This window comes from Antechinus flavipes, chromosome 4, assembly GCF_016432865.1.
Source record: "Antechinus flavipes isolate AdamAnt ecotype Samford, QLD, Australia chromosome 4, AdamAnt_v2, whole genome shotgun sequence".
NCBI lineage: Eukaryota > Metazoa > Chordata > Mammalia > Dasyuromorphia > Dasyuridae > Antechinus > Antechinus flavipes.
In genome coordinates this window covers 410,824,384-410,889,693 of record NC_067401.1, presented here as the reverse complement: position 1 = coordinate 410,889,693, position 65,310 = coordinate 410,824,384, and the positions used below count along the sequence as shown (strand labels likewise).

The window sequence follows — 65,310 nt, the reverse complement described above, 5'->3', positions numbered from 1 at the left end:
TATTGGATTACAAAGTCACTTGATTCTGGACATATTAAATGTTCAAGCAGGGAACTCTTAAAGGAAGAGAGATTGTTGAGTGATGATGTAGGTTGAGGATCTGAAAGAAGTTGTGAGGAGCAAGAACATGCTACCTACTAGGATTAGTATTTGAAGCTGGGTACAGGAGAAGGAACATACTGAGGAGTATGGCCAGTGAAGCAATGCCTTCTAAATCCCAGCTTCTTAAACTGGGGTTCAAGACCCCATGTGGGGATTATGAAAATAAATGTTTAATTTATAAGTATAAAATTTATAATTTATAATCATAAACATTTAATTTGTATACCTATTTTACATACCTATATTCCTGGAGTCATATAAACATTTTTTGAGGGAAAAAGGGTCAAGAGTGGAAAAAGTTTAAGAAGACTTGGTCTAGATAGAAACAGGTTTCCAAAGTTGCAAGGAACCTTGTAAAGATTGGGAATAAATAGCAAATTTAAAGATATTTTATTTTTTTAAAGAATAGGAGGGAATTCCAGATAGTGCCATGGAAGAAGAGGGTAAATAAGGATAGTGATACAGTTTGGTTCGTGCTGAGGTGGAGATAGAGGGGTGCAGGTGAAGAATTAGGGAAAGGTATCAGGTAAATAGAGTTTTTACTGTAAACAGTCTTTGTCTCCATTGATGAGAACCAGGATGTTGATAGAACATTGAGAATTAGGAGTGAAGCTCTAAATATAAATCTTTATGGTCAGAAAGTCTGGTGATGAGAATCCTTTCTAGGTGGTGGGATGATGAGACTCCTGGCATTCATTGGTTATAAAGGTTGGGTTACTCCCTTTCCCTTGTGCAGCAAGAATAGCTTCCTCATGAAACCAGCTCATACATTGATTTAATTGGCACCTCTTGGGCAAGGAGAGGTAGCCTTTGAATTTGTGATCCTAGATCAGTTAAAATTCTATCTTTTAAAAATTGTTCTCATTTGTTCTTTCTTCTGTCCTACTGACACCTGCCTTCAAGGTATGGGATGAGGACTTTTCTCTAAAAAGCTATGGCTTTATTTAGCCTGTGCCCTATATCTAGAAAAATCTTCCTGTTTTCTTTGTTACATTTCTACAGTTTTGAAAGCCAAAGTCAGATGTCACTTCTCTCCCTGAAGCCTTTCATGATTTTCCATCAGTAACAACTTTCTTCCTATGACCTCACTTAGCCCTTTGGTGTTTTATCTCCCATAAGTTCTCAGAGGAAATACTATCTTATCCAAATTTAGCATTGTCACCTCCTGAGCTTGGAATGCTTATTTAATGCTCAGTTCTGGAGGCACAAGCTACAGGAAAAAGTCTTTCTTGATTCCTCTGGTTTTTAATTCTCTTCTTTTTCACCCTTTAAAAATGTTGCATTTACTTTGCTTCAATTTAATATTTGCTGTTTGTGTACATGTGGTTTCCCTCTAGTGGAACATAATTAAGGGCAGGGTTTGTTCCATTTTTGTCTTTGTGTCTCCATCCCTTAGCATGTGGTTGGTGCTTAATAAGTGCTTGTTGAAATTTATTTGGAACGAATTGAACTTTGGGCTCTGTGCTTGAGAAGCTGAACTCTGAGAGGAGAATTGGCCCCCATACCACTTCCTACCCATCTCCACACCATGTTGCTAAAAGATCCTTCCCATCCTCATTTCCAGATCATCTTTATCTGTTTTTCTCAACTAAAATATGTTTATTGAAAGTAGGGACTGCTTTGCTAGCTTGTATTTGTATCCCCAATCTTAGTAAAATGCCTAGCACATGGTAAGCATTTAATAAATACCCTATTTGGAGAAGAGTTCAAGAACAAACAGGGGATATAGAGAGGATATTAGAACACAAAACAGACAGTTTTGGTTTCATACAATTAAAAATGTTTTGCTGAAACAACCAATTTCAGCCAAAATTGGAAGGGAAAAAGAAAACTTGGGGGTCGGGAGGGAATAGGATCCTTGTAGCAAGTGTTGTTGTATTCCCCTGTTATTCTAATAATCAAGGGAAATGAATTGGTAATTTTTAAAGGAAGTAATTCAAACTATCATAACCATGTAAAAATAGCTCCCAATTCTTAACGATTAGAGAAATGCACATTAAAAAAAATCTGAATTTCTCCTCACACCCATCAGATTAGCAAAATTGATAATAATAGAAAATAACAAATGTGGGATGAATTATAGGAAAACAAGCTCATTAATGTACTTTTGGTGGAACAGTGAATTGGTCCCACCATTCTGGAGAGAAATTTGGATCTGTGCCTTCAAAAATTACTTAATTATGCATATACTTTTTAGTCCAGGTAATCTTTCTGAAATTACCTCTTATCTACTCTGTTTATATTTTGTACAAAAATAGTTGTTTGCAGGTTGATTGCACATTATGATGGGAGCTCCTTGCTCACATCTTTAATGCTCATAATAAAATGTATCCAGGAATAAAAAAAAAAAAAAAAAGAACAAAAGTTTCTTGGAAAGGGACCCACGGAAGAGTTGTTTGCCTTTCTTTATATATCCAGGGCTCAGGGAAATGCCTAGAGCATGGGAAGTGCTTATTATGTGCTTGTCAACTAACTACATGACTATCTCCAGTAGACTAATATCCCAAAGAAATCAAAGAAAGAGGAAAAGAATCAACAAATACAAAAATCTTGTATATCATCTTACATCGTAGTAGCAAAGAATTGTAAACTAAGGGGGACTCTTTTCACATGGGGAATAGCTGAACAAAATATAATACATGAATGTAATGGAATACTAATTTTACCTAAAAATAATAGTTTACCCGAAACTTTGGAAGACTTACATGAAATAATGGCAAAGTGAAGAAAGCAGAACAAGGAGAGCAACTTATATATTTAAATTTTTTGTTAATTTTTTTTAAAAAATTGTGTAATAAAATAAGAAATTCCACATATAGTGTAATAAAAAGAAAAACATGCAATGACTTACATGAAATAATGAACAGTGAACATTGTATAGTTGCAGCAATATTGTTTTAAGAACTTTGAACAACTAAGTCATTTTGATTTTTATAACTGTACATTTTTGTAGTGTTATAACATTGTAAAAAGACAAACAACTTAAGCTTTAGGAACTCTCAAAGCCAACCACTCTATCAATACCAACCACGATCCCAAAGCTTTCATAATGAAGCCTGCTCTAAACCTGTGGATATCCTGAGAGAGGATGCAGAATGAGACATATGTTTTGGATGTGACCAAAAGCAGGAATCCTTTTGCTTGTTCTTACAAGGTGTTATTTCCTCTCTACCCTCCCTATGAGGAAAAGAAAATTGATTTTTGTCAACTGAAAAAATAAAATTTAATTTTAAACTGCCCTATTTGTTCTCTCTCTTTCTTTATCTCTGTCTTTTTGTGTCTCTGTCTTTATCTTTCTTTCCTTCTCTCTGTCTGTTTATCTGTCTCTGTTTCTAGCTCCTTTCTCCCATTTTTTCTCCCTCTGAATTTCTGTTTGTCTATCTTGTCTATCTCTTTGGCTGTCTGTGTCTCGCTTTTTCTAGCTCTGTTTCTAGCTCCTTTCTCCCATTTTTTTCTCCCTCTGTCTTTATGTTTGTCTATCTTGTCTATCTCTTTGGCTGTCTGTCTGTCTGTGTCTCCCTTTCTCTGTCTGTCTCTAGCCTCCTTTTCCCATTTTTCTCTCTCTCATCCGTCTCTTTGGCTGTCTGTCTGTCTTGCTTTCTCTGTCTCTGTTTTCTAGCTCCTTTCTCCCATTTTTTTCTCCCTGTCTTTGTTTGTCTATCTCTTTGGCTGTCTGTCTGTCTGTGTCTCGCTTTCTCTGCTCTGTCTCGAGCCCCCTTTTCCCATTTTTCTCGCTCTCTCTTTATCTCTCCGGTCCATCTCTTTGGCTGACTGTGTCTCCCTTTCTCTAGCTCTGTTTCTAGCTCCTTTCTCCCATTTTTTCTCCCTCTGTCTTTATGTTTGTCTATCTTGTCTATCTCTCTGTCTGTCTGTCTGTGTCTCGCTTTCTCTGTCTCTGTCTCGAGCCCCCTTTTCCCATTTTTCTCGCTCTCTCTACCTCTCTCCTCCGTCTCTTTGTCTGTCTGTCTGTCTGTGTCTCGCTTTCTCTGCTCTGTCTCGAGCCCCCTTTTCCCATTTTTCTCGCTCTCTCTTTATCTCTCCGGTCCATCTCTTTGGCTGACTGTGTCTCCCTTTCTCTAGCTCTGTTTCTAGCTCCTTTCTCCCATTTTTTCTCCCTGTCTTTGTTTGTCTATCTTGTCTATCTCTTTGGCTGGCTGTCTGTGTCTCGCTTTCTCTGTCTCGAGCCTCCTTTTCCCATTTTCTCGCTCTCTCTATCTCTCTCGTCCGTCTCTCTGGCTGGCTGTCTGTCTGTGTCTCGCTTTCTCTGTCTCTGTCTCGAGCCCCCTTTTCCCATTTTTCTCGCTCTCTATCTCTCTCCTCCGTCTCTTTGGCTGGATGGCATCTCTCTACGTCTCTTCTCCCTGTCTCGGTCTTTGTGTCTCTCTCTCTCCTTTCCTCTTTGTGTTTCTAATCTGCCTCTTTCTCTCCCTCCTCCTCTTCTCTGTATTTTTTGTCTCCGTCTCTGGTTCTTGTCTCATCTCTTCTAGCCTCGAATACCACGCTTTGAGCACAGTGTTTCTCCAGTGTTTTAGCTGGATAAATTGGCGCGAGAGTGAGTACACAGGCGTGCCCGAGGTGACCCGAAGCGCAGGGACAACTCTCCTCCGCACACACTAAGAGTAGCGAGCGCCGCCGCAGCCTAAACCACGTGTGCTTGGGGAAGAGGAGGGGCGGAACTTGGGCGCGCGCGGGAGTCGTTTCCCAGCCGGAGCGCTGTTGGACGCACCCTTGGCGGAGCGAAGCTGCGGTGCACCGCGCGGTGACCGGGCACGCGGCCGGCATGGAGGGCAGTGGTGGCGCCGGCGCCGATGGTGGCGGCGTCCACCCAATCTTAGGTGCTCTTGATGGACAGAACAACTGGATGACCAGCCATCCACAGGTCAGCTTCCCTCGAGTCTCCACGGCTACTAAGTGGAGGAGCCGGAGCCGGGACGGGGAGACGCTGGTGAAGGGGTCCTGGACTTCCCGCTGCTCCACCCCAATCCCCCCTCCTCCCACTCCACGTGATGAACCCTAGAACCCGGGACGCTAGTCCAAAAACTTGAATTCGAATCACGCCTTCTCCACTTCTTCCCGGAGTGACTTTAGACAAGTTACCAAACTCCTCCGGGCCTCAGTTTTCTCCTCCGTAAAATGGGGTTCCTCGGAGATCCGAACCTTCTGCAGTGTTCCTGGGGCTGTTTAGTGCAAGCTTCTTTAAGTCACGCTCTGTGCCTTTCTTTGTTTTAGCTTAGCCCAGTGCGTGGCACCTAGTAGGCGCTTAATTTTGCTGACTTGCCCTTCGGACGGCCGAGGGTCCCCCAGGCTCCGCGGCCCCAGCTCCCGCCTCAGTTTCCCTGCTTTGAGCCGCTGCGGGGCTGGAGGTATGATCCTGAACATGTTTCAGAACGCCAACACGAAGCTGGGTACCAGAAGTGCCCCAGAATAAGGGATGCCTTTAAAAATCTGGAATTTTTTTTTTGTTGTTGTTGTTGTTTTTGGTGGTTGTGGATGTATTTAATTTGCAGATTTATTAAGTCAGCTGTGGCTCAGTGTACTTGAAGTCAAGAGCTTCCCATTTCAAATGTGACCTCAAATCTTTCCTAAATGCCGGACCCTAAACACGTCATTTCACCTGTCTGCCTCAGTTTCCTAAATGGTAAAATGGGGCTAGTAAGAGCACACCTGCCTAGAACGATTCTTGGGAGCGTCAGATGAAGAGGTGTTTGAACTTAATAAATGCTTATTATTCCCATTAAGAGTATTGATGCATTGAAAAGCATATTGGATCTGACTTTGCTCCTCTCAACTACAAACTTCTCTTTTCTCATCTGTACAATTGAGGGTATTAGACTAAAATCTGAAATCATGATTCTCAACTTGGGGTCCATGAACTCAAATGGGGGGAAATTACATCTTTATTTTTACTAATCTTCAACTGAAATTTAGCACACTCTTCAGTTATTTTAAAACATGATTCTGAGAAGGGGATTGCCAGAGTACAAAGAAGTTCTTCACAAAGATATAAAGGCCCATGATATTAAAAAAAAAAAAAAAAGTTTTACCTTTTAAAGTTGGAAAGTAGTTACAACTTTAAATCTTATAAATAACGAGTGTTTTTTAACCTTTTAGTAGAACTGAAAAAAAAAAAAAAATCTAGGCCACTAGAAGTGGTGATTAGAAAACCAATACTAAATTGGATATAAGCAAATGGTAACTCCTTCAGCATGATAATAAGTGGTCTTTAGAAGTACTACTAGCCTGGAAAGATTTTCAGGAACTGAGTCTGAATGAAACAAGCAGAACCAGGAATACAGTGTACACCATAACAGCAAGATTGTGCAATGATCAACTATGAAAGACTTGATTCTTCTCCGTGGTTTACTGATCCAAGGCAATCCCAATAAACCTTGGATAGAAAACACCATCTGTATCCAGAGGAGAACTATGGAGATTGAAAGTAAATCAATACCTGCTATGTTTACTTTTTTTTTTCCTTTTACTTCTGCTTTTTTCCCTCCCTCTACTGCTTTTTTTTCTTTTGTTCTGATGTTTCTCTCAACACGATTCATAAAGAAATGTGTATAAAAAAATGAATGGAAAAAAAAAGGCCTTCCAACCCTCCCCCCAAAAGAAAAGTAATATTAGTGTTGATATTTGGCCTGGAGACTTGTTTTACAGTAGCACAGACTTCTAATATTAAATGGCAAGTACCATCAGTTCCTCAATACTAGAGCTGTCTTGTATTTTACTGTGTGCACATAATAGGCAGGCAATAAATATTTGTTGAATGAATGAAGAAAAAGATTTTGTAACTTTTATATTTATGTATTATATATATTTATAAAACTATTTTGTATTTACTTTAACTTTCAGTTTTTGGAGATGTTGGATTTGGATGTGGCAGAGACTTCTCAAGTTTATACAGCATTCTTAGTTTATCTGGACCTTCTGGAAGGTAAGATTTTTTTTGGAGGAGAAGTGGTGGAGTGGATGGGGGGATGCAATGCTGGAATTTTGATAAGGAACGAGTCATTAATGTAGTTACTAATTTCATTAATTTAGTAGGGATAGTTAATTTTCAATATTACATATTAAGGTAGGAGGCAAAAGTAATAAATAATGTTGTATGTATCTTTTTAGTTAATAGTTTTGAGCTTTTATTTGGAGTAATGATTATTTTTTAATGGTATTCCTTCAGCTAGAAACTGGCATGAGGTAAAGAGTGTAGGATTACCAGAACTCCAGCTCATCTGCCTTCATGGTCATGAGAAAGAAGGAGAAAGATTACAGATTGTGGTACCAACATCTGTTCATGCAGCCTTCAGTCATGAGAGGTGAGCAAGTGTTATCAATGTTGACTTACTAGTTCAGTCAGTTCCCCAAATAAAATACAAGAAAACTTTCAGTTAAAGGTTAATACTTTTTATTTTAACAGATTTGAAATTCATGTTGTGAATATTATGCATAAGGAGTTTAAATTACATTCTAGCATAAATTTATTTCTCCTATTTTCAATTAATAGTACTCTATAACACTTGTTTAATTAATATACAATTGCTATATGTTAGTTGTTTAAATATTTAATTAAATTTAAATTTAATATTTGTTAATTGCCTATTTGTCCCACTTTAAACAGTGAGGGAAATAAACATAAGACAAAATGCCATCATGAATGATAGTATGAGTTTGCAATCTATTAAGGTGACAGACATATATAGACACAATATTATTGTGAGACTGAATGTGAGAATGAGTAATATAGACAATAAATTATTAAGGACCATGCCTAGATAAAGGAATAGTTCAGTTCTCTGAGAGCCTCCACAGCTGTGAATCATAAACTTGAAGGAGTTGCAAAGGAGCCTTCACAGATGTTCATTGTGGATTGGGAATGAAATAAATTGGAGGCAAAGGGAAGAGGAAAGAGGTCAGAGAACGCAACAGCCTCTCAGTCTTCTTGTATCATCATCATCCTCTTACATGAAGAAATCCATTCTACAGGTCTGAGTTAGACCTCCAGCCGCCACTGGCAGGTGGCTCCCATATCACAACAATAAATGTTTTAGGACTTCAGAAAATAGAAAGAATAATTCAAAGAATTACATGGGAAGAGACTTTACTCCATTTGATAACAATTCCTATTGGAACAAAAAAACTCTGCCACAAATGTAGTAACTGGCTATTAGCATCCACCTGTCACTTTCAGAGGGAGCCTATTTTACTTTTGGGTTGAAAATTTTTCTTTACTTTGAATTCAAATCTACCTTCATGCAACTTTACCTACTACTCTCAGTTTTGTTCTCTGGGGCCAGAGCAGAGCAAGACTGATTCCTATTTTTCATATTTTCATATTTCATAGGAAGATCATTATTCCATCCTCCCTAAGTCTTCTCTCTTCTAGGTCAAAAAAGCTTTGATTCTCATATAAAGTAGAGTTTTAAGTCTCTTCACCACTTTGGTTTCCCTCCCTCTCCTGTGTTTTTCCAATTTGTTAGTGTTGTGCCTGAAATTCATTGCTGATGCTTCAGTGCCCTGTTCCATCAGAATCTGACCAGAGCAGAATATCTGGGTACTCTCCCCTTTTTTGTTCTGATTATTAGGTTTCCTTAATGCAGTCTAAGATTGTAGCTGATTTTTTGGCTGTGATGGGATGTGTTGGCTCACATTGAGTCTGTTTGTTGGAAAAGGATTCAGCTTAGTTTGGACATCAAAGCTTTTTGTTGTCTCATCATCAATAAGTTGAAGGGGTCAGATTTCTCAGTGCCATTTATTTATTTATTGTGGGCATAATGTATAGGTAGCAATAATATAGGTAGCAATTCTTTTGAATTTTGTGCTGAATTATTCATTTTCTTCTTGTGAAAAGGACTCTAGGTGATCTATTAATCATGTCTTTTAAATTTCTTTGTATGCTTGAATATTAGGAATTTTGGATACCTGTAATGATTTTATTGGTGTGGGGAACTCTAGGTGAGGAAAGTCCCTAGTACTGATCTGGATCAGCGCCTCCTCTGAGACTGAGTGGTAAAGAGATCTCAGGCTATGTTATAGTGACTTACAGTGATGGTGTGGCTCAGGGCTTTTTGACCTCAATGTTGGTCCTTTATCTCTGTGTTATTCCTCATCATAGATGAATGGACTTAGAATGGAACTCATTCTATTGTGTATAATTGCCACTTAAGCTTGCCATTTAAACTCTGTTGTTGTAAGAACCACATTCCAAAGCTTTTAGGGCAAGCTTTTCTGAAATCATCTCCCAACTCCTGAGAAAATTCATATATTGTTGCTTAAAATGCCTCCTTCATAGCTCCCAGTCTCTGTTTCAGTTACAGTCCCTGAGATAATTTTTATTTTTATTTTTTTTATAGCATTTTTTTTAGCATTATTAAACTTAGGTTTCTTCCTAAGAAATGAATATTTAGATATTTACATTTCACTTTACAGTGAATGAAATGAAGACAGAATACATTTCTTATTGAGTCTCTGAACAACCTAGTGAGATAGGTACAAGACAACGAAGTGATAATAATGAGCCTGTTTTTTGTTAATTTTCATCATTTCTTAAAATGTATTTTGCATTAGAACTTACGTTTGATAACTTCTTTGCGTCACTTAGGTCATGTGTATTTGGAATTTTTCCTTTTGTAGTTTTATTAGTTTAGGCTGCCTTTTATAGAGTCTTAGAATATTAACTTGGAAAGCTGACACAGCAAATAATTGTTCTGATCGCAATATAATTTCATATCTTGTTTTCATATAATATCCTTTTCAAAACTTTATTAGGAGGAAGAACAGTGTAGATACAATATATGTATCATGCCACTAGGATTTGAATTTTATATTCAGCTGAGCTTATCCTTGAAGAAAAGAAAAAGCATGAGTCTGAGTCTTATTTCTTCTCGGCTTCAAAATGATTGTGTAGGCCAGGTGACCTCTGTGATCCCTTCCATCCTTAAAGGTCAGTAGTTCTATGGCTTTCTTCAAAAAAGATTACTTTACTGCTTAGATCTTTAATGGAATGATTTTTTTTCTTAAGTTAAGAAACCCATTTCAGTTCTTTTATACCTTCATTAATATTTTCATTTGTAACCTGATATGTCACATATCAACTGTAGATACAGTCTTTGTATTTTAGCATTTTCTCAAAATAGATTTTATGAATGACCTTGAATTTGAATGTGAAATTTCACATTCCTATTAAATATATGGCAAGTGGCTGCTAATTCTGTAAAATCTATCAGTAAAGGAGAATAAGTGTTAGCACATATTCCAAGTAAGTTTTATGTAAACATGGCCATTTATGTCCATTTCTGTTGCATTTTACAGTGATGACAGTGGGTTAAATGTGGAATAATATTATTTATAAAAAGACATTCCCATGGAAATAATCTGATATTACTGTTATATTGAAAACAAGATATGTTTGTGCTGCTATTCTCTTCTAAACCTCTGCAATCTTACTCCTGACCATTTAACTGAAACGCCTTTCTAAAAGTTACCAGGGATCTCTTAATTGCCAAGTCCAGTATCTTTTTCTTAGTTCTCATACTTCTTGATCTCTGTAGCATTTGGCACATGGATACTCTCTCGTCTTTGGGTTTTGTGACGTGTTAGCTTCTGCTTCTCCTGTCACCGTTCCTTCTCATTTCTTATTACAAGTTTATCTTTGTTACTCCTGAAAACTGTGGGTTTCTTCATGGCTTTTCTGGGCCTTCTTTTTGCTTTAAACAGTCACTGTTTAATACACTGTTAATACTAAATTCACCATGGGGATGTTTCACTGATCTATGTATCCAATCTTAGTCTCTTTACTGAGTTCCATTCACAAATCATCAACTGGTATTTTTGAACATCTTGAATTGGATGTATCAAAGACTTCTTCAGTTTAACAGACCAAACCAAAACTCATTATTTTTTCTCTAGAACCTTCTCTTCTCAGCTTACCTGATACTTTTGAAAAGACCATCTTGATGTTATCCTTGACTTCTCAATCTCACTCACTACATAACCAACCCATTACTAAATCTTGTTATTTCTTTCATGATATCTCTTGTCCACATCTCTTTTTTTCTCTTCACATAGCCATGTCCAACTTCTCATTACCTCCCACCTTTTGAATGGTCTCTTGCCTCAAGTTTCTCCCCATTCCAGTCCATTTTCTATTTAGCTGTAATTTTGTTAAAACATAGGACCAATGAAGTTATTTTTCCTGATCAGTCAGCTCTAATGGTTCCCTGTGGCCTTATAGGATCAGAACTCCTTCATTTGACATTTGAAGTTCTTCATAACTGGTTCCCTTACTACCTTCTTTAGTCATTCTACAGTCCAGTCATCTGGCCCACTGGCAGCTCTTTGGGCACAACTCTCTGTGTGTCCTCCAAAGCATGTGGGGTGCCCTGCCCCTCACCTTCACTCCTTGGGTTTTCTGGCTTTCTTCTGTAGTGAGTCAGCTGCTGGTGCCTTCCCCCCTCATGTTACCTCCTTGGTTACTTACATGTTTCTCTCTCATTAGAATACATTCTTCTTGAAGGCAGGGACAGGCTTTTTTTCCCCCTCCATATAGCTTCATTGTTAGCAGAATGATTGGCACATAATAGGCAATGATAAATGCTTCTTGACTGACTTGACTGACTGACTGTAAATGTGGGTTCAGAAAATTATCTTCCATTCCATTCTTCAGAAAAGATACATTCTGTGTTGTGTCCTGGAATGGAAGATAATTTATTAAAAATAATTCTTAATGAATTTGTGTCTAATTTTTCTGGAATTTTTTTTTAAGGTAAAGGGTATAGTTAGAGTCATATCACTGTTGAACATTTATTAGAATAATAATTCCTTATATTTGCTTAGCACCATATAATTTTCAAAGAACTTTCACACAATTTTATATCATTTGACTTCACAAAAATCTCTTTCCTCTACTCTGATAAAGAGATGGTGTTTCTTTCCTTGCAAAGCCAACCTGTCTATGTTTGCTGGTGATTCTGTCTTGTCCAGCATATTGCAATCTCAGTCATCCTGGGTTTTAGTTCCTTCCTTGTGGTACAGTCAAGAGATCACAGGAACACCTGAGTTTAAATCTGACCTCAAATACTTACTAATTGTGTGATTTTTGTCAAATCACTTAACATCTGTCTGCCTGTTTCCTCAACTGTGCATATCAAATGAGAGTATATACAGAAAGTGCTTTGTACAGTGCCTGGCACATAGCAGGTGCTTAATAAATAATTATTACCTTCCTTTCTTCTCTTCAAACATGCTTAAATCTCCCTTCTCCTTAAAAATTTAAAAAAGTGTCTACAGTCCGCTTAAGACATAATCCTCCCCCCCCTACCCCCCCCCCCCCCCCTTCTCAAGCAAACACATAGAAAAAGCCCTCTGCATTCATTGCCTTCCCTTCTTTTCTTTGAACCTTTGCATTCTGGCCTTTGACTTCATCTTTCAATAAAAACTGTTCTTTCCAAAGTTAGCAGCTTCTTCTAACTGCCAAATTTGGTGGTTCTTTCTCAGTTCTCATCCTTCTTGACCACTTTGCCACATTTGATATAGATGACGATGTATTTTTTTGGTTGTTTAGTCTCTGGTTCCTATAATCCTGCTCCCTCCTGATTCTTCTCCTACCTCTGACCACTCCTTCTTAGTCTCTTTTGCTGGTTTATCATCTATATCATAACCCCTAATTGTGGGTATTAGTGTCTCTCTTTTGGACCTCTCTGCCTCACTGTCTGTCTGTCTGTCTATCTGACCAGCTTTCTTGGATTTAACTGTCAGGCCTTTGCAGGTGACTCCCAGATCTGTATATCTAGCCTCAATCTCTTTTCTGAACATCAGTTTCCCATATGACCAGTTACCTTTTGGATGTTTCAGACTCACTGTCTCAGAGATATTTTAAAATCAACATGTCCCAAACTGAATGCATTATGTTCACATATGTCCCTTCAGCCAAATTTTCCTATTTCTGTCAAAGGCCCCATCATCAGGTCTACTAGATTTATGACCTTGGAATGGCTTTGCCTTCACTGTCACTCCACTTGTCTGTTCAGTCACTACATCTTGTTCTTCTATCTCCCCCATGCCTCCTTCATTCAGTCTCTTATCACTGATATGTAGATCATTACATCCTTGCTCTCCCTTCCTCAAATTATTCCCCACTTCAGTCTGCCATGTACACTGCTGCCAGTCTCGTTTTCATGAAGGACAGATCTGATCCTTCCACTCTCTTACCCACTAAGCTTCAGTCATTCCCCATTGCCTTTAGGTTCAAATATAAACTCCTCTGTTTAGTTTAAAAAACCTTTGATCCCAGCTTCTCTTTCTAGCTTCTTGTGCCTTACTTTCTCTCCAACACGTTGGGATCTAGCCAAATTGTTCTTCTCTATGGATCCTCACTCAAGAGCTCCAACTTCTGCCTACAATGTGTTCCCTCTTTATCTCCATATCAGAGAATCCCCTTCTTCCTTCAAGATACTGCTCAAATACCTCCTGTTCTCCACCCTCCCTCCCCAAATCCAGTGCCCTCCTTTCCAAACTACTTAATGTTTATCTTGTGCATTTATTCACTTTATGTTTAATTGTATTTACTCATTTTATATTTAAGCTGCATATATTTAGATATATACTTGTCATCTTTCCTGTTAGAATGGAAACTACTTGCGAATAGCAATCACTTAATTATTGTATATTTTGTACCTGGTGCAGTGCCTGAACATAATAGGGGGCTTAATAAATGTATATTAATTGATAAGATTGATGATAATTTTGTGAAGTAAATAGTAGACTAGATACTGTCATTTCTGTGAAATAAATACAGAGATATAGAGGCTTATTGTTGTTAAAACATTATAATGTTTTTATTTTTGTTATTTTGTTTTGTTTTTTGTCTGAAGTCACCGAGATAGCAAGATCTAACTAAAAAATCCATGTCTTCTCTTCCTAGACCGGTATTCTTTCTCCTATATTTGTTTTTCACTGCTGAGCTCCTTGAGTATATAATGATAATGTTTTATTTGTTTTCTTTCCATTAATTAGCTTTATTTCTACTATGACTATACATCCTGATGTGTTGAAAACATATAATATATAGCTCTAACCACCTTTATAGTTTATATCTGTATATATTACAACAACGTTCAAGCACTCCCTATATTTCTCCTTCCATATCTTAGGCATTTAATTTTTATTAAAATCCAGTATGTTCAGACTTTTGTTTACACAATTCTGGCAAGAGTTGGATAGATTCCATTATAGAGGAATAGATATTTAAATGGTAGTAGATTGTACAAGTTACTTTGAGCAAGTGTACATTTTGTAACCAGTGATTGCATTTTTTAAAAAGTATGTATATGTTATCACTATAAAATACTTTGTAAGACAAAGATTTCACAAGACTCAGCACATAGCACAAGACAAGCACTTGCTTGTGTAGTTTTAGTTGCTTATTTGATGTTGGTTGTTAATGTCTAATGGGGGAATGAGATTGACCTAATGCCCATTTCTGTTTATTTAGTGGGAAATGATAGTGAATGAATGAATAGCAATAGCAATTAATATTCAGATTGCTTGGAATACATTTGTTTCTACATTAAACATTACAATTTAAGTTGATTATAAACAAAACAAGCCTTTGTTTTAAAACACCATATAAAAATGGAAATTGTAGAATTAGATTTCTACATTTTTAAGTTTTATTGATAATTTTCTGCTATAGTGGTTTTAGGAATCACATGTAATTGTTGGAGGGAATAACTGGAGGTGTACATACTACTTACTCCAGGCTCATCAAGATGTCTTGATCTTCTTTGAAAATGAAGGATGCTAGTAATCATACACAAATGTGTGTAATTTAAAGAATCATAGAAGGGAAAAAGATCTTAGAGATTATATAGTCTTAAGAACCTCATCTCATATTTAAGTGCTTTATTTAAGATTTAATTTAACATAAATTCAACCAATTAAATTTGCTTAGTAACTATTTCATTAAAGTTAATTTATTGCAGCATATATGTTCGCATTAGAATTCTTTGTTCATCTTATTTACTTTTTCAATGCAATAAAATTATTTCCATTTTTTGGTAATTACATATATGAAAATTTTTAGTTTTGATATGTTTCAAGTTTCATTGGTCTTTGAAGTAAATTATTCTATTAAAAAACCATTTGTACACTCTGTTACCAAGATAACATCAAAATGATTTTGACATAAAGAGTGATACTTTAAGCAAATTAGGAAAACAGGGGATAGTCTACCTCTCAAATCTGAAGAATAAAAGACTTTGTAGCTAAAGAAGAACTAAAGAATATTATAAAATGCAAAATGGTTAATTTTGATTAAATTAAAAAGGTTTTGTATAAACAAAATCAATGCAATAATGATTAGAAGGGAGGCAGAAAACTGGGGAAAAGTTTTTACATTCAAAATTTCTAATAAAGAATTTCTTTTAACAATATATAGAGAATTGAGTTAAAATTTATAAGAATACAAGCCATTCTCCAGTTGATAAATGGCCAAAGAATATGAACAAATAATTTTCAGATGAAGAAATTAAAGCCAGAGAAATGCAAATTAAGACCACTCTCAGGTACCACTTCACACCTCTCAGATTTGCTAAGATGACAAGAAAAGATAATGTTAAATGTTGGAGGGGATGTGGAAAAACTGTGACACTAATACATTGTTAGTAAAATTGTGAACTGATTCAACCATTCAGGAGAGCAGTTTGGAACTAAAAACAAAATTGTCTTATTTTAAGAATATATAATTTTGAAGCCCATTACTGTTTTTTAAAGAGAGTATATTTTGTAGAAGGTATACAGGCACACACACACACACACACACACACACACACACACACACACACACATACTCTCTCTCTCTCTCTCTCTCTCTCAAGGATAAGAGCTGGAGTTGGTGCTCCTAGTTGCAGATACTGATCCTTTTTCATTTGGGATACAAAGAAAAGCAAAAAAAGCAGAGTTCCTGCTCTCAAGGAATTCTAAGTTTAATCAGTTTTGTAGAACTGATTACTAGAAAGAGAGCTGCAGTTAAAATTATCAACTTCATTTTAAAATTTAAAATTTAATTTAAAATTTATTTTAAAATTACATGATTTTTGTCTTAAGTAAAATATATAGGTTTCTTTTTAATAGCTGTAAAATGACCAAAGAAGCTTTTTAACATTTTACCATTTATCCAGTGTTTCAGCTTTGCTGGACAAATGTAGGAAATGGGTGAGAATGTGTGGCAGCATGGCTTTAGGATTTCCCAATTTCATTTACATATAATTCATTAAATAGCAACTATATTTAGCTATCACAGGCACTATGTTATTTTCATTTCTGCTCCTTTTTTCATCCATTTCAAAACAAAGACTCTCCAAAGTACTACAGAGCCTAGTCCTTTTCTAGATTTAGAAATCCTTCTATACTCATGTACTGGTTTTTCACCTGTGCAGGAACATGGATTTATTTTGGTTTTCTTGAGAACGTTTGTCAACCTTTTTTTTATTTTTTATTTTTTTATTTTGCCCAGGCTCTTTTATAGATAAGGAAATTGAGGCTTTTAGAGTTACCTGTTCTCCTTGGATAAATTAGAGGCAGAGCTGAGATTCCAGAAGGATGTAAATTCCTTGAGACCATAGAATTTTTTCATCTTTATTTTCCCAGAGTCTAGGATAGTATTATGCACATATTAGGTATTTAAGAAATGTTTGTTGAGATTATGTAATGATCAGCTGTGACTTGACTCTTCAGTAATTCGGTGATTCAAGATAATTGCAATAGACTTTGAGATGAAAGTACCAGCCACATCTGGAGAGAGAACTATGGAGACTGAATGTGGATTGAAACATAGTATTTTCACTTTTTGTTTGTATGCTTTTTCTTTTTCAGGATTTTTTCTTTTTGGTCTGAATTTTCTTGCACAACATGACAAACATGGAAATATATTTAAAAGGACTGCACATATTAAACCTATATCAGATTGCTTGCTGCCTCAGGGAGAGGGAAGATAAGGGAGGGAGGGAGAAAAATTTGCAGCACAAAGTCTTACAAAAATGAATGTTGAAAACTCTTTGGAAAAATAAAATACTATTAAGGAAAAAAAAATGTTTGTTGAATTCTGTTGAGGATTAGAATTTAATTCATTGACTAAACAGTATGGTTCACTAATCCATATAACCATCCAGTTTCTCACATAGTTTTCAAAGATAGCCCTTACATTTTGTATAAAAATATTTGTATTGTATACATTGTATAAAACTATTTTATTTCTCTTTTCTTTGTCAGAAATAATTTCCCCTAGTAAATAGCTTTCAGAGAATTCCATCATTAGTCTTCCTTTTTTTTTGAGGTTGTATTTTAAAAGGATTTACTATTCCTTCATGTTGCTATATACAGCATTAGCCTGAAGAAGAAAGATCAATTATTAACTTCATTTTCAAATAAGGCTTGTCATTGCATTCATGATGAGAAGGAAAAAAGCCTGCATTTCTACACATTGAACTTGGCAAATTAAAGTTTTTAAAAGTCACTGCTTTTATTTTTAAAAATCCCACATAATTTTCCCTTCTCTAAAACGTTAGAAAATGCATATAATTATAAATTCTTTTCTTTTGAGCAATTCTCTTTGTAGAAGTCTCATGAATATAAACATATATAAATGGAGAGAGCCAATCTAGACATCAAAGTGATCTCCAAGAGGGGTGCTAATAGAATATCTCAGCATCTTGCAAAAGGATAAGCCTTCAGATTAATACAGCATTTTTAAATCATTTTACTTTTTGTGATAGACTTTTTTCCCCCTCAAGAGGTAGTTTGAGAAGGTCAGAGGAAGGTTAGGAAGCTTCTTCACCCATCAATAAAATTTTAGTTTAATAATAAAATTATTTTGTTTGTGAAAAAGACAAGTTAGAACTTTGAGACTTTGAGAAAAATTAACAAGATCAAAATAATAAAGAAGGCAAGAATACAAGAATGCACTAAAGACAGCAATTGTGGTAGTTTTACTATAACATTTGGACTCTGATTATCAAAGAGTTATAAATAGACTGCCTATCCTTTAGATGACTTTTAAGTTGGGTTAAAGTGCAGGAAAGGAGAGAAGAGAAGTAGAATTGATAGAGGGTATATGTTGGGGGAGAGGGGAGGCAGGAAATAGGGAAACAGTGGGAGAAGCCAGCCCATTAAGGAAGTAGAACTAGATCCAGATACTTGTCTGTAGGACAAATGTATGTCTCAGAATACATGGAATCACTGATCTAATCCTTAAAGTGGGTATATATGTTTACCATGCTTAACTTATTTGGATTGAAGTAAATGGGCTGAAGTAAAATAATTAGCTAATGGTGTGCTGACTATTATATCATAATAAAACAGGTAATTTGGAAGTACATTAATTCTTGTAGATTAATAAAAACCCTGGAACAATGGTTGCCTGTATTAACAAATTTGGAATATTGTATTCTATCCTGAGTTACCAGTGTTATGGTCATTGGATTGCTTCTAGAGAAGGAAAAACCAGGATAGTGGAAGGGTGAAGGGAGGGGAGATTCAGAACTGTGCCATGTAAGATCAGTTGAAGGAACTAAACTGGGTATAGTAGAAGAGAATACTTAATGGTATAATAGTGGCTTTCAGGTATTTGAAAGACTATGTGGAAGAGGGATTGCTTCCAGAGGACAGAAGAGGAACAGTAAGTAAAACTCGTATCATGGAACATTTCATATAAGCAAAAATTTCTAACAATTAAGAGCTTTCCAGAAAGACAATGGGAGGAAGTCAGTCTTTAAGTGGAAATTAAATTTCTACTGGTTGATGAAGAGGCTTCCTATTCAGGTGGCCACTGAGGACCTTTCCAACTCGTTGAGTTTTAGATTGAGCTTCAACCATCCTGGAAAGGGATTCTCAAAACCTAAACTGTATTTGCTGTATGTGTCTGTGTGTGTGTGTGTGTGTGTGTTTGTCTGTCTAGATAATTTTTTATTATCCCTCCACATATATAGCAGAGGTATATTACTGAATACAGTGAAGAGTCTGTGAAAAACACACAACTTGTGCTGTGATTTGTATCCTTCATTTCCATTAAAATTCTTCCTTGCCCACATCCTCATTTTTCCCAGACCTAGGGCATGTGGTCTCATGTTAACTTGCATGAACAGCCTAAAAGGTTTCTACTATAGGTTATCTGAACCAGTTGAATGTCTCAGAGAAATTAAAAAGTAATGCTTACTTGTGTGAGACTTAATCACGAACTTTCTTTATCACATTCAGTGCTTTTATCGCTTTCATTTTGTTGAAGAGGAAACAATATCCGTTGTCTTGTTTTTCTGTCTAAGAGTCATTGTCTTTCAGAGAAGCTAAGAAAGTAACTTCATCCAAAGGCTTCTCTTTGACTTGATTTCCTGTATATGGGGTATTGTGTCCTCAGAGTACCTCCATTAAAGACTGCAGTCGTTTGCTGGTGAAACCCCAAACCTTTCACTGCTTCTGCTTAAGTCTGAGAACTCTCCTCCCTCCTCTTCCAAAAGGGGGGCAGGCTGTGGGCTTCCCACCACGTATGCTCAACAGCAACACAAGCACTTGATTGTTTGGTAAGTGCCCTTGGGATTTTAGCTGCCTCCTTTTTTTAACCAGGCAGTTGTTGGCATAATTCCCAAAGAGGTGGCATGTGTAGGTTATATGTGTTTCTCTAACTTTCCTTCAGGGCTGAGCCTCTGGAGGAACAAGGCTCCTCTGGAGCCTCAGGCACTGAGTTTGTAATGGGACAGGACTGTAGTATCCAATTTAGTATCAGGAGGCCCATGTCATGTCAAGATGTCATGCTTACGAGACTACTTACAGGGGAGATCAATGTGGTTTATCAAATTGGGGGGAAGCGGTGATTGTTTTTGATGAGTTGCCAACATTCCATGTTCTGATATTCTAAAATCATTCTGAATTTATATCCTTTCTCTAACATGAATTAGTGTATATATTATGCAGATATTTGAAGATTATAGTGATTCTGGTATAGCATCTAAAAAGTGGTAAGAAGGCATTAATTTATGGGAGCCATTAAACCCGAGAACATTCATTGAACAAGCAACTTCTCTTTATATGGATCCCTTCCTTTAAGATCTTCTGGTCCTGTAGAGGATAGTAAGATAGACCTCATTAAATACAATACAAATTAAATTTTTTAAGTGCATCTGAGGATAGCTAAGGAGGAAGGAAGAACCTCAAATATGTATTTCATCACTCAGTTTTTCCTTGTTTAAATTACTTTAGGTAGCATAGAATTTACCTAGTCCTGTTCTTTATTTTACTGTTGAGGACCTAAGACCTGAAGAGTTGAAATTACTTGTCCTTGTCTTTCTTTTGATAAGTGATGAGAAGGGATCTGAACCCATGGCTATCTGAACTCCCGATCTAGCATTTTTTTTCACTACACCACACCCTTTGTTTCTTTGCTTTAACTTTTAAGAAATTGATTTTTAAGCATATGCATGTGGCAAAATTATATTTGGAGGAAAAACTTTGTTTTATTATCCCTAAATAGGGATTTGAAAAATCATAGAATCAAAGTATATCAGAACTCTAAGAATCCTTAGATGATCCAGCTGTCTGACTCCTTAATTTTGCAGATGGGAGAACTGGGCAAAGTTATTAAGTAGGAACACAGTAAAGTATTGGGGAAGAGAGAGAACCATTCACTTTATTAAAAGTTTTAAATTAAAATTAAAAGGTAAAAAAAAAATAAAAGTCAAATTGCATTTTAAACATACAGGATATTATATAACATGTGGCAAATCATATAAGTTAAAAATGAGGAATTTTTTTGGGTGGGCTTCAGATCCAGTATTTTATTGGTGGGGAGGGAACTTATAAGAATAGGTACTATTTCAATATACATTAGCAACTACTTACCAATTTTTAGTTAGAGATACCTGGGATACTAAGATTTTAAATGACTTTCCCAAGGTTTCCTCACCAACATGTGTCACAACTGAGACTTGAACACAAATTGATTCTGAAGCTGTCTTTCAGTCCAGCACTCTATGCTATGCCTAGTAATATATTGTATATAACACACATCAGGTTCCCTATTCTCTCTACCCTTCACCATCCAACCCCTCATTTCTTATCAGCATAGTACCTGGCACATAGTAAGTACTTAATAAATGCTTATTGATTCCCACTTTATAGGAAAATAGCACCAGTATTAATTTTCGAAGTTATGCTTTCAAAGAAAGAATAACTTAAGAGAATTTGCTCCATATGTCAACCAGAGCATAATCCAAAAAACCAAAAGATATTAAATAAGAATGCAAAGTACAATTATAGTTCTATCTGAAATTATAATATGCAGTGCTAGAAAGTGGAAGATGATATTGAAGTCCAACTTTAAAAATCTCATCAAATTTTATTTCTTAATTGACATAAAAAATAAAACAAAGCAGAAATTAATTTTCTTACCTAAATAACAACTCCAGAAAAGGCATATGTTAATAATTGGGGATAAAAAAGTTTTTACTCTAAATTTCACATAGGACTTTTAAAATTGTCTTTTGTGAGTGACGTAGTACTTAGCATGCATATAATGTTTTGCCAAGGTTTGTTAATTAACTAAATTGAACTGAACAATTAACAAATTAACTGATTTGATATTTTATGCGATTTAATTTTTTCAAATTCTCTTGGCTTAACATTTTTCAGAGAGTTGAAGTTGAACCATCTTTACTTGACTGGGATTTCTATGCCTTTTTTTTTTTTTTTTTTAAGGATATCATAATTTATATCTAAAGGTCTTTTTTGTTTTGTTTCTAAGTAGCAGGTTATTTTGAAGAATCTGAGGAAGGAACTTTGGATGTTTCATCAGAGAGCCACTTAAAAATTAAATCTGTTTAAGCTGGAATCCCAGCTAATTGTTATACAATTTAATGTTAATGGAGGATTCTCATTCTAAAACTTTAGATCTTTACTTTAGATCTTATTAGTTCAGGATAAGTGTCTCAAAGAGGCATGTATTTCCTATATTTTCCTCTCAGACCTATATTATGCCTCAACATATTTCTTCTAATTTTTTTCCAATCAGTTTTCAAAATGAAAAAATATCAGAAAATAACAACCCAAGTTTCCTTTACCTTGCAGTTTTTTTTTTTTAATTTGGCCATGAGCTTTTATATTTTAAAAAAATTTTTATGTTAATACATGTTGCTTTATGAATCATGTTGGGAGAGAAAAATCAGAACAAAAAGGAAAAACTATAGAAGAGGGGAAAAAAAATGAACATAGTGTGTGCTGATTTACATTCACTCTCCATAGTTCTTTTCTGGATATAGATGGCATTTTCTGTCCAAAGTCTATTGGGATTGCTTTGGATCACTGAACTACTGAGAAGAACCAAGTCTTTTATAGTTGATCATTACACAATCTTGCTGTTACTGTATACAATGTATTCCTGGTTTTGTTCGTGTAAATTTTTCCAGGCCTTTTTAAAATTAGCTTGTTAAACATTTTTTATAAAACAATAATATTCCATTATATTCACATACGCACAGCTTATTCAGCCATTCCCCAACTGATGGCTATCTACTCATTGTCTGACTAATTGTTACCACAAAAGAGCTGCTACAAGCATTTTTTGCACATGTGGGTCCTTTTCCCTTCTTTATGATTTCTTTGTAATAAAGATTTATTAATGGCACTGCTGGGTCAAAGTTTGATAGTCCTTTAGGCCTACTCCAGATTGTTCTCCAGAATGGTTGGATCATTTCACAGCTTTACCATCAATGCATCAATGTCCCAGTTTTCCCACATCCCTTCCAACACTTATCATTTTCTTTTCCTATCATCTTAGCCAATTTGAGAAGTGTGAGATGGTGCCTCGGAGTTGTTTTAATTTTCATTGCTCTAATCAATAGTGATTTAGAGCATTTTTTCATATGGCTTTAATTTTGTAATCTGAAATTTGTCTGTTCATATCCTTTGGCCATTTATCAATTGGGGAATGACTTGTATTCTTATAAATTTGACAGAGTTCTTTATATATTTTTAGAAATGACACCTTTATCAGAAACACTAGCTATAAAGATTTTTTCCCATCTTTGTACTACTCTTTTAATCTTGTTTCTGTAGGTTTGTTTCTGTAAGAACTTTTTAATTTAATGTAAACAAAATTGTCCATTTTGCTTTTCCTACTGTTCTTTAGTTCTTCTTTGGTCATAAGTTTCTCCCTTCTCCAAAGATCTGATAGGTAAATTATCCCTTGCTCCCCTGTTTTGTTTAAGATATCATTATGCCCAAATCATGTACCCATTTTGACCTTATTTTGATTTTGGGGGCATGAGATATAGGTCTCTGCCGAGTTTCTGACATTATTTTCCAGTTTTCCTAGCAAGTGTTGTCAGATAGTAAGTTCTTATTCCAAAAACTGGAGTTTGGGGGTTTATCAAATACTGTAGGCTTTGATTATTATGTCATGTGTATCTAATCTATTCCACTGATCTACTACTCTATTTCTTAGCCAGTACCAAATGATTTTGATGATTGCTACCTTTATAATATAGTTTTAGGTCTGATGCTGCTAAGCCACCATCCTTTGTATTTTTTTTTTTTCATTAATTCCCTTGATATTCTTGACCTTTTGTTCTTCCAGATGAATTTTGTCATTATTTTTTCTAGTTCTTTAAAATAATTTATTTGGCTGTTTGATTGGTATGGCACTGAACAAGTAAATCAATTTAGGCAGAATTATCATTTTTATTATATTAGCTTAGCCTACCTACGAGCAATTGATATATTTCCAGTTGTTTTGATCTGACTTTATTTGTGTGAGAAATGTTTTGTAATTGGGTTCACATAGTTCTTGGGTTTGTCTTGGCAGGTAGATATCCAAATAATTTATTTTCTCTATAGTTATTTTAAATGGAATTTCTCTTTTTATCTCTTGATAGTGGGTTTTGTCAGTAATATATAGGAATGCTGATGATTTGTGTGAGTTTATTTTATATCCTGCAACTTTGCTAAAGCTGTTTCTAGTAGGTTTTTGGATGACTTTTTAAGATTCTCTAAGTATATCATCATATCATCTGCAAAGAATGATAGTTTTATTTCCTCATTGCCTATTCTGATTCCTTTAATTTCTTTTTCTTTTCTTATTGATAAAGCCAACATTTCTAGCACAATGTTGAATAATAGTGGTGATAGTGAGCATCCTTGTTTCACCCCTTATTTTATTGGGAATGAGTTCAGCTTCTCCCCATTAGAGTTAATGCTTGTTGGTTGTAAATAATTACTGCTTGTTGTTTTTAGTAAAGCTCCTTTTATCCCTATGTTCTCTAGTGTTTTTAATAGGAATAGTTGCTGTATTTTGTCACTAGCTTTTTCTGCATCTTTTGAGATTATCATATGATTTCTGTTTGTTTAATTATTGATATGGTCAATTATGGTAATAGTTTTTCTGATATTGAGCCAGCCCTGCATTCCTGATATAAATTCCACTTGGTTATACTGTATTATCCTGCTGATAAGTTGCAATCTCTTTGTAATGTTTTAATCTCTTTGTAATCTCTTTGCTAATGTTTTATTTAAAATTTTTGCATCAATATTTATTAGGGAGATTGGTCTGTAATTTTCTTTTTTGGTTTTGACTCTTCCAGGTTTAGGGATTAGTACCATATTTGTGTCATAGAATGAATTTGGCAGGACTCCTTCTTTACCTATTTTTCCAAATAGTTTACAAAGTATTGGAATTAATTGTTCTTTAAATACTTTGTAGAACTCACTTGTGAATCCATCTGACCCTGGAAATTTTTTCTTAGGGAGTTCATTAATGACTTTTTCAATTTTTTTTTTTCTAAAATGCGATTATTTAAGTAATTTATTTTTTCTTCTGTTAATCTGGGCAATTTATATTCATCCATTCCAGTTAAATTATCAGATTTGCTGCCATATAGTTGGGCAAAATAGGTCCTAAGTATTGCTTTAATTTCTTTTTCATCAGTGGCAAGTTTACCCTTTTCATTTTTTATACTGGTGATTTTTTTTTCCTTTTTCTAATCAAATTAACCAAAGGTTCATCTATTTTGTTGGCTTTTTCATAAAACCAACTCTTAGTTTTATTAATTAGTTTAATAGTTTTCTTAGTTTCAATTTTATTCGTCTCTCATTTGAGTTTTAGAATTTCTAATTTAGTATCTAATTGGGATATTTTAATTTGTTCTTTGTTTAGCTTTTTTAGTTGCATGCTCAATTCATTGCTCTCCTCTTTCTTTTATTCATGTAGCTATTTAAAGATATAAATTTTCTCCTAAGAACTGCTTTGTCTGTGTCCCATAGAATTTGGTATGTTATCTCATTAGTCATTCTCTTGGATGAAATTATGCATTGTTTCTTTGATTTGTTATTTGACCCATTCATTCTTTAGAATAAGATTATTTAATTTCCAATTGATTTTTAGCCTATCTTTCTCTGGCCCTTTCTTGAATATATTTTTTACTGCATTTTTTTAACTGCATATTTTTAGAGCTGAGTCTGAAAAGGAAACATTTACTATTTCTGCCTTTCAGCATTTGATTGTGAGGTTTTTATGCCTTAATACATGGTCACTTTTTGTGTAGGTGGCACGTATTGCCAAGAAAAAGGTGTATTCCCTTTTGTCTCTATTTAATTTTCTCCAGAGGTCTATCATATCTACATTTTCTAGGATCTTATTAAGCTCCCTTGTTTCTTTTTGTTTATTTTGTGACTAGATTTATCTGAGTCTGAGAGGGGAAGATTGAGGTCTCCCACTACTATAGTTTTTTTGTTTATTTCTTTCTGTAACTGGCTTAATATCTTGCCTAGGAATTTGTATGTTTTACCATTTGGTACATAAACATTTAATATTGTTACTATTTCATTGTTTACCCTTTATCAAGATGTACTTTCCCTTCTTATCTCTTTTAATTAGATAAATTTTTATTTTTGCTTTATCTGAGATCAGAATTGCTATCCCTGCTTTTTTTTTTAACTTCAGCTGAAGCATAATGAATTCTCTTCCAGCTTTTTACCTTGCTCTGTATGTGTCTCTCTGTGTCAAATGTGTTTCTTATAAACAGCATATTGCAGGATTTTATTTTTTAATCCACTCTTTTATTTGCTTCCATTTTATGGGAGAGTTCATGTCATTTACATTCACATTTATGTATGATTTACTTTTGTTCTCTCTTTCCATTTTTTCCTTACTAGTGTGTGTGTGTGGTTTTTTTTTTAACTAATCCCTTCCACTACCTTATCTCCTATCACCTTCCTCCCTTCTCTTACCTTTTTCCTCTAGTGTTTCTGTCCTCCCTTCTATCCTGTCCCTTCCTTTTCTTTTCTCTTTCTCCTCCTACTTCATTATAAGGTTAGATAAAATTCTGTGCCAAAACTAATGAGATAAAACTTTAGACAATGCTCATTCCCTCCCTTCTTTGTGTAATAGGTCTTTTGTGCCTCTTCATGTAAAGTAATTGTCCCATTGTACTTCCCCTTTTCTCTCAGTAAAAACCTCTTCACACCCTTTAATGTCTTTCTTTGACGTCATCACATCACAATATTGATCACCATACCCTCAGTCCATGTGATGCCCCGTGGGTCTACTCCAGTAACAGATATTATTTTCATTTTCTCACTTGGGGATGTAAACAGTTTAACCTTTAAATAATATATATTTTCTCCTATTTACTTTTCCTTGCTGGAAGTTCTGTGTTTATAGATTAAATTTTCTGTTTAGTTCTGGCTTTTTCAATAGAAATGATTGAAAGTCTCTTACTTCTTTGAAAACTCCATATTCTCCCCTAAAAGATGATGCTGACTCTCATTGGATGTTTAATTTTTGTATGTAATCCCAGGTCCCTTTGCCTTCTGGAATATGTTATTCTAGGCCCTGTCATCCTTTATTGTAGAAGCTGCTGGATCCTGGGTAATTCTGACTGTTGTTCCTTGATATTTGAATAGTTTTTGTCTAGCAGCTTGCAGTATTTTTTTCTTTGAAATTATAGGTTTGGAGTTTTGCAACAATGTTTCTTAGGTTTTTCTTGTGGGATCTCTTTGCAAAGGTGATTGATGGATTCTTTCATTCAGTATTTCCTGTTATGTTTCTAGAATATTGGGACAGTTTTCCTTGATGATCTCAAAAGAATGCTATCCAGGTTCTTTTTTTGGTCATGGACTTCAGGGAGATCCAACAATTTTTAAATTGTCTCTCATGATTTATTTTCCAAGTTGGCTGTTTTTCTAATGAGGTATTTAATATTTTCTTGCATTTTTGCATTCTTTTTAGTTTGCTTGACTGATTTTTCATGTCTCATAGAGTCATTAGCTTCCATTTGCCCCATTCTAGTTTTTAATGTGTGGTGTTCTTCAGTTAGCTTTCATATCTCTTTTTCCAATTAATTAATTCTATTTTTGAAGATGGTATTGTCTTTAGTGGATTTTTTTTCACTTGATCAATTATATTCCTTTTCCAAGCTGTTGACTCTCTTTCATACCTTTTATTTCTTTTCTCATTTTTTTTTCTACTTTTCTTATTTGCCATTTAAAGTCTTTTATGAACACTTCCAAGAAACCTCTTTGGACTTGAGACCAATTCATATTGCTCTTTGAAATTTCCTTTGACATTTTTCCCTTTTCTGAGTTGGTGTTTTGGTCTCCCCTGTCACCATAGTAGCTTTGTATGTTCATTGTTCTTTTCTATTTCTTATTCATTTTCTTTCCTTTTCTTTTTGTGTTTTTTTTTTTTTTTTTTTTTTAACTTTTATGGTCAAACTCTGCTCCTGGGGTAAATGGGTGTTTTCTCAAACTTCCTTTTCAACCCCAAGCCTTGGCTTTGAGCTCCTTGTGCTTGTAGGGGTTTGTAGGGAGCATGCTCTGCCTGTTCTTTTTAGGAAACGGCCTAGTTTCCCAGAGTTTGCCTTCTGAGCTGGGACTGGAAGCTGCCCCACTAATTTGCTGCTCTTCTGAGCTAGGTCTGAGGATCTTAGTTGCTGATTTGTTGTGATGAAGACCTCTCTCATTGGTGTTCCCAGAGGCTGTCTGAGCTGGGCTGAATACTCTAGCCCATTGAAAATGAAAAAATTTCAAGAAAGGTCAGTCTACCTTGAACTGTGGTTTCATTCCATCACACTCTGTTCAGTGGTTTGGTTTCAGTGGGTTTTGAAGAAAACTGGGAGAGTTCAAGCAGCTTCCTGGTTTCACTGTGCCATCTTGGTTCCACCTCCAGAACTCCCCCTTCTAATTTGTAAGTTATAAAACTGATAAAATTCCAAAGTGGCAAATTAAAATAATACTTTATATTTGTATAATACTTCATAGTTTTCAACGCATTTTCCTTTTTGTTATTTTCATTTGATTAGCTTCATGAAATAGGCATGGTTGATATTATCCCTAATTTACAAAATAGGAAACTAAGGCTTATGGAGTATCTTCTAAGGTCACACTGATTTAGTAGTAGACCTGGGACCTTGAACATGGGTCTTCTGAGTCCTTTAGAAGAGTATTCTTTCAACCGTACCACATTGTTGACTGCCTTTTCTAAAAAAAGAAATAATTTGCTGTCTTTTCATAATTATAGTAGTTATAGTAATTCACTTCACTTATGGCCAGAGATTTTTAATATTAGTTTTTCTTTTGCACTTAAGCAAAACATTTTATATAGGTTAGTATTAAAAAAACCCAAAAAACAGAAATCAATATTTTTTTCCTTATCTCTCTTACTGCCATAGTGATTCATTTTGATATAGCCTCAGTTAAGAAAACAAGAATATTGTCACGAAAATGTTACATTTAAGCAGGAGATTATGGTATAATATCCTCTTGAAATGAGCGATCCATAACAGTCGCAGGATTAAATTTAAAGTTGTCATCTTAATTGCACTATCTTTACTTGGAAGCACTGAAGGGATAGAGAAAAAGTGATCTCTAAAGATTTCTTCCAACAATAATGTTGTGTAAATCTGAGAGAGGAGAGAAAGGGTCAAAGTAATATTGAAACAATTTAGCAGTGATTCTCACTGGACTATGAATTTCCCAGCTCTTTAACAATTAAGATGCCCCACTGACTTTTCTTTCCAGGGATATTTAATTTGCCAGCATGTTTCTTTAGTCTTTTTAATCGAAGAACTAACTTTGAATACATCATCAGTGTATACTATGGGGATATGTCCTGAAAAAAATACAAGGAGATGGAATCAGCATCAAATATCATTGAATTCTTTGGAAATCTTTGAGAAGAAGCATGGAACAAAAAGCAAGGTCTAAGAGCGGGTTAATATTGTGCTTGAATTTCTGTTAAGGCATTTCAAGTATAAGGGAGCACTTCTAGCTAGCACAGGGTAACACACATGTTCTACTATCTTTCTCCCAGTGTGAGTGACTCTGTGTGTGTTCAGCCAAGAAAAGACTGAAGAGTGTGTTTTGTGTTTGACAGCCTTGGCATGCACAACCCCAAAGCACAGCACACCATTCTCAGGAGAGTTAAGGTTTGTTTGAACACAAGTTTTTTATAATAGTACACATTGGAAAGCTCACTGCACAGCAGACATGGAGCTCATTTGTTTGTTCATTCATCTTAGGTTATTAAGGTAGAAGCAATTATTATTAAGGTAGAAGCAGAATTGTCTGAGGGAATGATATCATATTCTAACATAACTAAATAGCCTGAACTTAAGTGATTTGAATACTAGTATTTAGCAAAATGTATATGACACTAAAGGACATGGTGCCCTTTTGCTTCTAGGATCGAATATACACTGGTTTATTTGGTTTTTAGAGCTCTTTGATTCTTTTTTGTCCTTCTGGTCTTTTAGTGGGATATATGTGGTACTCAGCATGATTTACATATGTTTTCTCAGCCATTAGAATGTAAACTCCTTGAGGGAAGAATTTTTTTTTCCTTCCAGAATTTAATACATTTCCTAGCACACAGTAATTGATTAATAAATTCTTATGGATTGATTGATCATAATAGAAAAGGAACTTTTGATTTGATTTTCACTCTGTCATCTTTTTGACAAAAGATGTATTTTTACCTCAATAGTTTATGTCTCCCTGTTCAAATCATTCACTAAATTTATCACAGATCATGTAATTCTATATGCTTTTCTAATCTCCAGTTACCTGAAAGTAGGAACAAATAGCTTTTGAAATTGTGTGGAAGAGGAGTTGGTTCCTAAGGTAAAAATAAAGAGAAAGTATGTTGGCTAAATGTCTGTTGTTTAGATTAAGGTGAAGCATCAGGTTATTTTATTGAATTTGTAGAATTTGCTTTTTGGTACAAAATTCTAGATTGATTATAAGAAATCTCTATTGTATCTCTCAGAACCTACAAGACTTGGAATATGCTTGTGATAAGAATCATCTATCTAGATTATCAGGGGAAATGACTGGTGGGCAGAGAAAAAGGAAATTAAAAATTAGGGGAGAGTTTTTTTTTTTTTTAATATTTTTTGTGTCATTTCTTCCTTTGGCATTCTGATGAAACTTTTGGTGATCTTTGCAGAATACTATTTTTAAATGCACAAAATAAAATACAAAGCTTTGCAAAGGAAATAGACTATATTGTAACATAGTTATTAACATGCTATTTTAAAACATCATGGACTCCAGGTTAAGATTGTCTTAGGGCCTTACAGCAAACAGCCCAATTGTCTTAATGCTCACACGAGTGACTTAGCTTCAAGGCAGTCCTTGGCTGCCTTTCCACCAGGGAATGGGACATCTGTGCTGGATTGTGTTAGCACAGTGATGTGCTTCAACCATACTATTCAAGCCAGGAGATTGAGTTCGAGATGAAAGAAGCTTGGCATGGAAAACACCAGCAGATGTGGGGATGAACTCCGTCCTTCCACATTGCCACAGGGCTCTCTTAACAGAAAGGGAAAGAAAAGACACCAATCAAGTGAGGTGATAGAAAGAAAAGTGCTCTGCATGTGTGATGTCTGTGATGAGAGGCAGAGTTGTTACTGGTCTATGCTGACATCCCCAGATGAAGTGAGGAGGGCCCAGGTAGGTGTGTTTATTTTTAGAGCCGCCTTTACTTCCAGTAGACTTGAGGAGGCAGGTATTGCTACTTTGATCCTGGCAATGCAGATTAGGATTTAGGGGCTACAGGGAAAAGAGACAGACTTACTCCTTGGAAAGCAAACATCTATATCTGAAATCAGAGAGAGAAAACATAAAACCCAATAAGAATTAATTTTTTAGGATGTTTCCAAAAGAAAGTAAACCATTTCTTTTTTATATGAGGTGATACTTGCTGCCAAGGAGGAAAAGTGCTACCAAAAAGAGTCCCTAATAGTGGGTAAGATGGGGGACAATGTTTATATGGAAAGATTAACATGCTTCCCCCTTTCCCCCCCAATTCCTTGGCCTTGTTTTACTCCACAGCAAAATGAGAACTTTCAGCTAGATAGTGCTCCATATGGTACTTTGAAGATTTGGAGGCAGGGAGGGAGAGTTGGCTATAAGATTTTTAGTCCCATTCCCCAAAAGCATAGGTTGATTTACAGATCTTCATCCAAGACTCAGTAATCTGGTTCCTTGGACAGTGTTGTGGGCCAGGATGCTGGTGGAACTGGGGAGGCTTAAGTTAACCCCCATCCCCCAATATTGACCAGGAATTTTGTGATTGGGAAAAGTTTGATATGAACTGAGACAGTTTGGATCAATTTCGCTCTCAAGAGAATTAACCTGGGACTGAAGTGCAGCCTTTTGGCCAAGAAGTACATAAATGTGTTTTTTTTTTTTTTTTTTCATGAGTTTGTTTTTAGCTTCCTTGTCCAGAACTTTTGTTTGTTTTTGTCATCCTCTAGTTAATTGCCTCAACAACTGCTTTTTAGTTGAGGGTATAAGAATATATTTATTAACAGACTTGTTTATTTGCAGGCTCTGGATGATGCATTTCATCAGGTGCAGAACTCTGACCTCAGTGAGGAATTCATGTAGTAGCCTTTCTTTCAGAACAAAATAAAACAAAACAAAATCGTGAAAGGTAGAGATGCAGTGGTCCCCTGGACCTCAGACAGACCTGAGCAGAACTGAAAACAGTGATATTTGGGGGACTTCCGGTTAAGATGGCGGAGAGGAGGCTCACAGTTGCATAAGCTCCGCGCTTTCTCTCACTATCCACTTCATTACAAGCCTCTGAATCAATGCTTGACTGAAAAAAACCCACAAATAGTTACCAAGAGAAGCCATCCTTGAGATCCGCCAAGAAAGGTCTGTCTTTACTGGAGGGCTGGGGCGGTTTTAGATCGGGCGCAGGCGGCGGGCAGCAGCAGTGAGAGCACGGGAGCAGACTGGAGAGGGGGTGGAGAGTGATCGTAGCCGTTTCTGCGGGGAGAGCTTCGCTACAGGTTTGGATACTTTGCTCCAGCAGCAAGTCAACAGCCCAGCAGAAAAGCTAAAAACACCGGGGCTGAAGAATACAACCGCAAACAGCTGGAGTCTCTCAGGACCTGGCCCCCCCCCCCTTCCCCCCCCTCAGTGACTCAGCACGCTCTGGGATCTCAGAGCGCAGGCGCAGCACAGTCCTGCTAGTGCCTCAGTGCTGCCCCCTGCAGTCTGTAGAGGAAGCTCGATAACATACCCAACCCCTCCCCCAAAGAAAGACTCCAGTTTTTTTCTGTTTTTCTTTGGTAGTTTATCTCTGATTAATAGACAGAATGAGCAAGAAGCTGAAGAGGACTTTAACCCTTGACAGCTTCTATACAGATAGAGAGCAGACTCTAAATCCTGAGGAGACTAAAAACAGGCAGTCCCCAGGTGATTCCCCAAAGGAGGAGATCGGCTGTTCCTCAGCACAGATGAACCTCATAGAAGTGATTAAAAAGGCTCTCACAAGGGAGCTAGAAGAAAAATGGGAAAAGAGTCTGGAGAAGTCAGTTAAAGAGAGAGTGGATAAAGAAGTAAAATCCTTGAAAAATAGGATTAGTGAACTGGAAACAGAAAACAGCTCTCTAAAAAACAAAATTGGCGAAATGGAAAAAAATTCCACAGAACAAAAGAACTCAATTGGACAATTAGAGAAAGATTTTAAAAAAGTGAGTGAAGAGAATACTTCACTGAAAATCAGAATTGAACAAGTGGAATTGAATGACTCGAGGAGACAAGAAGAATCAGTCAAGCAAATCCAAAAAAATCAAACAATGGAGAAAAATGTGAAATACCTTCTGGGGAAGACAACAGACCTGGAAAACAGATCCAGGAGAGACAATCTGAGAATCATTGGACTCCCAGAAAAACATGATGAAAAAAAGAGCCTGGACACTGTCTTCCAGGAAATTATCAAAGAGAACTGCCCAGAAGTCATAGGAACAGAGGAAAAAATAAACATTGAAAGGATTCATCGATCACCCACTGAAAGGGATCCTAAAATCAAAACACCAAGAAATATAGTGGCCAAATGCCAGAACCCTCAGGTGAAAGAAAAAATATTGCAAGCGGCTAGAAAAACCCAATTCAAGTATCAAGGAGCCACAATAAGGATCACCCAGGATCTGGCAGCATCCACATTAAAAGATCGAAGGGCCTGGAATATGATATTCCGAAAAGCTAAGGAACTTGGTATGCAACCAAAAGTAACTTACCCAGCGAGAATGAGCATCTTTTTCCAGGGAAGAAGATGGACATTCAACGAAGTAAGCGAATTTCATCTATTTCTGATGAAAAAACCAGAACTTAACAAAAAGTTTGATCTACAAATATAGAACTCAAGAGAAATCTAAAAAGGTAAAGATTAATCTTGGGAACTATATTTTGACTATATAGATGTATAAAGAATACATGTATACCTTGTTCTAGAAATTGATGTGGAAAGGACATTGTACCAGAAAAAGGGTAAAGTGGGGGTAGTACAGCTCATGAAGAGGCATAGGAAACCTATTATATCTGAGAGAAAGAATGGAGGGGGATGAATATAGTGGGTATCTTACTGCCTTCAGAATTGGCTTTAAGTGAAAAATCTTAAGACATATTCAATCTATGGTGAAACTTCTCCCATCTCATTGAAAAGTGAGAAGGGAAAAGTGGAAAGGGAAGGAATAAGCTAAGGGGAAGGGAATACGGGAACTGGGAGGGAAAGGGGTAAGATAGGGGGAGGAACTCTAAGGAGGGGGGAGGGATACTAAAAAGGGAGGGCTGTGAGAAGCAAGGGGTGCTCACAAGCTTAATACTTGGAAGGGGGGGAAAGGGGAAAGAAGGGAGGAAAGCATAAACCGGGGTTAACAAGATGGCAAGTAATACAGAATTGGTCATTCTAACCATAAATGTGAACGGGGTAAACTCCCCCATAAAGAGGAAGCGGTTAGCAGAATGGATTAAAAGCCAGAATCCTACAATATGTTGTTTACAGGAAACACACCTGAAGCGGGGAGATACATGCAGGTTAAAGGTAAAAGGTTGGAGCAAAATCTACTATGCTTCAGGTGAAGTCAAAAAAGCAGGGGTAGCCATCCTGATCTCAGATCAAGCTAAAGCAAAAATTGACCTAATTAAAAGAGATAAGGAAGGACACTATATCTTGCTAAAGGGTAGCATGGATAATGAAGCACTATCTATATTAAACATATATGCACCAAGTGGGGTAGCATCTAAATTCTTAAAAGAGAAACTAAGAGAGCTGCAAGAAGAAATAGACAGTAAAACTATAATAGTGGGAGATCTTAACCTTGCACTCTCAGAATTAGATAAATCAAACCAGAAAATAAATAAGAAAGAAGTCAAAGAGGTAAACAGAATACTAGAAAAGCTAGATATGATAGATCTCTGGAGAAAATGTAATGGAGACAGAAAGGAATACACTTTCTTTTCAGCAGTTCATGGAACCTATACAAAAATTGACCATATATTAGGACATAAAAACCTCAAACTCAAATGTAGTAAGGCAGAAATAGTAAATGCATCCTTTTCAGACCACGATGCAATGAAAATTACATTCAACAAAAAAGCAGGGGGAAGTAGACCAAAAAATAATTGGAAACTAAATAATCTCATACTAAAGAATGATTGGGTAAAACAGCAAATCATAGACATAATTAATAACTTCACCCAAGAAAACGATAATAATGAGACATCATACCAAAATGTATGGGATGCAGCCAAAGCGGTAATAAGGGGAAATTTCATATCTCTAGAGGCCTATTTGTATAAAATAGAGAAAGAGAAGGTCAATGAATTGGGTTTGCAATTAAAAATGCTAGAAAAGGAACAAATTAAAAACCCCAGTCAAACACTAAACTTGAAATTCTAAAAGTAAAAGGTGAGATCAATAAAATTGAAAGTAAAAAAACTATTGAATTGATTAATAAAACTAAGAGTTGGTTCTATGAAAAAACCAACAAAATAGACAAACCCTTAGTAAATCTGATTAAAAAAAGGAAAGAGGAAAATCAAATTGTTAGTCTTAAAAATGAAAAGGGAGAACTCACCACTAACGAAGAGGAAATTAGAGCAATAATTAGGAGTTACTTTGCCCAACTTTATGCCAATAAATTCGACAACTTAAATGAAATAGAAAAATACCTCCAAAAATACAGCTTGCCCAAACTAACAGAGGAAGAAGTAAATATCCTAAACAGTCCCATCTCAGAAAAAGAAATAGAACAAACTATCAATCAACTCCCTAAGAAAAAATCCCCAGGACCAGATGGATTTACATGTGAATTCTACCAAACATTTAAAGAACAATTAACTCCAATGTTATATAAACTATTTGAAAAAATAGGGATTGAAGGAGTCCTACCAAACTCCTTTTATGACACAGATATGGTACTGATACCTAAACCAGGTAGGCTGAAAACAGAGAAAGAAAATTACAGACCAATCTCCCTAATGAATATTGATGCTAAAATCTTAAATAAAATATTAGCAAAAAGATTACAGAAAATTGTCACCAGGATAATACACTATGACCAAGTAGGATTTATACCAGGAATGCAGGGCTGGTTCAATATTAGGAAAACTATTAACATAATTGACTATATCAATAACCAAACAAACAAAAACCACATGATCATCTCAATAGATGCAGAAAAAGCATTTGATAAAATCCAACATCCATTCCTAATAAAAACACTTGAGAGCATAGGAATAAATGGACTTTTCCTTAAAATAGTCAGGAGCATATATTTAAAACCATCAGTAAGCATCATATGCAATGGGGAAAAACTGGAACCTTTCCCAGTAAGATCTGGAGTGAAGCAAGGTTGCCCACTATCACCATTATTATTTAATATCGTATTAGAAACACTAGCCTCGGCAATAAGAGTCGAGAAAGATATAAAAGGAATTAGAGTAGGCAATGAGGAAACCAAACTATCACTCTTTGCAGATGATATGATGGTATACCTAGAGAACCCCAGAGATTCTACCAAAAAGCTATTGGAAATAATTCATAATTTTAGCAAAGTAGCTGGCTACAAAATAAATCCCCATAAATCCTCAGCATTTTTATACATCACCAACAAAACCCAACAGCAAGAGATACAAAGAGAAATTCCATTCAGAATAACTGTTGATACCATAAAATATTTGGGAATCTATCTACCAAAGGAAAGTCAGGAATTATATGAGCAAAATTATAAAAAAGTCTCCACACAAATAAAGTCAGACTTAAATAATTGGAAAAATATTAAGTGCTCTTGGATCGGCCGAGCGAACATAATAAAGATGACAATACTCCCTAAACTAATCTATTTATTTAGTGCTATACCAATCAGACTTCCAAGAAAATATTTTATTGATCTAGAAAAAATAACAACAAAATTCATATGGAACAATAAAAAGTCGAGAATCTCAAGGGAATTAATGAAAAAAAAATCAAATGAAGGTGGCCTAGCTGTACCTGATCTAAAATTATATTATAAAGCAGCAGTCACCAAAACCATTTGGTATTGGCTAAGAAATAGATTAGTGGATCAGTGGAAAAGGCTAGGCTCACAAGACAGAATAGTCAACTATAGCAATCTAGTGTTTGACAAACCCAAAGCCCCTAACTTCTGGAAAAGAATTCATTATTTGATAAAAACTGCTGGGATAATTGGAAATTAGTATGGCAGAAATTAGGCATGGACCCACACTTAACACCATATACCAAGATAAGATCAAAATGGGTCTATGACCTAGGCATAAAGAACGAGACTATAAATAAATTAGAGGAACATAGAATAGTTTATCTCTCAGACTTGTGGAGGAGAAAGAAATTTGTGACCAAAGATGAACTAGAGACCATTACTGATCACAGAATAGAAAATTTCGATTACATCAAATTAAAAAGCCTTTGTACAAATAAAACTAATGCAAACAAGATTAGAAGGGAAGCGACAAACTGGGAAAACATTTTCACAGTTAAAGGTTCTGATAAAGGCCTCATTTCCAAAATATATAGAGAACTGACTCAAATTTATAAGAAATCAAGCCATTCTCCAATTGATAAATGGTCAAAGGATATGAACAGACAATTTTCAGAGGATGAGATTGAAACTATTACCACTCATATGAAAGAGTGTTCCAAATCATTATTGATCAGAGAAATGCAAATTAAGACAACTCTGAGATACCACTACACACCTGTCAGATTGGCTAAGATGACAGGAAAAAATAATGATGAATGTTGGAGGGGATGCGGGAAAACTGGGACACTAATGCATTGTTGGTGGAGTTGTGAACGAATCCAACCATTCTGGAGAGCAATCTGGAATTATGCCCAAAAAATTATCAAAATGTGCATATCCTTTGATCCAGCAGTGTTTCTATTGGGCTTATATCCCAAAGAAATACTAAAGAAGGGAAAGGGACCTGTATGTGCCAAAATGTTTGTAGCAGCCCTGTTTGTAGTGGCTAGAAACTGGAAAATGAATGGATGCCCATCAATTGGAGAATGGCTGGGTAAATTGTGGTATATGAATGTTATGGAATATTATTGTTCTGTAAGAAATGACCAGCAGGATGAATACAGAGAGGCTTGGAGAGACCTACATGAACTGATGCTAAGTGAAATGAGCAGAACCAGGAGATCATTATACACTTCGACAACGATATTGTATGAGGACATATTTTGATGGAAGTGGATTTCTTTGACAAAGAGACCTGAGTTTCAATTGATAAATGACGGACAAAAGCAGCTACACCCAAAGAAAGAACACTGGGAAACGAATGTGAACTATCTGCATTTTTGTTTCTCTTCCCGGATTATTTATACCTTCTGAATCCAATTTCCCTATGCAACAAGAGAACTGTTCGGTTCTGCAAACATATATTGTATCTAGGATATACTGCAACATATCCAACATATAAAGGACTGCTTGCCATCTAGGGGAGGGGGTGGAGGGAGGGAGGGGAAAAAAAATCGGAACAGAAATGAGTGTAAATATAATGTAATTATTAAATAAAAAAATTTATAAAAAAAAAAAAAAAAAAAAAAAAAAAAAAGAAAACAGTGATATTTGACCAGTAGGTAATACTTTGGATGGTGTTGGCAGCAGCAAGCTAATGGGAAAAGCAGGGATACCCTGGGCCTTCTGGGTAAAAGTCCAAGTAGCAACAGTAGCATTTGACAGTCACAGAATAATAAGAAAGCAGGTGTGCCCTGATATGCCAGAATTCTACAGGGATGCAGTATGGTCTTGGAAATGATACCTACCTTACAGAAATCTTAGGTGCTTACAAGTCTTAACCACTCGGGAGGATTGTAAAAGTCTCATGAAGAAATTTCATTTGTATGCTTATCCATATCATAGGCTGATAGTAAGAATACTGACTAACCAAATAAAGGAATTCAACAAGCATTTATTAAGTGTCCACTACATAATAGTCATGGTGCTTCTTGCTAGATATCACAAAGCTGACATTGACAAAATAGAGGTATAATGGGTACTTGAAGAACAAGACATATATTAATTTTAGGACTTTTACGTTTTAATAACTTCAAAACTGTAAATGCTACAATCTTACAAAAACCAAAGCTTTAGGATATTGATTTTTTTTTTTGGTTGCTAAAATTCAATGTTACCAACATTTTGTACTATATATATTATATATACTATTGTACTATATATATATTATATGTATATAATTTGAATTAATTTGAGCTTTGTATAAAAACTTTCACCAGCTGCTCTTCATTGACTGAAAGATTTACAATTGTAATCCTTTCTTTAAGCTCATTCAAAGGAATTTTTGAAGCATTTCTCACAGTTTTGATGATAAAAGTCTAGTGGAGATTGGTAGTTAGGTCAGAAGCTACCTCCTCTTGACCCTCCACTAGCTGGAGAAAAGAAATCATTGAACAAGCCATGCATAATGACTAGGTATTTCATTTTGTTAAAACTAAAGTGAAAAGTTTATTATCCCAAATTCACAAAATTGTATAGCTGCAAATAAAATTTAAATAAACTTTCAATGATTTTTGTAAATTTGTAGCAGTTATATATCTGAAATTAGTAAAGATCAAAACTGCATTAAGACACTTTGTATATTTGGAATAATTTCCTTTTTATATCTTGCATTTCAGACCCTTTTCAGAGTGGTTACTCTTTTTCCTCCAAATAACTGTTTCCCTTCCAATTTTCACTCTGATTTTTGGGTGGGGAAAAGGGGGAAACATGCAAAAACTTTTGAATTTTAAGTGATCAAAATTATGTATTTTATTGACTGAGCTCTTCTGTTATTTTGTTGAGAATTCTTCTTCTTGCCACATTTGGGAAAGTTTCACCTTCCCTGCTGTTCCTGATTGGTTAGGATTTGACCTTTAATATCCAGACTAGTTAACCTTTCTGAGTCTTAGTCATGAGATCTATGAAATGTCTGTAAAATGGAAATAATAATATGTGCTTCCTTACAAGATTGTTTTAAGGTAGTTCAGTAGAAATGGTGCTGTTTTCCAGTCAGAAGACATGGATTCAAAGCCTATCTCTGCCATTTAATTATATTAATGACATTGGACTTACCCTATCCAGGCTTTTTTTCTTCAAATATAAAATAAGGGTGTTCTTTAGAGGTGGCTCCTTTTTCTAATAAGATTCAAATGTGAAAATGCTTGTGAAATTCCTTTTGTAAATGCCACCCTACCTTTGAAAAGATATAAATATTATTCTCTTGTTCAACTATCAATAAGACATGTACATTAAGCTAGTTTCTAAAAGTACTAATAGACTTAAGCTGTGTCTTTCTGGCTTTTCATTTCCTCTTGGGAACAGTGGCTCACATTTGTGAAACAAATGGCATAGGTAGGAATGTCAGCCTTGGCAGTGGAATAGAGCAAAATTAAGTGACCCATGTTGGGATCAGATGTGTATAGTGTTTGAAACTGAGCCAAATTAGTTACATATTCTGTGGGGAGCATTACCTCAATCTTACTGTGAGGTCCCACATCCAGCTTGGATATTTTGATCATCTTTAGTGTTACACAAATGTCAAATATTTCCATATATAGTTTTGATACTTTGCAAAATGTGGGTGCTCCTTTCTTTCAATTCAACCTCTTAGTGCCATATCTGTTTCATGAATTAGTCTAGGAAATTACCTGGTGATGAGCTTTTCTGCACTTAGCTATTCTAGTCCTTATGAAACAGCTAGAGTTTTCAGTTAGTCCCTTATTTAAAAATTATTCTAGTTTAGGAGCACTTCTCAGAATCTGTGGTCTCTTCCACTTCAGGAAGGATTAGAGAAAGGCTTGACCTCTTCTTCTGGTCAAGTCAAGAGTCACAGAGAGAGGCAGCTAGTAGTGCAGTGGATAGAGCACCAGCCCTAGAGTCAGGAGTACCTGAGTTATACACTTCCTGCTCTCAGACCCTGGGTGAGTCACTTAACCCCAATTGCCTCGGGGGTGGGAGGGTGGGGAGAAAGAAAAAAAAAAGAAAAGAAAGAAGAGTACAGAGAATGGAGAGACTGGAACCAGAATGGTCCATGGTTCCAAAATAGTTAGGAGAACATATCAGAGAATAGATACTAGATAAGTAGTTACTGATTATATGAATGCTGTTGGGGAGAAAATGACTTTAAGTTTTACAAAAGTTGATTCAGAAAACAAATGTCATTTTCCCTTCCAGTTTGTTCATTAACAATTTATTCTCTCTAATCTTTGCAGCACTAAATCTTAGTGCTATTTGAATAACTTTGAACCAAACTTTAAATCTTAATATTGTTAAATTTTTATCTTTTTGCAGAATAAGAGAGATCATGGCACATGCTTGCAAATTGCAAGTTGAACAAGGTTCTCCAATGTCAATTACACTGGCCATAGTAGAATCTGATTCCACAATTGTTTATTATAAGCTGACTGATGGATTCGTAATGCCAGATCCTCCTGATGCAGTCGAGGAAACTGATGGTAAACAGGGGAGAAAGAAAAAGAAACTGAAGAGATAACTGGAAGTGTGAACTGAAGAACTGAAGTGAGGATAGTTCATGGGATCACCGCTGTCAAGCCAATTTGAGGATAAGCAAGAACACAGTGGTTCGGTTTACGGAGAAAAGAATGCAAGCTTAACAAGCAACAAAACAACTGCAAATGTACCCAGCTTCTGCTAGGCCTAGACCCCAACGAAATAGAATCACTAGGGAGAGGGCCCATATGTTCAAAGACTTTTATGGCAGCTATTTCCATGAGAGCTCCAAAACGGAAATTAAGGGAGGATAGTTTCCAAATGAGGTGGACGATCTCCATGATTTGATTCAGAGAGAAGTAACCTGAAGAAAAAAGAAGGCATCAGACATAGCCGAGATGGAAATACAGGGCAGATTTAGTGATGCTATATTCCTGCAGTCTGGAACTCTGGCTTAGCTGGGCTTTTGCTCTAAAACTGTGTGTCAAGTCCTTGGAGAAGCTTTTGATTCTCCTGGAGGTAGATCAGTGTCTGGTTTGTGGTATGGGCATTTGGTGGACCAGAGTTCAGCTAGCTTCTTCACCTCCATGAGCAGACAAGTTCAGTATACTCTCTCTAGGATTCACAACTCCACAACAACTGCCACAACTAAACCTTGGACTTTCCTAGCCTCCATGAGCAGCTATTCCATCAGGTTCCAGGGCACTCTGTCACCAACTACAGTGCTAAAGCTATCACCTTGACCCTTCCCTTTTCCCCTTCACAGTACGTACCCCTCTCCTCGCCCCCCACTACACACATCTCTCTGATACTCTGAGATAGCTCTGTGCTAATGCTGAGTACCCAAGGACAATAACTATCTGAACTCATTCCTCAGTGATGAACATCTTTTCATTCTGCCATATCCTCCCTATGCCAGTAATTTTGAATCTCTGGCTACCATTGTTCAAACTTCCATTCTCTGTCCTCACTGACCATTTCCTTATGACCATCCTCCTCAACCCAACCTCCTCCCTCCCCCAATGACTGAAGCCACCCACTTCTACTGTGATCTCTGTAGAGTAAAAGTACTTAGCTCTCGTCTTAAAAATTTTTTATTTCTCCTCTACATCTTGCACTCATAGAGATCTGACTCTGTACTGATAACACCACATCTCTGGCCATCCTTTCCAGCTCTGGCTGCACTTCCATTCCTTCTCTACCCCTTCTCTTCATCTTCTGCCCACTGGTCTTCATCAGGAAGTTAGAATGTTCCTTGTTCTCCATTACTATTTCCTGGCTCTTATTCTACCACCATCACTCGCTTTTTTTGAGGTTCCCTCAAACCACATTTATCATTCAATCAAGATTAAGTTGTCTGTTGTCTGCCTACTTCCAGGACATGCTCTTTTCTTTAGAGAAGGGTTTAGTGGCTTACTCAGTTTTTGTCTTTATCTTTCCAGCTCCTGCTCTCATACTAAAAGGTGGCATCAGTTATTTCATATTTATATTTTTCCAAACACCTTAACCTCACATTACCTATTTCTCAAGACCTACCCTTCCTTCTCATTTTACCTACATCCAGAAAGGTGAAGATCCTTTCATCTTCCCTTCACCTGCAAGTATTCCACTTCCATCTTTGTATACTCTGAAACTCCTTTTATTTGATCATAATCTGTTGTCATCCTACTTCTGCTTTGCAACCCTAAACCATCCTGATCTTCTTCCTCACTAGCAGGAATTCTCTACTCCTTGGTTTGCCTGGCTTCCTTCAAGTTTAACTAAAATCCCTCCTTCTTTTCCCAGACTCTTAATCTTAGTGCCTTTCAGAGAGTACTACTTAGATATCCTTAGCACTTAGTAGAGTGCCTGCCACTTAATAGACAATAAAATGCTTGTTGACTTTGAGCAGAAATAAGAGAACAATTTATTCAGAAAAAGTTTATACCGAGAAAAACAGTGAATCAATACAGTAATCGGGGAATTGTGTGTATGTATGTGTCTCAATATTTTTGGTGTCTTTTTTTGTGTGTGAAAATTTTTAAAAAATGTAGTTGATCATGGAAGTGTACATGATATGAGAGAGAGGTAATAAATATTTGTAAACATATGGGGGTGTGTTTTATTTATTTATTTTGGAAATGAATCTCATCATCTTCCAGAAAAGTCTGATTTTCTAACATACTTCAGTAAATGAATCTACATTTAATTATTTAGAGACCATATTAGTACTTAAATACTAGATTTAGTTTCAATTTTAGAGAAGGAATTCTTTAGGAAATGTCAAATCATCTTAAGATTGTGATAGAGAGATACTAAGTATATTTTTATCAACGTTTTTTCCCAATTTATTGAGATTAGATATTAAAACCCTTTTGACAAATAATATACCTTACAAACAGTATTAGAAATAACCTCTATATTTTGCTTATTAATATAAGATAGAAATTTCATTTAACTGATGTTCACTACATGTAAAGAGGTTATCAAGTCTGTATGTTTTGCTACCACCAGCTGACTGATTTATTCCTGTAAAAATGTTTGTATTTGAATACTGTTAAGTATATATGCCCAAGTCCTTAGAGCTTTGGGTTTTTTGTTTTTTTGTTTTTTTTTTTTTTGCCTCTCAGAAGATCCAAATAGTCCAATGTAACGAATGAATTAGAGTCTTGTCCCTCTGATCTCTCCCTTTTTTTGGAAGTTAATGTTTAACTACAAGATACATTGAAATTTTTGTTAATTTCTACAGCTATTCTTTGGTAAAATGACAAAATCATGCACATCAAGGAGTTGGACAGTTGGGATCCCTAAACTAAATGGAATTGCCTAGTGTCTTATGAGTGCATTTAGAGGTCTTGTTCCTAAGCACATAAAATTGTGTTTTATTTAACGGTGGCCTCTTGGGTGTTTAGAACACACACACTCTTACTCCTAGTATAATTATAACAAAATGTTTAATTTATCTTGTCAGGAAAAAATGGCACTCCTGTTGTGAATGATTTTGTGTCTGAATGTTTCTATGCTATATGAGAGTAGAAATAATGAATCATGCTGTGTGTGAATAGTATCATTTGCTGTGAATGTTCAATTTGAAGCATGCAAATTTGCATTGACACATTGAGCACTTAAAACATTTCACAGCTGATCGAATTACTAGAAAGGTTTAGTCGATATACAGTTTAGTATTTGACCGTGTACATTATGTCCTAATATTTTTGTAATTAATAGAAAAAGTCACCCAGCATGAAATGAGTCAGATTCATCCAGTTGATTTGTTTCAATTGATCTAATCAGTTCTGTTTATTCTCTCCCACCTCCTTACCTCAATATTTCTTTTTGTTACTTTCCTAAAAGGTAAAATCCCCATAACATGGATTTCCACAATGCTCTTGGCTCTATCTCCAAAGTGCTACCCAGTTAGTTACCTGGTATTGGGCACTGAGATGGAATTTTGGAGCTAGTGGTTGGGATAGAGTTATAACAGGGTTTGTTCTTCTATCTACCAGAAACCATAGTTTAATCCTCTGCTTTCAAACACCAGCATTTACAAACAATTGAGAACAAGAATTTTATGGGCCTTCTCAATATTCTGATTCATTTCTTCTCTTCCTCCTCTGTCGGGCTCAGATTCGTTCTTGAGATAACAGCTTGCTTTCTCTGGGTTTCTTGTTTCTCTTCCAAGCAGATAGTTTCTTTCCTCTTTCCTCAGCTCAAATATTGGTTTAGATCTGTTCACAATCAATTACATTATAAAATCTGTGTCCACACCAAGATCTTAGGACTCTGTGTTAAATGAGAATGCGGGAAACAGAATACATTGACTCAGTAGGTTAGAAGTGCTTAGATAAATTTGCTGATTGATTCTGAGTGTCCTTTCAATGTGTTTTGCAAACCTCAGGTCTATTGATTTTTCTCACACTAATGCATATAAAATATCCTATACCCGTGGTGAGGACTTTTATTATTAAATCTCTAGCTCATTACTATTTTTAAGCTTGCTTCTCTCCCTTCTGTTAAGTAATGGCACTAAAGTTTAAAACAGAAATATACTAGAAGTTTTCCTGAGATCATGAAAAAATAATGCATTCTTTGCCTTTCTTTTACAGTCAAGGTCATATTTCCCAGCTCTTTCTCCTAGAATCTGTTTTTTTTAAAAATACCATAATTACGATCACATCCACTTTAAACCCTGAATACTTTTTAATAAGAGAATGTCTACATTGATGACATCAAAGGTCAATGAAAATATATTATTGGATATAATGTGTTGGTTTAGTAGGGAAAGCACAAGTATATTTTTCTTTCATTCCTATAGTAGCCATTATTTCTCAATTTTTTTCTGTTAAGCAAATGAAGTCATGTATCAGTGAGCATCAAATATGAAATCCTCTGGCTTTTAAAGCTCTTGCCTTTCCCACCTTTCCATATCTGGAACTCTCCCAATTCTATCCCTCGATGTTCCTGCCTTCCTTCAGTCTCAGCTAAAAGCCCACTTTTTGTAAGAATCCTTTTTAGGACTTCTTAACCTTAACATTTTCCCTCTGTTTGTTATTTCTGGTTTTTGTTTTGTTTGATTTGTACATGTTGTGCCCTTTATTTTTGAGTTCCTCTAGAGCAGGCTCTGTTCTTTGCCTTCCATTGTATCTCAGTATACAGTGCCTGGCACATAATGCCTCCTGGGGCCAAACATTATATCTAATTTTTCTTCCACTGGATAGCCCTTCTATACTCTTAGACAAATAAGAGTACCTGAGTTCAAATCTAGTCTCAGACACTTAATACTTCCTGATTTTGTGATCCTCGGCAAGTAGTGCCAATTATACACCACCCCTGCCCTCCCCCCTCCCCCAAATACTTTAAATACAATTGTTACAATTATCTTGAATTTTATCTTTAGGCTAAGTGTACTGGTTCCTTTAGTTGCTTCTCTCATGATGCAATCATGAAGCTCTTCTCCATCCTGGTCCTTATCAATATCCTTTCTAAAATGTAGTTCCCAAATTGAACTCAGAAACTTTGGATTACTTTTTTCCCCTAATATGGTCAGTGTCCTTTAAAAGAATAACTATCATAACTAATGTTTGAGCCTTCTTTGCAAAGAGATTAAAAAACAAAAACAAAAACAAAACAAGTCTAATTTCAACCATTCTCTGAAGAAACATTTTATCATCTTGTAGTCACCCCATGCTATGGCCCTTTTCTAGAATTTTTTCCCTAATTCATAGCTTTTAAATTAAATTGTGCTCTTCCTTCAGTCAAGGATTTTTCATTTAAAATAGAGGATGTGAATTACCATCTCTATGAGACTTTCCCAAACTAACCCTACTTGGTACTACCATTCAGCCTTCCATCAATTTTCTCACTTCCCTAAATAGTTCCGCACTTATAGAGGAGTTGCTCTTTATGCATGAGATTGTTCTTGTCAGTAATATCTTTCCATGATAGGATTTGCCCTGTTGTCTTTGAGTGCATTGCAAGGATAAGGGCTCCCCTTGCATTTTAGACACACTGTATTTTAGAGTGGATAGAGAACTGGTTCCAAAGTCATTTCAGTAGGTAGGTGTCTGTAGGATTCTGAGCAACCTCAATGCTTATATTCCCTATGCGAAGTTACTCTGCTTTGCAGGAGGGGTTTCTTCATTTGGGGGTTTTCCACTCAAGAACGTACAGATTTTTGTCCCTATTTTTATACTCTCTCTACTCCCCGGTATGGACTTGAATACTACTTATACCTAGTATACTTTTCTGTATACAGCAGACCCAGCTACTTCATCTTTCCTTTATAGCTGGAATGGGTAACTGGAATTCATTAGCAACAGTGTCTCAGGTTAATTCAAACTAAGAACACTTACTCAGCACCTTTTGCACAAGGCATCTGTATGAGGTCTTGGCAATATAAACATGAAAAATGGCGTAGTCCCTATGCTCAGGGACAGATTACTAGGAGTTTATAATCTGCTAGTTGAGGTAAATAAATGGCATGTACACAGATTAATTTAAGATATATGTAGAGACAGAGGAAAAAAAAGGAGAGTTATCTAGATAAAATTCTCAAGGAAGTCCTGCCCCAAAACTGGGGAAGGACTGAACCTACTGTGGTGTATGAATGGGATAGCATTGTATTGTTCTACAAGAAATTAGTAGATAATCTAGCAGTGTCTATACTGGGCCTGTATCCCAAAGAGATCATAAAAAAAGGGAAAAGGACTCACATGTGCAAAGATGTTTGTAGCAGCTCTTTTTGTAGTGGCAAGGAATTGGAAACTAAATGATGCTTATCAGTTGGAGAATGGTTGAATAAGTTATGATATATGAATGTTATTAAATATTATTGTTTCATAAGAAAAGTTCAGCAGGATGATTTCAGAGAGGCCTAGAGAAATTTATATGAATTTATGCTAAGTGAGATGAGCAGAACCAGGAGATCATTGTACATGGTAACAACAAGATTATATGACCAATTCTGATGGATGTGACTGTTATCAACAATGAGATGATTCAGATCCAATGGTCTTATGATGGAGAGAGTCATCTGCACCCAGAGACAGGACTATGAGAACTGAGTGTGGGTCACAACATAGTATTTTCCACCTTTTTTATTGTTTGCTTGCATTTTGTTTTTTCTCATTTTTTTTCTTTTTGATATGAGAGCATGATAATTTTGGAAATATGTATAGAAGAATTGCACATGTTTAATATATTGGATTACTTGCCTTCTAGGGATGGGGATTGGAGGAAGGGAAAGAAAAAAAATGGGAACACAAAGTTTGGCAAAGGTGAATGTTGAATATTTATGCATATATTTTGAAAATAAAAAGCTTTAATTAAAAAAAAAAGGAAATGAGGAGACAGATGATTTCAAGGAGATATGATAAGACTTGTAGGAACTGATGCAGGAATAAGTAAGCAGAACCAGAAGGATAATGCATACTATAACTACTTTTATAAAAATGACGACACTTGAAATTTGTTATTAACTGAGGAATGAAACAACTGGAACCAAAAGAATGATTCATATAATATTCACAGCACTATAAAGTCATGCAACTTTGAAAGCTCGAAGAGCTAAGATCAACCCAACAACTACTCATGATTCCAGAGGACCAATGATGAAGCCTGTTATCTATCTCCTGATAGAGAGGTGATGGACTCAAGATGTAGAATAAGGCATAATATAACACATCAATAAGAGCATATGTTTTGTTCAAAGATGCATGTCTTTTTCTTTCTTTTTAAATGGAGTAAGAGAGTAGGAAGGAGAGAAAATACATTTCTATTAAAATAAAACTGAAAAAAAAAGAAAACATGAGGTGATGAATAATTTGAGCTTTGAAAAAGAGAACAGAGAAATTTTTATACAACACCTAAGCTAAACCTTGACTGCACATTTTGATGAGGGGCTGAGCAATTCTTAGACAGACAACATAAGTGAATACATTCTCAAATGAAGAGGTGGTCCTTTCTCACCAAGTCTAACTCCTTTACTTGCATCCTTGATCACATCCTTTCCTATTTCCCTCATGTAACATAATCATATAATTCCTTCCTACATATTAACATATTCTATTACATATACTATAATGATATATGATTCTATATCTCTTCCTTTTTGCAGTCAGAATCATAGGGGGAGAAATTTTCTGTACTCATTCATTTGTTTTACACACATCACTCAGTTCTTAATCCTTTGTAATCTGTTTTGTGTCCTCACAACTCACTTGAAATGGCTCTCTCCAAAATTATTTCAATTGCCAAATCTAATGGTCTTTTCTGAATTTTCATCCTTCTTCACTTCTCTGTAACATTTGGCACTGCTAATCACCTCCTATTTCTGGATATTCTCTCCTCTCTAGTGCTTTTTAAAATGCTGGTTCCCACTTTTCCCCATCTGTGTTACTATTCTTTCTCAATCTCTTTTACTGGATCATCAGGCTTCCTATATCTCATGTACCCTAGGTATTTCTCTTGAGCACTGTTTTTATAATATCATGTTGGTGAGCTCATTATCTCCTGTGAATTTAGTTATCAGCTTTACAGATAATTTTCAGATGTATTTAGCCTTATTTGTTGCCAAATATTGTTAAAGAATAAATGAGATAATATATGTAAAGTGCTTTACAAACTTTAAAGCATTATTAACTGTTGCTGTTGTTATTATTACTTTTGGAGCATCTTTCCCATCCATCCTCTTCTCTTTAATCCACCATATTAGTAGAGACTCTCACTTAGATTATTATTAGTAACCTCTCAATTGATCTTCCTACCCCAAGTTTCTCCTCTATCCAAAATATTCTTTACACAGTTGCCAAAATAATACCCTTTCCCCCGATGTGGCACAATGAATAGAGCATTGGACTTGGGGTCTGGAAAATCTGAATTTAAATATAATCTCAAACACTTGCTAGCTGTTTGACCCTAGGAAGTTATAGAATGTCTCTGTCTTAGTTCTGCATTTTTATTGATTTGTTTTTTGCAAGGCAGTTGGGGTTAAATGACTTGCCTAGGGTCACACAGCTAAGAAATGTTAACTCTGAGGGTGGATTTGAACTCAAGTTTCTGCAGGTGCTCTATCCATTGCACCGTTTAGCTGTCCCCAAATTCTACATTTTTAAATAGTTATAATAGCACTATCCTCACAGGATTGTTGTGAGAATTAAATGAGATAACATCGATAAAGTGCTTTGCAAATCTTAAAGAACTATGTAAATGTTAGCTATTGTTATTATTTATAGTAGTATTATTAAAATCAACATGGTGTATTGGAATAGCCTGAACTTAAATCTCTTTCACAAACTACCTTTGTGACTGCAAACTCTCTTAGATTATAAATTGCCAAGAAAATGGCAGCCTGCCTTGGTAGGGAATGTTTCTTCATCCTGGGGTTCCCTATACCATTGAAATCATTGGCCCAGTTCCTCATTTAGAATAATTTAAGTAAAGCACTTTGCAAACCTTAAGCTATACAAATGCATTTATTGCTGTTGTTGAAACATGACCATTTCCATATAAAAAAGCAGAAAAGATTATCATATATAAAACATTAATTTCTTTTACATACAGTTTAGTTTTTTAAAAAGTTTGTAATAAATTTGACACAGTTTCAAAGTTGACTTACTGGTCTGTCTCTGATTTTCATTTTAAAATGTTTCAATTGAATATTTAAAACACATTTCAATGACCTTCTTTTCTTTCTTTTCTTCTTTTTTAGTATCACTATCACAACTCTCCCACTTCCTTCCTCAATCTATTCTTTAAACTAAAAACAACAACAAAAAAAAAAAACCCCTCTTCTGTAGCAAATTTATATCATTAAGCAAAATAAATTCACATACTGGCTTTGTCCAAAAAGATCTTTTTTTTTCAAAATGATATTCCTAAAGCACAACTCTGTATATCTAAGGCATCATTCTAACATCCTAGAAGAGATATCCAAAAGGCAATTTGGAAGTCTGAAAGAAAACTGGAGGAAGGTCTGGATGTATAGATAAGGGAGTCATCTGCATAGAAGTGATCATTGGACCCATGGAGCAGATGAGATCCTCAAAAGATAAAAACATAGATCATATTTTCCATGCTTGTTAAAATTCTTCATTTCTCCATCTTAGCTTTTCTTATTCTGGCCTTTTTGGCCTGACTGATTTTGAAAGGAAATAAACTGATCTTTTTTCCCAGTAGAATGGCTACAAGAGTTAACACCTAGGAATAATAAATATAGGAGAGCCCAAGCTGTGTTCACACTCTGAAAGAGCTTAGTGTTGGGTAGGATTGACTATGAAGGAGGCTTTTCCAAAGAGAGTTTTAAAACTGTGTTTCCATCTCTCCCTTTTGACCATTAAAAATGCCAGGAGCTGCTTACTCCAGATCAGGATGGGCCTTTCCATACTTGGACCCAAAACCTGTTGTGGGTCAGCTGCTACAAATTATATGGGGAGACACGTACGGGATGAGGCAGTGCAGCTCTGAATGCTTGGTTTAGAGGAAAAAACTGGTGAAATTCTGGATTTGCTTCCTCTAGGGATTGTCTTTGGCCAAAGACTGGTGAGAGAGATCCATATGGACACCAGAGGGAGCTAGCAGCTAGCAACAAAAATCTCCATTTCTAGTTTGCAGTGGATTCTAATGAGGATCTGCGGCACTTGGAAATTTATTTTCCATCTGTAGGAAATAAAATAAATAAAAAATATAAATAATGGTTTATGTTCTAGCTCTCCCCCTTCCCCTCATGTTGGCTTGCCTCTAAAATTACTCTCCCTGCTGACATTAAATATGTGGCTGGATTCATGGCATTATGTTTGAAACATGGGTCTATATTTGAAAGTGAGAGCTGGAGCTGTTTTTAAATTTTTCTCTTTCCAGAGTGATGATTTTGTTCATTTCCATATGAAACCATGCGTTTTGATTTCTTTCTTACCAATGCCTCAGTTACTTAAAATAAATTTAGGGGCCAGAAAGGCTCAGCAGGGGACCTCTAACACTTGATTCATCTACTCTACTGGCGGAACTACAGGTAGTGAAATAAACTGTTGACATACTGTGTCTAAGTGTTTCCATGTAGATGACTCCATTTTAAGTGGGGGAGAATGAGTGAAAAGTCATTTCTCTCTTAATTATGTCTTCTTGCATGAGCTGAAATCTCTGCTCTTGGAGATGGATTTAATACAACCAAAGTCTGACAGTCTCATGTCCTATAGCCTTCCCTTTGAAGCATTCTTTCCTTACATGTCTAGTGAGCTGTTTTTCCAAATATCTTTTATTTCCTGTAAAGAACCCTGAGGGGAAAGTTACCTTGAAGCACATGGAAAAAGACAATTGGAATTAGAATTTGATTCTTAAATCTTGACAAATGAAGATAGTCTGTCTACAGCCCATGACATTTCATTTAATGAATATGTTATGGGCTAGAGCAGGCTAATTAATTTCCAGGTCTCACTGAGAACATTCTAACCAAATGTGAAAAAAAAAGTTTCATCTCTGTCTAGATTCACTTCAGTGCTGGATTCTTTACTGAGGTTGATTTTTCCACAGCAGCTCCACCTTACCATCCATTCCTCCCCTGCAGCCCCCCACCAGAGACTTTTTACATGGCCACATGGTGGCTTTTGCCAAAGTTTACAACTTTTCAGTACAGTAGATCATTTTATTCTTCAGTCATATTTCACCTTGACTGTTTACATTGGGTGGATAGTACCCTGTCCTCAGAACAAATAGCAGCAACATTCCATCTTCCCTCCAATAGTTACCCTGTTCTCATTTTTTTCTCCTCCAAATTCTCTGAAAGGAGTTTGAACAAGAACAGTCTGTGTCCTTTAAGCAAAGAGGATGGGAAAATTGTTTGGCTGTTGGATGGGTGGGCTTCTTTTATTATAAAATAACTTACTTTCTCCAAACTTATTTCACCACCGTCAAATATTGGTCAAGTTTTTAGGTTTCAGGGTATGCTAGATGGGGATTAAGTATAGGATATCTTTAATTAGAATTTCTGTTTATGGGTTCAGGGCCCAGCCAAAGATTTCACCAACACAAATAAGCCCTTTATAAAGGCCTATTTCTTGCTGATAAGTGAGAAGATCACTCAAGAGACAAACTGTGCTAAACCCTGTGGAAAATGAAAGAAAAATAAGACAAACTTTTTTCCTCTGGAAACTTACAGTCTTGCTGGGAAAATCATGACAACACAATTCAAGACAATGAATGTTAACTCCTGATGCTAAAAGAATTCCGAAAAGGTAGAGATGATTTGTCATTGTGAGCTAGAGAAGTCATAGATTGCATTTAATCCCAAAAGAAGAGTTTAGGGGGTCAATTTTGTTGTTCTCTTAACTCAAGAGTTTTGAATTTAAGTTGAAAAAACCTGGCTTCACATCCCACCTCTGACAGCTAGGTGACCACAGGCAATTCACTTAATGTCTCTGAGACTCTTCATCAGCAAAATGGAAAATACCTGTAGAACTGTATCTCACATGATTGTTGTGAGGTTCAAGTGAGATCAGATATGCACAGCATTTTGTAAACATTAAACTACTATATTAATATACAGTTATTATAATTATTTTAGAGAGAAAGGGTCCTATTCTCCATGCTATATGTATGACCCTGGGCAAAACACTAAACTTCTAATTGCTTTAGGCAATATTCTAGGACTATAAATTGAAGAAATTGGTAGGAGTTTCCTTACCAGGGAGTGTCTTAAACCAATGTGGTTCCAAGAAGCTGCAGCATGCATGGCAGCCACAACACAGTAAAACTGTCTCACTAGGATGAGGGTAATTGGTAGGTCTCAAGCTCGTTAGTGAGTGAGGGGGATGTGAAGACTTCCCAGTGGATGAGAATAATTTGTTCCAATAGCACTAAAGCAGATACTGTGCAGTGCTTAGAGCTTGGTCAAATGGCTAAGATGTCAAGATCATCCACTACAGCTTGGGACATTGATTCATCCTAACTTCTATATTGCCATTGGACTTTGATGACTCTGAAAGAGAGAGTGAGGCTGAAAACTTTGTGCAAATCTGCCTCATTTAAATTCAATTCATGCAGGAGTTGACCACAATTTACTCAATCATTCTCCAATTGATGGGCATCCATTCCTTTTCCAGCTTCTAGCCACTACAAACAGGGCTGCCACAAACATTTTGGCACATACAGGTCCCTTTCCCTTCTTTAGCATCTCTTTGGGGTATAAGCTCAGTAGAGACACTGCTGGATCAAAGGGGATACACAGTTTGATAACTTTTTGAGCATAGTTCCAAATTGCTCTCCAGAATGGCTGGATGTGTTCACAATTCCACCAACAATGTATCAGTGTCCCTGTTTTCCCACATCCCCTCCAACATTCCCCATTATCTTTCCCTGTCATTCTAGCCAATCTGACAGGTGTGTAGTGGTATCTCAGAGTTGTCTTAATTTGCATTTCTCTGATTAATAATGATTTGGAGCATATTTTCATATGTCTATAAATAGTTTTAATTTCTTCATCAGAGAATTGTCTGTTCATATCCTTTGACCATTTATCAATTGGAGAATGGTTTGATTTCTTATAAATTAGAGTCAATTCTCTATATATTTTGGAAATGAGGCCTTTATCAGAACCTTTGATTGTAAAAATGTTTTCCCAGTTTATTGTTTCCCTTCTAATCTTGTTTGCATTTGTTTTGTTTGTACAAAAACTTTTCAATTTGATATAATTAAAATTTTCTATTTTGTGGTCAATAGTGATCTCTAGTTCTTCTTTGGTCATAAATTCCTCCCTCTTCCACACGTCTGAAAGGTAAACTATCCTATGCTCTTCCAATTTATTTATGATCTCATTCTTTATGCCTAGGTCATGAACCCATTTTGACCTCATCCTGGTGTACGGTGTTAAGTGTGGGTCAATACCTAGTTTCTGCCATACTAATTTCCAATTTTCCCAGCAATTTTTGTCAAATAGTGCATTCTTATCCCAGAAACTGGGGTCTTTGGGTTTGTCAAACACTATATTATTAAAGTTAGTGGCTGTTTTGTCCTTTGAACCTAACCTATTCCATTGATCAACTAGTCTATTTCTTAGCCAATACCAGATGATTTTAGTAACTGCTGCTTTATAATATAAATTTAGATCTGGTACAGCTAGGCCACCTTCATTTGATTTTTTTTTTCGTTAATTCCCTTGAAATTCTTGACCTTTTGTTTTTCCATATGAACTTTGTTGTTATTTTTTCTAGTTCATCAAAGTAGTTTTTTGGGAGTCTGATTGGTATAGCGCTAAATAAATAGATTAATTTAGCTAGTATTGTCATCTTTATTATATTTGCTCACCCAATCCAAGAGCATTTAATATTTTTCCAGCTGGTTAGATCAGACTTAATTTGTGTGGAAAGTGTTTTGTAGTTTTGCTCATAGAGTTTCTGATTTTCCCTTGGCAGATAGATTCCTAAATATTTTATACAATCAGTAGTTACTTTAAATGGAATTTCTTTTTGTAACTCTAACTTTTGGGTTTTGTTAGTGATATATAAGAATGCTGATGACTTATGTGGGTTTATTTTGTATCCTGCAACTTTGCTGAAGGTGTGGATTGTTTCTAATAACTTTTTAGTAGAGTCTCTGGGGTTCTCTAAGTATACCATCATATCATCAGCAAAGAGTGATAATTTGGTTTCCTCATTGCCTATTCTTATTCCTTTAATCTCTTTCTCAACTCTTATCGCCAAAGCTAGCATTTCTAATACAATATTAAATAGTAACGGTGATAGTGGGCAACCTTGTTTCACTCCTGATCTTATTGGGAATGGTTGCAGTTTGTCCCCGTTACATATGATGCTTACTGTTGGTTTTAAATAGATGTTACTGATTATTTTAAGGAAAAGTCCATTTATTCCTATATTCTCAAGAGTTTTTAATAGGAATGGATGTTGGATTTTATCAAATGCTTTTTCTGCATCTATTGAGATGATCATACGGTTTTTGTTAATTTGATTATTAATATGGCCAATTATACTGATAGTTTTCCTAATATTGAATCAGCCCTGCATTCCTGGTATAAATCCTAGTTGATCATGATGTATTATCCTGGGAATGATTTTCTGTAGTCTTTTTGCTAATATCTTATTTAAGATTTTAGCATCAATATTCATTAGGGAGATTGGTCTATAATTTTCTTTCTTTGTTTTCAACCTACCTGGTTTAGGTATCAGTACCATGTCTGTGTCATAAAAGGAATTTGGTAGAACTCCTTCATTCCCTGTTTTTTTCAAATAGTTTATAATGCATTGGGGCTAATTGTTCTTTGAATGTTTGGTAGAATTCACATGTAAATCCATCTGGTCCCGGGGATTTTTTTTTTAGGGAGTTGATTAATAGCTTGTTCTATTTCTTTTTCTGAAATGGGACTATTTAAGCAATTTACTTCCTCCTCTGATAATCTGGGAAGCCTATATTTTTGGAGGTAGTCATCCATTTTGCTTAGGTTATCAAATTTATTGGCATAAAGTTGGGCAAAGTAACCCCTTATTATTTCTTTAATTTCCTCTTCATCAATGGAAAGTTCTCCTTTTTCATTTTTAAGACTGCTAATTTGATTTCCCTCTCTCTTTTTTTCTAATCAGATTTACCAAAGGTTTATCAATTTTATTGGTTTTTTCATAAAACCAACTCTTAGTTTTATTTATTAGTTCAATAGTTTTTTTTTTTTTTTACTTTCTATATTATTAATTTCTCCTTTAATTTTAGAATTTCAAGTTTAGTAATTGATTGGGGGTTTTTAATTTGGTCTAACTTTTTAAGTTGCAGGCCCAATTCATTGATCTTCTCTTTTTCTATTTTATTCAAGTTAGCCTCTAAGGATATAAAATTTCCCCTTATTACTGCTTTGGCTGCATCCCATAAATTTTGATATGATGTCTCATCATTGTCATTATCTTGAATGAAATTATTAATTGTGTCTATAATTTGCTGTTTCACCCAATCATTTTTTAAGATGAGATTATTTAGTTTCCAATTACTTTTTGGTCTATTTACACCAAACTTTTTGTTGAATGTAGTTTTTATTGCATTATGATCTGAAAAGAAAGCATTTACTATTTCTGCCTTCCTGCATTTAATTTTGAGGTCTTTATGTCCTAATATATGGTCAATTTTTGTGTAGGTTCCATGAACTGCTGAGAAGAAAGTATACTCCTTTCTGTCACCATTCAGTTTTCTCCAGAGATCTATCATACCTAATTTTTCTAATATTCTATTTACCTCTTTAATTTCTTTCTTATTTGTTTTGTGATTTGATTTATCTAAATCTGAGAGTGCAAGATTGAGATCTCCCACTATTATAGTTTTGCTGTCTATTTCTTCTCGCAACTCTCTTAGCTTCTCTTTAAGGAAGTTAGATGCTATACCACTTGGTGCATATATGTTTAATACTGATATTGCTTCATTCTCTATAGTACCCTTAAGCAAGATATAGTTTCCTTCCTTATCTCTTTTAATTAGCTCAATCTTTGCTTTTGCTTGATCTGAGATAAGGATGGCTACCCCTGCTTTTTTGACTTCACCTGAAGCATAATAGATTCTACTCCAGCCTTTTACCTTTACTCTGTATGTATCTCCCTGTTTTAAATGTGTTTCCTGTAAACAACAGATTGTAGGGTTCTGACTTTTGATCCAGTCTGCTATCCGCCTCCTCTTTATGGGAGAGTTCATCCCATTCACATTTATGGTTAAAATAACCAATTCTGTATTTCCTGCCATCCTAATATCCCCAGATTATACTTTTCTTTTTCTTGCCCTCCTTCCCTTCTTCCCTAGTATTAAACTTATTGGTCCCACTAACGTCACGCAGCTCTCCCTCTTTAGTATCCCTCTCTCCTCCCTTTGAATCCCTTCCCCTTTCTTGTACTCTTCCCTTATTACTCTTTTTCCTTCTCCCTTTTCCTCTCCCACTTTTTAATGAAGTGAGAGAAGAATTTCTATAAAACAAATATGTCAATTGTTTCCTCTTTGAGCCAACTCTGATGAGAGTAGGATTCACACAATGTTCCTCCCCCTCTCTAAGTTCCATCATATATGATAGGTTTCCTTTGCCTCATTGTCGCATGTAGTTTCCCTCTTTTTATCTTCCCGCTTCCCTTTTTTCTGACACTATCCCCTTTCCATTTCTACTTCCCTTTTTTTATGTTATATCGGTAAAATCAAATTTATATATATGGTTTTTTATATATATCCACAACAGAAATACAGTTCTCAAGAGTTCCTTTTACCTTTTTCTACTTTTCTTGATTCCTGTTGTTGGAGATCAAATTTTTTGTTTAAGTCTGGTTTTTTCCTTAGAAACAGATGGAATTCCTCTATTTCATTAAATGTCCATCTTCTTCCGTGGAAAAAAATACTCAGCTTAGCTGGGTAGTTTATTCTTGGCTGCATTCCAAGTTCTTTTGCCTTTTGGAATATCGGATTCCAGGCCCTTGGATCCTTTAATGTTGAGGCAGCCAGATCTTGCGTGACCTTTATTGTGGCACCTCAGTATTTGAACTGTTTTTTCCTGGCTGCTTGTAAAATTTTTTCTTTAGTCTGAAAATTCTGAAGTTTGGCCACAATATTCCTCGGAGTCTTTATTTTGGGGTCTTTTTCAGAAGGTGTTCGATGAATTCTTTCAATGCCTATTATCCCTTCTATTACTTCTGGGCAATTCTTTTTGATGATTTCCTGTAAAATAGTATCTAGGCTCTTTTTTTCATCATAATTTTCTGGTAGTCCGATGATCCTCAGGTTATCTCTCCTAGATCTATTTTCCAGGTCTTTTGTTTTTCCAAGTGAATATTTGACATTTTTTCCCAATCTTTCATTATTTTGGTTTTGCTTGACTGATTCTTGATGTCTCAATGAATCAGTCATTTCTATTTGTTCAGTTCTGATTTTTAGTGAGTTATTTTCTTCATTAGCTTTTTTTACTTCTTTTTGTATATGTTCAATTGAGTTGTTTTGCTCTATGGAATTTTTTTCCATTTCACTAATTTTTTTTTTAAGTTGTGGAAGTTTAAATGTGGGGTCCCTGTTCTTCTTTAAAATATTATAAAAGTTCTCTCTGGGTGCCTTCCCTGGAATCAGGATTTTGTCGGTCCCTGTTCGGGTGCCAAAATGTGGTGAGTTTTTTCTTCTAGCCCGGTTAGTTTAGAAGTCTATCTCTCTGCTTGGTTCCAAGAGCTCCCTCCGAATGTCGCCAGATCCAAAGGTCTGGTCCTTCAGCCTCTGCCTCTGCTTTTTTCTGCCTCCAACCAGCACAGAGATGGAATGAATCTCTTGTTTCCTTCACTTGGGGCTCGGCTAGCTTTCTGGTGAGTCTTTCAGACCAGCTTGGTCTCAGTGGGGGACGTGCAGGAGCCCAGCCACCTACCATAGTGGTGCGAGATGAAGATGAATCTGGTTGTCCACTGAACTCTCGACTCGTAGCTTCTTCCTCTGAAAACTCTTCTTCTGCCACCAGCCATCCAAGTGGAAAATATTCTGCCTTGCCTCGGAGAGAGGGCTTCTGGCGTAATTCCGCTGAAATCTGTCAAAGTGCTCTCTGTCTGCACCAGAGTTGCTCCTCTCCAGTCCAGCTGAACTCTCCTCTGTGACCAGCCAGCCAAGTGGAAAATATATTCTGGAATAGCTCTCTCTTCATTGGCCTTATATGTGAATCTTCTGAGAGAATGGGATTATGGGTTTTCTCCCATAGTGCTATCTGTCCCAAAGAGCTTTAAGGGAGGTGTGAACACAAAGGTGTAAAGACAAGCATTGTACTAATTAGTTCTACTTAGTACTTTGTTTCAGGTTCTGGCCAAGATCTTCTTGTAAGATTAGATCAACTCTAATTAGTTAGCAGTTTGTAAGGATTCCAACATTAAGTGAGTTAGTTTCTTTTTCCAATTCGCAAATTCTGTTTCCCTGCACTTCTTGGGAGTTTTTTACCTTTTCTAATTCATTTTTCAGGAAGTTGTTTTCTTTTTCCACTTTATCAAATTTTTCTTTTAGTGAGTTATGTGCCTTTTCTGTATTCTCTTGCATAGCTTCTCTTTCCTTTCCCCATTTCTCTTCTAGCTCTCTTTTAAGGTTTTTAATAGTCTCTTCTAGGAGAGCCTTTTGTATTGGAGACCAACATTGTCTGGAGACTATCTGCTATTAGTTTCTTCAGGGTTGAAAAGCTGTTCTTTTTCTGTATAGAAACTATCAATAATTCTTTTGATTTTTTTACTCATTTTGTTAAAGTCTGTAGGGTTTGCCTTCAGAGCCAGGAGGTTACCAGCTTCCTCTGCAGAGCAGTGATAGGTGTACAGAGGAGTAGCTGTCCTGCCAACCAGCTATAAAAAGCAGTGAGGTACTAGAGTGCTCTGGGAAGGAGTTCCCCACTCAAAAGTAACTCAGGCCTGCAGGGCCGGGCTGGGAAAGTGCCCTGCAAAGAATCCCGGCTGTGTGGGATAACGACTGCCCTGGGGCTAGACGCTGAACAGTGAGAGTTTCACTTCCCAAGCCAAATCCTGCCCTGGGGCTGTGGGTATTAGCATCTGAGCAGTGAATGGATTTGCAGGGACTGGAAGTGTCTGCTGGGGAAGCACAGTCTGCTGGGGAAGTTCTATTGCCCCAGGCTGAGCCCCCCACTGTGCTGATTAGAGGCTGCCCAGTCTGTGCCCCACTGCCTGCAGATTAGTAACTGCCCTGCAAAAGCCCCGAACTGCAGGATGTGGCCGCAGGGCTGCGGTAAAGTCTGCCTGAGTCACTTCTGGGTTTGAGGGGTTATAGCCAGATCTCGTTAGGTTCTGGTGTTTTTTAGAGGACCCTCTGTTTTAGGCTTTAATTTCTCTGCCAGTTTACTGCTTTGTAATCAAGGCAGAGCAGTTAGCCTCTAGCAGAGTGGTCCCTATAACTTCTCTAGCCACAGAGATCATCCCCGCCCCTGGTCTGCTCAGGACGCTAGCCTCTCACTGCCTGTGCTAGTCTGTTCCTGGCCCCTCAGGACAAACCTTTCCTGGTGAGCTTCCGGATCGGCTGGTAAATTGTAGTGCTTCTTATCTTCATGAATTTAAGCAGTGAAGAGTTATTTTTGAGGCTGAATTAAATAGTTGGTTATGAAGGGAATGAGAGGAGCTTAGAAAGTCGTGTGTGTGCCTGCTCCGCCATCTTGACTCCGCCCCCACGAAAAATTGGATTTAGAAGGAAGGTAAAAATAACCTGGGAAGAAAAACAAAAATGCAAGCAAACAATAACAGAAAGAATGTAAATGCTATGTTGTGATCCACACTCATTTCCTAGTGTTCTTTCACTGGGTGTAGCTGGTTCTGTTCATTACTGATCAATTGGAACTGATTTGGATCCTCTCATTGTTGAAAAGAGCCACGTCCATCACAATTGATCCTCATATAGTATTGTTGTTGAAGTGTATAATGATCTGGTTCTGCTCATTTCACTTAGCATCAGTTCAAGTAGGTCTCTCTAAGCCTCTCTTGTATTCATCCTGCTGGTCATTTCTTACAGTACAATAATTCAATTCTATTTTTAAGGAATTATTTTCATGAGCTTTTGTACCTCCTTTCCCAATTGGACCAATTTTCCTTAATTTTTCCTCTATCTCTCTTCCAAGACCTGAGCCCAATTCTTATTTTTCTTGGAGGCTAGGAACTTTGACTCTGTTATCATCTTCTGAGTGTGTGTTTTGATCCTCCTTGTCACTATTAACTTTCAATGATCAGAAACATTTTCTTTTGGTTTTTGCTCATTTTCCTAGCTTATTACTCTGCTGTTAACTCTTTGTTAAACTCTTTTTCTAGGTTAAAGGGTCCACTGTCCCAAGCTTCAGGGGTTTGTACAGTTGTTTTCAGAAATCCTTTTAGGAATCTGATCACAAGCACTCTTTTCTGTTCTAGAGCTGTTGGGAGGGTCCCTGCCCCATTGCAGCTGTAAGATCTAGTTTGCTGGTCTGGGCAGCAGTCCACTGACCACTGACTAGGGCTGCACTGGGACTGCACACCAGACTCCTCTCCACTGCCCTTTGGAGTCCTCCCTGGTGTTCCTGGGCTGAGAAGTCCAGAAGCCTCCAGCACTGCTGCTTATTCAAAGGTCTTGCATCACTGATGCTGGGGTCAGGCAGGTGCTGGGGCCAGGACTGGGCCAGGGCTGGGACTGCGTGCTAGGTTCCCACACTGTTATCATGGACCTTTTCTTCTGACCTTCCAGCTCTTCTTTGGGTTCTCTGGGCTGAGAGGTCTGGAAGCCACCAGCACTGTCACAGATTCAGAGGTTGGCCTCTACCACATGCTGGATTTCCTACCCAGTATCTGTTGAGTTTCTAAGTTTCCTTCAGTTAGAAGATGTTCTACTCTGTCTTTTTGGGTGTTTTAATGCTCTAAAATTTGTTTAGAGTCATTATTTAAATGAATTTGGAGGAGTTTGGGGAAGAGGTTGGGCAAGTTCCTGCCTTGACTCTGCCATCTTGGCTCCCAATGTGATGATTTTTTTAAGGAGTGTTATTCAGGGCTGCTGCTAATCAAAGGCAGGGTTAGAACTTTGAGTAAAGTTAAATTTCAGGAGAAAAGATCTGATTAAGAAGATGGTACTTGAAAACAAAGTTTTGACTGTGAACTATAGCTTAAATTTTAATAGAAACTTGGCTAGGTATGGAGTGCATCTAATACGGGCTGATAAAAGCATATTTATCTGTAGCCTTGCAAATATAAATTGAAGAGGAAAGGAGAAGGAGAAAACTCTCTAAATATATTTACCAAATCAGATATCTCAAAATAACTCTATTATATATTGTATTGTCCTCTCACTCCTGCCCAAGCCTGAAAAGAGAGAACAGTTGGAATCCAGAATGTGGAAAGGAGGGAAAGAGAAAGAAGGAGGGGGGGGAGAGAGTATGTGAGAGGGAGAGAATGGAGGGAAGAGAGAAAGAGACAGAGAGAGACAGAGAGAGAGAGAGAGAGAGAGAGAGAGAGAGAGAGGAGACAGAGAGACAGAGAGAGACAGACTGAGAGAGTTTTTCTTGAATTGAGGAAGAGAAGGAAAAGGAAGAGGGAGAGGAAGAGGGGAAGATGGTATCAATTGCAGATGATCTTTTAAAGGAGTTTAGCCACAAAAGGGAGGAGAAGTGAATTGATTACTAATGGGTATGGACGGATCGAGTTTTTTTTTTTCCTTTTTTTTAGGATGGGGGAGATGTGGGCATATAGATAGACAGCAGGGGAATAGCTAGGGAGAGATGTTGAATATGTATTGGCAACTTGTAATTTGTCATCTTAAAGAGTTGCCTGAGCAGTGAGAGGTTGGACATATCAAGGGCAGGAATTGAAGCTAGGTCTTCCTGATTTCATAGTCATATCTCTCTTCATTATTTCAAACTGTACCTAAAAAGTCAAAATGGAATTTTTGGGGAGGAAAAAAAACTTGGAAGGAAAACAAACCATTTAGAAGAAAAGAGAAGAATGGATTCCCTGAAAAACAAAATAGAGGAAACATGATTTTAAAAGCTATTGGTATAATAATATAGGATTGATATAATAATATTACAGTCAAAAAGCAGAAAAATTAAAAGAATATGTTAACTATTTATTATTTAAAATAAGGTATGGCTAATGAATATCCATAAAAAGTGATTAAAGTAGTAATCACAAGAGCCAATACAGCTTCATTAAGAATAAGTCATAACAAATTAACCTCATTTCTTTATCTTTCCCTCTTGCCTCTTCCCTACCTTCCTTTCTTCTTTCTTTCCAAATGTAAGTTAATAATAATAATAATATTAATAATAATACATGATATTAATATAGATCTTTAAGATTTGAAAAGTGCTCTATATTTATTATCTTATTTTAGTCTCACAACATTCCTGGAGGTGATACCTCCCCTGGCTCTCTCCTGCCCATACCAAATTTACAGTTTTGTGTTGAATTTAGGATATGGCATTTTGGAACAGCTTTTGATGAGCTGGAAGGAATCAAAAAGAGCTTATTTGGAATAATGAAGGACATTAAGAACATGACATAGGAAGTTCAGTTGGAAGAAATGGGAATCTTTAGTGTGGAAAAGGGAAGATGAAGGAAAACATAATAGTTGCCTTCAAAGATTCACGAATTTCTGAATTGGAAGGGACCTCAGGAGCCATCAAGCTCAATTCATATCTTTACAAGAATCTTCTGTATAATATCTCCTTCTTTGCCTATACTTGATTCCATTTTCTTGACGGGGCTTATGTAAATTTACATTGATTGATGAAGTACCTGAAGATGCACATTGGCTTAAACAGCTCCCTCTTCTCATCAGAATTATATCTCATTTATATATCTTAACCATAAAAGGCATTACCAAGAGTAAGGGGTCCAAAGAGCAGAGAGGGATATATTTAAACTTGATGTAAGGAAAATTTTCCTAACCATCAGAGCTGTTTCCAGATGGAATGTGCCTCCTTGGGGATGGACATTAATCCAGGATTAGTGACCACATATTTAAAAGCTTCATTTCAAAGGTGCTGACCACATGAAGAAGTTAGTGGATAAGGTGATGGTGAAGACAGTGCAGGACTGAGGCTGGACATTCAGAATAGAACAACTATGTCTGGTTTATGCTCACTAACCTCAGGATGGCCTTTCCAGGGAAACAGGGAACCATTGATCAATCCTGAGAAATAAATGATCATTTATTATTATTATTTATCATTATCATTATTATCATTATTTATTTGTTTATTATTTATTATTATTATAACATTAAATTTCCAGTTGTCCATGGAAAATTTTTGTCTCAACCGGGGATGATGCATCGGTTACTTGTTACAATACCCACCTTCCCCACCTCCTTGTCTCTGGGGGACTGACGAACTCTGTCTTCTGGCCTTCGCCAAAGGAGACACCACATTTCCCCTAGACATAGCAATAAAAAGAATAATAATGATTGTAGCCAATATTTTTTCATCATGCTCAATGCTTGACAAAGCACTTTATATACATTATCTCCTTTGATCCTCGTGGCAGCTTGATGAGATAGAGATTTTGATGAATTGATGGATCTATGATCTCATCTACATGCTTTAGTCCTGGGCAGGTCTTGCTGAAGTCTTCCTCTGAATCCTCTCCAGGGAATGCCCTCCATGGGGCCTTTCTTTAGATCTCTTGATATTGAATTATTACCAGTGGAGCACATATAACACAATGAAAACTAAATAAATATTCACTAATAAAGATAGATGCCTCTTTTTTGTTGTGTACCTGAGGAAAAAATAAAAGGACATGGCTTTGGGTGCAGCTTCTCTGATACTGATGTGGATTAAGCACAGCCATCTTTTATCTTTTGCTCTCACTTCTGGAGCAGTCCCCCTCTGAAACAGAAGCATGCTGAATAGAACTTTTTCTCAGTTCAAGTACTATCTCTGATACATCCTGTGTGAGCAAGACAAGTTACTTAATTTCTTAGTGCCCCAGGAAATTCTACATAA

At 36.1% G+C, this 65,310-nt stretch overlaps 1 protein-coding gene across 1 annotated transcript; it reads left to right on the top strand.

Moving 5' to 3' along the window:
- The first annotated feature begins 4,882 nt into the window (after positions 1–4,882).
- Positions 4,883–43,491, top strand: TSEN15 (tRNA splicing endonuclease subunit 15). The gene is made up of 4 exons (XM_051998792.1): positions 4,883–4,981; positions 6,958–7,039; positions 7,283–7,418; positions 41,244–43,491. Exons 1-4 carry the CDS (start codon positions 4,883–4,885, stop codon positions 41,443–41,445), a joined length of 519 nt encoding a protein of 172 aa, XP_051854752.1. The 3' UTR covers positions 41,446–43,491.
- The last annotated feature ends 21,819 nt before the right edge of the window (positions 43,492–65,310 follow it).

What these genes read in the sequence shown, in the direction of transcription:
- TSEN15 (XM_051998792.1), top strand. Translation starts at nt 4,883, where the DNA reads ATGGAGGGCAGTGGTGGCGCCGGCGCCGATGGTGGCGGCGTCCACCCA. An exon ending in GGATGACCAGCCATCCACAG is followed by an intron (nt 4,982 to 6,957) that starts GTCAGCTTCCCT and finishes TTTAACTTTCAG; the next exon opens with TTTTTGGAGATGTTGGATTT. An exon ending in TTATCTGGACCTTCTGGAAG is followed by an intron (nt 7,040 to 7,282) that starts GTAAGATTTTTT and finishes GTATTCCTTCAG; the next exon opens with CTAGAAACTGGCATGAGGTA.